The sequence below is a fragment of the Pinus tabuliformis genome, chromosome 3_1 (assembly GCF_031772625.1).
Source record: "Pinus tabuliformis cultivar Carrire ecotype Pingquan chromosome 3_1, CPIR1, whole genome shotgun sequence".
NCBI lineage: Eukaryota > Viridiplantae > Streptophyta > Pinopsida > Pinales > Pinaceae > Pinus > Pinus tabuliformis.
The window spans coordinates 43,273,242-43,345,330 of record NC_142301.1 but is presented as its reverse complement, the minus strand read 5'-3'; the positions used below and the strand labels follow the sequence as shown (position 1 = coordinate 43,345,330).

The following is a 72,089-nucleotide window of genomic DNA, read 5'->3' as shown; positions in this document are numbered from 1 at the left end:
CGGTTTAGGACAAAACCGGCCGGTTTTCACCGGTTAGGGCCAAAAATCGGGCAAATGAAGGGCCTGACCGGGTTTTTAGGTCGGTTCGGACCGGCCAGCTAGCTAACCGGCCGGTTTGACCGGTTACCGGTTTTTCTGAGCGGTTTTTAAAACTATGCGTCTGACACAGCGACGACAGAACTTCCTGCTATCACTCCAACAATGTTCGCCGGTATACCATCTGTCCCAACTAGCTCTCAATCGCTAGAAGGAGCCCACTGAGGGGCCATTTCGACGGTATGGTCTGTTCCTGTTTGTTCATCCGGAATAATATCCGGAAACTCTTATGTTGAGTCTCAAAAAATTGACCCATTTGGAGGTCAATCTGGGCAGTCCGGCCCTCAAGGGCAAACCATTCCCTTAAGTACCGGATTACCACCGTATGGGGGGCAGTATGCCCTTTCATTATCCCCTCTGGGAGGACAACCATACGGGAGTTCACAACAAAATTCGGGTTATGCTGGAATTACGTCAAGCGGTTGGGTACCGATACTACCTCAACAACCAAGAGTTGTATATTCGATGCAACAATGCTTACCTATGTCAAGTATACCAACTATGCCAGCTATTGTGACGGTGTCGCAAGTTCAAGCGCTGCCTATTGTATGCCAACCTCAGGTTTCTCAGGTTGTAATGCAACAGCCCCTTGACCTTGCAACTCAACCACAATCACCGATTGGTGGAATGACACAGGTACAAACGGGTTCAATTACCCCTCATCTTGGTCAAACAGTTAGTATTGGGCAACAACACATGGCTTCACAACCATGGCTAGTGCAATACCAACAACTGCAGTTCCAACAAGTATACCAAGGTTCTGAGCAACAAATCTTTGCAAATAATGGGCAGTCATATATTCAAAACGGTCGAAATCAACCATTTTACAATGGTCATGCCCACCAACCTTACCAGAGTTACCAGCATCAAATGCATTATGCTAGTATGCAAAGACCAACTGCTCAGGCAATCCCATCTTATCCTGGGTATGCTTCGCCTAACCTGAATCAACAGTTACCCTTCGTGGCGACTTTAGAGTTACCTGATTTAAATCGGTTAACAAACGATCCAATCGCTTACACCCCGTGGTGGCCAACAATTCCACATAAACTTCCATCAGATATTCCTAAATTTAATGGAAATCCGATCGCTTTAACGAGCTGGAAGGCCAAAACTCGGCAATCTTTTCATATTTTATGAGTCAGTTGAAAAGAGCTTAAAGAAGACTCGTCTTTTGAGGAACGAGTGATAAAATGGGTAGCAGCTGATTCCAGGTAAGGCTTGGAATTTTCCAATCACGGCAGTGTCACAAGGATGGCTAGTGAAATCACTCTTCGCAGCTGTTCCTCAAAATGGGTAAACAATCAAATGGAGGTGAATGATTGGCCAATGGAAAAGTGGAGGTGACGGTGCAAACACGACCAAGGCTTTAATGGCTGAAATGTTACATTCACGGTGGTTATTTACCGGGGAATAGTTCATTTTTTAATGAGCTTAAACGTGGGTGGAAACATTTGCTCATGTCTTATGTTTATTTTTTAACAAGCTTGAACTATGTGCTAAAACTGCTCGATTAATCCAGTCATATGATAAGAATGTCTCATATAAAATTGGCAATTTTTAGAGTTTTGCCCCACATCCTTTCTTTATGCAAGTTAGGTGACGACTAATCCTACGAGTTTAAAGGGTTAGAGGTCCTAAAAATTTAAAAAATAAATAGCCTCCCCTCGCTTGCACTCCAAAAGGTTTGCATGCCCCCAGGTATAAAATATGGTTTCAAAGTTACCCCTCAATTTGCAGACAAAACATTTGTTCTATCAGGAAAGGCCTACCTCTTACAGGTTACCCAAAGATTGTTCTATTCGCGGTGCAAACAAAACACTTCTTCAGCGATGTTTACCAAGATAAACAAAGGTGAGTGACGACGTCCGCCAACTCACATAACTTTGACAAGAGAATCTTATTCTAGAATAACCCCTCTTCCACCGACGGACGGGGTACAAACTAGTCATATTCTCTCGCGGAAACCTACCCTATACCCGAAGTTTTCCTGCCGAAGCAGACCAGGATGCATGCCCCCTGGGTTTCAGTCATATCCCTTCGAATTACTCGTGCTCATCGGGAGGACGGACTGGGGATTGAGACATTTCTTGCGTGAAGAGACCATTTAGGGATGGTCTATGACTATTTGCTATGCGTGATCCGGGAAATGAAAGCTGGTCCACGAGCTTGACCACTCTTCCTTCGTGCGGAAAACACATTACTCTAAAGAGTTAGGAGACGATGGCTCCCATGCAATAAATATAGTCTCGTCCAAGGAGTAGATTATAATCCAAGGGTCCTTGAACTACCATTACGTTCATGCGAACTGTCTTCCTTCTCAATGTTATGGGCACATCGGGAAGGATCCCTAAAGGTCGACTGGTTCCTTTATCAAAGCCTGTCAGATTTCTCATCTCAGGCAACAGCGATGGCGAACCAAGCGCTTTCCAAGAAATAGAGGAAAGGATACTCACAGAAGCCCCCTCATCTATGATGGTACCAGCCATGACCATTCTATATATTTGAACGATAATTCAGAATGGTATGCTTGCTGGTAAACGGGGTCTGCCTAGTTGATTCCAGTCGAAGGAGACAACTAGGTTGCTTGGAGGTGGGACCGAGTAGACGGCCGGGTATGGCTCTGACGAACTTCCTTCCTGCGGTAAAGGAATGGGTAGATTGCCCCCATGTTCATCGGAGTCTGTGTTGATGAAGAGAATTTGGACGGTGTCATCCTTGTTCTCTTCAGTGACTGTATCATCCGAAGATAAAACCTCTGAAGGCAAGACCGGGTCAACTTCCGCCTCGACCTTTTGACTTTCGTCTGGTATGGATTCAGATGGTTTATCTTCAATGATAGGCACTTCAGCCGACCACTTGAGCGGGCCAACTGGATTTTCAACTAGCGACGGACTTGGCAAGAGTTTTTTATATCCAGGAGGAAGTCGTAACGGTGAAACTGGACGATCATCCAAAACTCTTTTAGCTTCGTTTAAGAAGGGACAACGGTGGACGGCATGATTGCCTTCGCACAGTTTACAAGGAAATCTAGCTTTTCCTTTTTGTCCTGGGGCTTCACTTTTGCCAGTTGATGGTGTGCTTTCAACATGATCACTAGAGGTTGATGACACCGGATTGTGCAAACGAGGAGACTAGTCCCTTAGTATCCGAGGGATGCACGGACAATCTCTGTGAAAGTGGTCTCCTTTGCAAATGACACATGGCGATTTAGGCCTAGTCGGTGCAGTGTGTGGATTTTCGTTAGACGACACTCGTTTTCCCCCATTCGCCTTTGGCTCCTTCTTCTTCTTCTCCTTCTTCTCCTTAGGAACTTGACTTTTGGCTTTTCCAGCCCCATCAAGCGAAGAGGAAGGAGGAGAGGAAGAGTTAGAGGAAGTAGAAGGTTGGTGGGCAACTCTAGACTCGTCTAATTGCTGATTCGATTGTTCAGGAATGGTGGTGTTCTGAACAACATTGGTTGAGAAGAGCCATACTGGCAAGCCAATTGTCAGTCCTGGAAGCGACAATGTGGCCATATGGGGTGCACCAACATCTCCCCAAGAGGAGAAGGGACTAGGATTTCCACCAAGGGGAATTCCTTGGTTGGTAGACTCCATTTTCTCAACCTAAGATCAACGTAGGAAAAGGGTATGAATATTTCATTTAAAATAAATTTTTAGACGCTTGACACAACTTGTTTTTTCAATTTTTAAGAGTCGAGAAAAAACAAAAGATGACTCTAGTCTCCTTCGATTTTTAATGAGCCTGAAGTGACAAGTGCTCAGATGGACCTTTTCTGTTAAGGAGTCTGAAAAGGAATGAAAGGGACTGCTCTGGAGATCTAGGTAGAGGGAGTACCAAACCAATCACAAAACTGCAGAATGCTTTTTACGGTACGGCAGTCAATCTTCCCGAATGCTGTGTTCGGTGCATTGCGATCAGTAGGGCGGCCGACATGGCTTCCTATGGATAAAAGGTTTTAAGCCTATAGGGGTATCCCAATATATACTCGACGGTATGTGGGAGCACAAGTCCGTACTGGCACTTATCGTCTCAAAGTGGAGGAATCACCCAACCATCAGTGAGGACAACAGTTACCAGGCTTTACGACGCCGGAATACGTCTCTAGCCTAGACCTCTAAATGTTGTGCGTTAAGTTCCAAAGCGTTGTTAGATTCATTCAATTTATTTTAAGTTGATCTTTCTTATGAAGTTTGCCTTTTGGGTTCACCACGAGATGTAGATGTAATTCCTAAAATGCAAACTAAAGATGATAAGCAAACTTTATCTCTTTTCAGCAATGAAAATCCTAGCTACAAGGGGAAAAGAAAGACACAATCTTTTCACAAAGAGCAAAGAGCACACTGTAAATGCACTTTCCTAAGTCAAGCCAAACAGACTGTCAATATGCAAATACACATGTGCATGTATTTGTTTTCACTTTCTTAATATTGATGCCTAAAAAGAAAGTTGATGTACAAATTTGAATTTGCTTTCAAGTGACAAACACAAACAAGCTTCTTTTCGAAATCAAAAGGTAGAGATGATTACGACACTTTATGATTTTGAAATAAATACTCGTTTAGACACTGGAAAGTCACAAATTCAAACCAAAGGAAAAAGTAAAAGCATAATCGACTGTCAACAGCAAATAAACTTTCTCCTAAGATCAAAATCGATAGTTACGATAGATCTAAATCAAAGGACGACAGTATGACTATTCTACTTTTGCAATGGAAAACTGTAAATGATGCCACAAACACACAAAAACATCTGCAGCCTTTTTGTACAAAGGAGGCGGAATTAAGGAAAAGAAAAGGGCTTTTTAAACAGACACATACACTGATCACAGGCTGCAAAAATCAGAGACAAAACTGAAAAAATGAAGCAAAGAACCTCAGCTGCACAAGGCTAGGCTGATCAACGCACCTGTTACACAGAGAAACTGGATTGCAGTGCAGGTAGCCCTCTCGGGAACTGCCTTGAAATGCAGAATCTCTTCACAGAGCCTGCACTGGGGCAGAAACGAGAATTCTATCCGAGTTCTGGGTCATGGTTTGCAGTTTAATCTATGGTTTTTGGCTGAGGAAAAGCAATCAGTAATGCACAATCAGAGGGTAGATTTAAAGGAGGTCTAAGAGCTATCACAAAGGGCAATCAGATCATTTGTGAATCAGCTATTCAGATCATAAACAGATCCAGTGAATGGATTGAAGTAGCAGATGTCTACTTTGCATTTGTTAATGGCAAATGCAGTTTGATTGCTACTTCTAAGTTTATAAAACAAACAATAAGAGAAACACAAACTAACTAACTAGACACGATCCCCAGTGGAGTCTCCATTTTGTTAACGGGAAAAGTGTCTACTCAGAATGACCCTATCCCACTAAGGTGTGACAGTGACCTTAGAAACAAACAAAGAAAACTACTTTCGTATTCTTCTTTATGAACTATAAACGAAGAGGAATAGGATGAACCAACCTGTGTCTTGCGCTAGTCCTTTGATCCAATCTCTCTCCTCTTTGACAGCTTCCAGCTACCTGCTCCCTTACTTTCCCAGCTTCACCAAGTTCCTGTAAGATCACAGAAGAAGAAAACTACACAAAGACATGGATTTATATTCATAAATAGCTTAGGATCAGATTTAAGCTGAACATACAAATGTAACAAACATCAATCATACACAAGCATGTAGGAGAAACTCAAATAGTTTTATTGATATAACAAGAAGATCCAGGAGGAGTTACAACTGATGATCCCTGATCCAGCATCAACCTCCCAGCATAGAATCCCCTCTTCACCTCCAACAAAGCATAAATCACCCAATACTCTAATATCTATCTCAAAACCAACAGCAATTCTCCGCAATGTACAAAATTCCAGCCTCTGGATCTCTGGGATGAGGGATCCATATATAGATGTATGCAAAGAGGATGAGTCAGCTTATGATTTGACTAGTGTCTTCTCTCTGTCAGTTCTTGCTTCCACTTGGAGACTGACAGCCTCTTACTCATCCTTGGTCAAACTCAGTGAGGCAAGTGTCATTGGGGAAGATTCTGGAAGCTTCCATTGCCTGTCCACCTCGCGGAATGATATTGCCATTTGTCATTTCCCGCTCAATGCACCCTGGTAGTGCATTTAGGTGCGTTGCAATGCACCTAGCTAGTGCACTTGGGTGCTATGCAACGCAGCTAGCTAGTGGAGCAGCTGAAATGATCTTGATTTGACTGATTCTGAGCAGTTTCTGGTGGAGAACTTCTGGGAGAAGCTGTAATTTGTTGACCTTGTTCCTTTAGGGGCCGAAACAACACTTTTAGGGACTTAGGATCCCTTGGTTTATGGACATTTCGTGCTTAGAGCTGTAAGGCACAAAAATGTCTATAACAAGGGGTAGGTTGAGGAGGATCAAGTTGATTTCTACTGCGAGTACTAACCGGGGATGCCTCTTGATCCTCTTCATCTGGGAGGATGAAATCCCACATACCTTGTAATTCTACAACTTCTTCTTCATCTGTATGCTCTTCAGTAGCGATTTCCTCTTCTTCTTCTTCAGATTCAACACTTGTAATAGCGTTAGGGGGTTTGGAATCGGTCGAAGGGTTTCTTTTAAAAGGTATGTATGGCTTTTTAGAAGAAGTTTTTGCCACTTGTTTCTTAATGTCGACCATCTCGTTAGACATGGTCTTCAAAACTTTTTGTAATCCTTCTAAGTCGAATGGATCTTTCGATTTTTTTTTCTTGGGATCTTCCTTGAAAGTAACCTTCTTGGATTTTCATTCTTCTATCACACTTTTCTTTTCTAGGGCTATAATACATTTCTCTACTGCTATTGCTTCTTTCATATTTTCGACTAAAGTTGTTTTGTTAGCCCTATCAACAAAGATTGCTATGTTTGATGGTAAAGCAGTGATGTACCATTCACTTCGCACTTCTTCGCTAGGCTTGGAAGCAATAGGAATTTTGTTTAACAGTTTATTGAAACGTGAATTGAAATATTTGATAAGTTCTTTTGACTCGGCCCTAAGGTTAGACAGGTCGTTGATCAGTGTCGCCGTAGACCTATCATCACCAAACTTAATAAGGAATTGTTCTTGGAAGATATCCCAACTAGTGATAGATCCAGATGGTAATGAGAAATACCATGATCCGGCTGTTCCTTGCAGAGTGTAAGGGAAAAGTCGGATGACGGCATCTTCGTTGGTAACTCCATTGAGATTTATGGATAACATAAAGTTATTTATATGTTCTTCCGCTAGCATGCCTGCCTCAGGGCTAAACATAGGCAGCCATTTTTCAGGATGGGCCGGTAGCTGACTCAAGGGTGCAGGCATTAAGACTACCCCTGGGTTATTCCATGGAGATTGAGCCATCACTGATCTAGAAACAGAGGAAAGTGCAGAAGATGATCCCTGCGGTTGAGAAGATGAGGATATTACGACTCCAGATGATTGAGAAGGAGATGTAGAAGTACTGGTGGACTGGTGGACAATGATCTGAAGTGGAGGAGTGGATGGTTGACTTCACAGTGGAGAGGTTGAGGTGGATGGTGATGATGAAAGAGTCTTGCTATCAGACCCTTTTGGATATTTCCTTACTCTCTTCCTTGTGGGTAGAGGTAATTTGTTTGGCTGAACGCCAATTTTTTTTCTCTTTAATCTGGTAAGAGGATAAGCGGGGTTATATTGCGAAGTCACGCTGCCTTGAGATTTATCAGATATTTGAGGAGATATAGAGAATCGCTGAAGTTTGTGAATCAAAGATTCAACTTCAGGAGGCTCAATAGTAGATTGTTCTGAAATATCGGGGTTGGTAGCAGCGGCTATTGCTCTTGCGATTTCTAGCTCAAAATTTGGAAATTCTAAATGCGATGGAGAAGTTGGAGGAGATGGTGAGGGAAATTTACTCTCAGAATGGTATTTAGATTTAGACTTGCTTGCCATTCACAGTTCGGGGCCCTCCTTTTAGCGCCAAATATGTTGAAGTCACGAAAATCGGGTCTACAACAAGGGGGATACCCACCTGGTCTGGACCTTGGTTGGCAACTCCTTTTCCGTTTGGTATAGTGGGTCCGACTAGGGATATGGGACTAGTTTCGCAATTTATGTGTGTGTGTGTGTGTGAAGGATTGATATTCCTTTTCTAAAAGTTCCTAAATGAAATGCTCTAATTCTAGCTCTAATCTAATAACATGCAAATTGTATTCTAATAAGTAGAAATATCTAACCCTACGCTAACCCAGGGTGTAATCCTTCTGTTATGCGATCTAAAATGATTTTAGATACCAATTGGTAACAAAGATCATTCAACTGTTAGGAGAAAATAATTCAATACAGATAAACCACTTCGTATAAAAATTTAGACGAAATAGTTGTGATAGGTATACTGCGTAATAAGCTACTCATACATTAAGCATAAATAAATAGCTATCACTGTACAAAAGTGCCAAATGATAACTCAAGCATTCACACATCAATATATAAACAACTGAACATGAATATCACCTTTAACACAAAGGTAGAAATAGTTAAGAGATAGAAGTACAATTTATAACTAGTTCTACTCATGAGCTTCAAGCGATAATGATTTATCTCTTCTTAATCCAACATCCACTAAGAGTATAGAAGTGCAACATCAGTAGCAGATATTAAATGCAGATATCAATAAATCTTGTTCCATTCATTCATCAAAACCTCCTCAGAGGGTACAAAAGTGCATTTTCTGGGGATAATTTTTTGATAAATTTCAGGACCCTTGTCTAAATGCATGAGAAGGGTTTAAATACTACTTACTAAATCTAAAAATAACTTATTACAAAAATGTAGGATGCGGTTTAAATGACTGTCCTCATTTTAGGAAAAAATAAAACAAAATTAAAACTAAAATTGAATCTAAAATTAACAACTAACTATTTCTGTATCTGATCCTTGAAATCGCATGCATTCAACATTTGTTTGAGAAGAGTCGGTTAACCGACTTTAGACTTTAGCTGTGCTGTGAAAACAAAATCGGTAAGAGCTGGCGCCATCTTTTTGGCAGAATTGATTTTTTACAATTTTCTGGGCTTACTGTGACTAATCACTTATAATCTTTCCTTCTCAAGAAGTTTTTCCTAGTGATGCATCGAAAACTGCCTTCGTTTCTTGATCTGGGCTTCCTTAGTGCATTTTTCGCCTTTTGCGCGTTTTCTTTTAGCGGATATAAAGCTCAAATTTTGTGATAATAACGATTCCGTAAGCTCTTGACCCTAGGTTTTAAATTTTTTGTTTTTTGATGTCAACGCTGTCTTGTACCCAAGTAACCATGTCTGTGTCTGGGAGATTTTTTGGCCTCGTTGCTATCCTATGTAAAAACGAAAAAACAAGCTCTGTAATGGATGCCTCAGAAGAACCATGTGAGCCAGAGGTAGCTGCAACCTTCATCACTCTGGGATTTTCTTCTTCAAGTAGATTATACATGCCTTCCCAAGTAGAAATACCAGCGTCTATGTTACAGGAAGTGTCTGTATACAAGGGCACCATTTCTTTCTCTTCAGAGCTCGGGGCTTTGCCTTTCTTTCCCATAGTATCCTGCGTACTGCTTTGTATCGTTCTCTGCTCTCTGTTCCTACAGTTTACAAGTGAAGTGAAAACAATGATAAGGAAAGGTGATGGGAAAGTTTTAAATGCCGAAGATGTATAAAATATACCACCTTACGTGAACTGGCTTTTTGATAAGCACGAAACCATATTCCATTAATGACTGGAAACTAACTCATTAATTAGCATTAAAGCGCATAACCAAGTCTTGGTTTATGGAAAATATTTTTTTAAATGATGAGCCTGAAAGATTTGCGATGAAGCGATTTTGCAATTCGCTTCGCAATATTGCAGATCGCAACATCTCAAAATCACGACATCGCTTTCTCGCTATATCGCAAATTCACAATATCTCATTATCGCATTATCGCATTGCCGCTCTATCGCATAATCGCAATATTGCAATATCACAATATCGCAAGAACGTGGCACATGACAATTTTCATTAATCTGTTTTCTGCGAAATGCAATTTGCGATATGCGCCATCGCATATCGGCAGTTTAAAGTTTTTCAATGTAAGCGGTGTTTGATGCATGCGATGCGATATATGTTTGTAGTCGCGTATCGCGATCTCGCAATTTTAGAATTCGGCTTGCAAGGAGGTATACTGCTATCTTTTCTACAATGCGATATTTCCGAAGGAATAATTCTATTTTATCATAAAACTTAGGCTTTTTAGTTTTTTCAAGAGTATTTTTCTAAGTTTATGATGGTAAGTTTTATTGAAAAGGAAATACAAACGCTAATTAATTTTTTTTTTTAATTTTTTGACTAAGGGTCCCCACTTATTGAGTATTAGGAATAACACTAAATAAAAAGGGGGGTTGTTGCTGACCACAACAAGGGTAAATTGAGCCTCTTGATGAGAGGGAATAGTCCCAACCTAGGAAGAAACACATGCAAACAACAAGAAGGGTTTTTCCAACATCCAGTAGAATTGTCCATAACGGATGTTGTAGTTATGAAAAGCCAAAGTCCAAGGGAAAACAAGTACATCGTCCAACGGAATAGTCCACATAGGGGTGATGGACATTAACACCAAGAAATACACAAAGATGGTATGTCTAATGTCTGGTGGAGTAGTCCACATGGACGGGATAATAATGATAAACAATACAACACATCTTCAACAATATGAGTACTAAAATAACCGAAGTAGTTCAACTATCTTAGTACAGGTTAAGAAAACATGCATTACAAACGTTTAAAGAATAGTCTTACAAATGGATACAAAACATGTGTGAAAACGTGTTGGCCTGAGACAGGCTTTTGAATTAAGCAAAAGATCCAAGACAAATTTGTACACCATACATCACTAGTCCCAGTAGTGGGACATTGAAGCCACTACTCGCTCCTCAAAGAATAGACTACAAACTCTCAAGTATATGCGGGAAGAGCCAAGGTGAAAAGTCTTTGCTCATTTTACCTGGTCAATAGATCACCTTCATCAGTGTTGGAGGATAAGACTCCACAAGAGGTATGGACTGGTAAGAAACCCTCTCTTTCACATCTGAGGATATTTGGATGTGATGCATATGTACATGTTCCAGAGGAGAAAAGAACCAAGTTGGATAGTAAATATGAAAAGTGCATCTTTATTTGGTATAAGGATGGTTTAAAGGGTTATAAGATTTGAAACCCAGTAACAAGGAAGGTTGTGTACAGTTGAGATGTGGTGTTCAGAGAGGTGAAAAATGTTATTAAACATGAATTCTCATCAAAGGAATCTAAGAAGATAGAGTTTGAGCTAAAGGAGGAAGAATCAGACTCTACAGCAGAGGAGGAATCAGAAGATGAAGAGCCACAAACTCCGAGTGTGATAAGATCAGTTTGAGAAAGAAGGCAGCCAGAAAGGTATAGTCCATCTGCTTTCTATTCAAATTTTTCTTTATCTATTACTGATGATGATCCCAGAACTGTGAAGGAAGAAGTAGATTCAGAGGATGGCAAACTCTGGAAAGAGGCCATGGTTGATGAAATGGCATCTTTGCATAAAATTGAGGCTTGGGATCTGGTGGAGTTGCCGTCTGGAAGGAAACCCATTGGCAGCAAATGGGTGCTTGTAGGTTTTAACCCCGTACAAAAATTACCTGCATACGAATTCTAAAACACAGAAAATAAAAAATGCAAGAGCATAACACATAAAACACATATACACAGAGATTTTCCCCTGGATCCCAAAACCGAGACTACAAGCTTGATTTTTCGTTATATTCCTTTCAATGTTACAATACATATTTATACATTCCAAAGCATCCAATACCATGGACCAAAAACTATCACGTCCAAAACCATTGACCGAAAACCATAGGTAGGTCTGCCCAACCTAATATAGGGTCCAAAAAAACATTTCCCTGGGTGCTGCCCCAAACCCCGTGACCCTCCCACTGCACAATCGGCGCAACGAACGGGGGGCTCTGCCCCCCCTCTAACCCCCTAGTTCACTACGTGGGTTAGTCGTGGAAAGAATATAACACAACCCAACATTCTCCCACTTGTTGTTTTCTTTCCACAAGGGGCCATACGAGAGCTTAGTCATTTTTCCAGCCTTGAAATGCCCATTGTTTCTCTACACTAGGAGAACTTCTCGGAGCTCACAGATTTTTCCAATGCATTTGCAGTATTCTTCAAAGTGTCCACCTTTACTAGCAACACCTTTTTGTCTTCTATCATATCCCTCACAAAGTGATACTGAACATCAATGTGCATTGTCTTTGAATGATAAGTAGGGTTCTTTGCCAAGAAAATTGCACTTTGGCTGTTATAGTCTATCCTTGTAGCTCCCTGTACTAACCCCATACTTGAACACAATCTCTGCAACCAAACTGCTTCCTTGCTTGCATGAGTGGCTACTATGTAATCTGCCTCTGTAGTTGATAGTGCCACTACAGATTTTTTCTTATTCATCCAATTGACTGCACCTCCAAATAGGTTAAACACATACCCACTTGTAGATCCTCTCTGATCCAAATCTCCAGCCCAGTCAGCATCAACAAAGCCACGGATATCCAAAACTCTGTCCAATCCTGGTCTTCCTTGGTAGCACAAACCATAATCACTAATGCCACACAAATACCTGAAAACCTGCATCACTGCTATCCAATGATACTTCCCTGGTTTTGACATAAACCTGCTCAATACTCCCACTGCATGTGCAATGTCTAGTCTAGTACAGACCATTGCATACATCAGGCTACCAACTGCACTTGCATATGGAACACGGGACATATCCTCTTCCTCTTCTTGTGTCTTGGGACACTATTCAACAGATAACTTTACACCTACAGGAATATGAACCTTCACCGGTTTGCTATCTTGCATATTAAACCTCTGCAGTATTGTCTCGACATAATTCCTCTGGTTTAACCACAGCTTCCTCTTTGCCCGATCTCTTTTAATTTCCATGCCCAAAATATAGTTTACAGCACCAAGATCTTTCATGTCGAATTTGGAGGACAATTGGGTCTTCAAATCCTGGATAATTTCTTTGTCATTTCCAACCAACAACATATCATCCATATACAAGACTAGATAAATAACATGGTCACCAATTAATTTAAAATACACACAGTGATTTTCTTTGCTTCTGGTGAAGCCAAGTCCCCGTATAAATGTATCAAATTTCTAATACCACATCCTTGGTGACTGTTTTAACCCATACAGAGACTTCTTTAACTTGCATACCAGTTCTTTTCTACCCTTCACTACAAAGTCTTCAGGTTGCTTCATGTAGATCTCCTCTTCCAGGTCCCCGTGAATAAATGTTGTCTTCAAATCTACCTCAAAATCAAAAGCGGTAGCAACAAATAAAAGTAATCAAATAGAAGTTACCTTGGCAATAGGAGAAAAAATATCACCAAAATCAATTCCCGACACCTGGGAATAACCTTTTTCTACCAACTGAGCTTTGTATTTCTCCACCTTTCCTTCTGCATTTGTCTTCTTCTTGAACACCCATTCGCTACTAATGGGTTTCCTTCCAGCCAGCAACTCCACCAGATCCCAAGCCTCATTTTTGTGCAAAGATGCCATTTCATCAACCATGGCCTCTTTCCATAGTTTTCCATCCTCTGAATCTACTGCATACTTCACAGTTCTGGGATCATCATCAATAATAGATAAAGCAAAATTTGAACAGAAAACAGATGGACTATACCTTTCTGGTTGTCTTCTTTCTCGAACTGATCTTCTTACACCGGAGTTTGTGGCTCTTCATCTTCTGATTCCTCCTTTGTTGTAGAGTCTGATTCTTCCTCCTTTAGCTCAAACTCTATCTTCTCAAGTTCCTTTGGTTGGGCTTCATGTTTAATAACATATTTCACCTCTTTGAACACCACATCTCAGCTATACACAACCTTCCTTATTGCTGGTTCCAAAGCTTATAACCCTTTAAACCATCCTTATACTCAATAAAGATGCACTTTTTAGATTTACTATCCAACTTGGTTCGTTTCTCCTTTGGAACATGTACATATGCATCACATCCAAATACCCTCAGATGTGAAAGAGAGGGTTTCTTACCAGTCCATACCTCTTGTGGAGTCTTATCCTCCAACGTTGATGAAGGTGATCTGTTGACCAGGTAACATGCTGTCTCCACCGCCTCTACCCAGAATTCTTTTCCTAACCCGGCACCACTGAGCATGATTCTTGCCCTTTCCATCAACGTCTTGCTCATTCTTTCTGCAACTCCATTTTTCTGAGGTGTATATGGAGTGGTCTTCTGCCGTGCTATACCACACTTCTTACAAAATTCTTCAAATTCCTTACAGCAAAACTCTCCACCGTTATCTGTCCTCGGCACCTTTATCTTCTTCTCTGTCTAGTTTTCCACCAAAGCCTTAAATTCTTTAAACCTGTCAAAGACTTCAGATTTCTTCTTAAGGAAATATATCCATGTATTCCTTGAGAATTCATCTATAAATGATACATAGTACACAGACTTACCTAGTGATGGAATCTTCATAGGTCCAAACACATCACTGTGCACAAGCTCTAATATCTATTTCACCCTCTTACCACTAGAGGGGAAACTCACCCAATTCTGCTTCCCATATACACAATTTTCATAGAAATAAAAATCCAGAGAGCTATTACTCATACCTTCTACCATACCTTTACCATAAAGTATTCGAAGGCCCTTATCTCCAATATGTCCAAGCCTTTGATGCCACAACATGGTCTTCTCTCTAGAGACCACTAGATTTTTTGCTCCACTTTCAAGAACCACAGAACTGTTGCACCCATCAACAACATTGCTACCTTGCAGCTTGTACAAAGTTCCAGTCCAGACTCCTCGCATCAATACTAGTGCTCCTCAAACCATCTTGTAGGTATCCTTCTCAAACACTATTTTTACACCTGCATCATCCAGCTTGCTTACAGAAATCAGATTTCTAGCTAATGCAGGAATATGCAGAACACCCGGAATTTTTCTCACCCTTCCACCTTGCAACTTAAACTTTACTTTTCTGCGACCAATGATTCTAGCCTCCCTATCATCCCCTAAGAAGACATCTCTACCATTGTATTTGTCATACTCGCAGAACCACTCTCTATGGGGAGTGAAGTGAAAGGATGCACCTGAGTCAATCAACCATGCCTCATGATCTACATGTGTACTTGAAGAAGCCAAGTACACATCCCCACCTTCATCTGAGGTGGTTTTTGCCTCTGCAGAAGAAGCATCATCAGATCTCTTTCCTTTGTTGGGAGATTTAGATTTACAGTCCCTTTTGAAGTGCCCTTCCTTTCCGCATTTCTAGCACACCACCTTTTTAGGTTTTCCTGGATATTTAGATCTCCCTCTAGATTTAGATCTCACGCTCAATGTCTTATTTTTGCTTCTGTTCTAGGACTGTCCTCATACAGACAAGGCATCACCATTCTGGCTCTCCATATTTTTATGTCTCATCTCCTCCATTAGCAAGGATGAGACTATTTCATGAAAGTGCAAGGCAGTTGCATTGCTACCTATTGCAATAACCAGACTATCCCACGAAATTCACTTATCTTCATCTAAAATTTTAATATCAACAGATAATAACTGACTTACCACTGTATTAAATGCGTTCAAATGCTCTGTCACCGAGTCTCCATCTTTCATCCTCAGGTTATACAACTTTTTCTATAGGAACAGTTTATTCACCAGAGAGTTAGATTGGTACAAAGTCCCTAACTTGTCCCACAAAGCCTTCGTCGTAGCTTCCCCTGATACATTCAACAATACTGAATCTAAGACACACAATCGTATTGTGCTCCTAGCCTTCCGATCCAACTTCTTCCATTCTTCATCGGACACTCCCATTGGTTTAGTACCTAGATCTATTGTGATCCACTGATCTTTATCCACCAACAGATCCTCCATCTTGAGTCTCCACAACTCAAAACTCTGACCATTAAATTTCTTAATCTCTATCTTTCCACTGCTCGCCATCTTCTTTCACCACCAAAATTGATCCCACAGATATCCCACTGAACAGGGTCTACCATAGGTCCGAGCGAAACCCCTCAGCAGGAAAGGCATCCCCTTGAAGCAAAAATAGCTCTGATACGAAATGTAGGTTTTAACCCCATACAGAAATTACCTGCATATGAATCCTAAAACACAGAAAATAAACAATGCGAGAGCATAACACATAAAACACATATACACAGAGATTTTCCCCTGGATCCCAAAACCAGGACTACCAACTTGATTTTTCATTCTATTCCTTTCAATGTTACAATACATATTTATACATGCCGAAGCATCCAATACCATGGACCGAAAACCATAAGTAGGTCCGCCCAACCTAATATAGGGTCCAAAAAAAAAATTATTGGGGTGCTGCCCTGAACCCCGTAGAGGGGGCTACCCGCCCCCCTCAAACCCCCCAGACAGGGGGGGCTGCTGCCCCCTTGTGACCCCACCACTGCAAAATTGGCGCAATGAAGGGGGGCTCCGCCCCCCTCTAACCCCTCGGTTCACTACATGGGTTAGTCGTGGAAAGAATATAACACAAGAGTTGTCGTCTAGAAGGAAACCCATTGGCAGCGAATGGGTGTTCAAGAAGAAGACAAATGCAGAAGGAAAGGTGGAGAAATACAAAGCTTGGTTGGTAGAAAAAGGTTATTCCCAGGTGCCGGGAATTGATTTTGGTGATATTTTTTTCTCCTGTTGCCAAGGTAGCTTCTATTAGATTACTTCTATCTGATGCTGCTGCTTTTGATTTTGAGGTAGAATAGATGGATGTGAAGACAACATTTCTTCACAGGGATCTGGAAGAGGAGATCTACATGAAGCAACTTGAAGGTTTTGTGGTGAAGGGTAAGAAAGAATTGGTATGAAAGTTAAAGAAGTCTCTGTATGGGTTAAAACAATCACCAAGGATGTGGTATCAGAAATTTGATACATTTATATGGTGACTTGGCTTCACAAGAAGCAAAGTAGATCACTGTGTGCATTTTAAATTAATTGGTGACCGTGTTATTTATCGAGTCTTGTATGTGGATGATATGTTGCTGGTTGGAAATGACAAAGAAATTATCCAGGATTTGAAGACCCAGTTGTCCTCCAAATTTGACATGAAAGATCTTGGTGCTGCAAATTATATTTTGGGCATGGAAATTAAAAGAGATCGGGAAAAGAGGAAGCTCTGGTTAAACCAGAGGAAGTATGTCGATACAATACTGCAAAGGTTTAATATGCAGGATAGTAAACTAGAGAATGTTCCTATTCCTGTAGGTGTGAAGCTATCTGCTAAACAGTGTCCCAAGACACAAGAAGAGGAAGAGGACATGTCCCATGTTCCATATGCAAGTGCAGTTGGTAGCCCAATGTATGCAATGGTCTGTACTAGACCAGACATTGCACATGTAGTGGGAGTATTGAGTAGGTTTATGTCAAAACCAGGAAAGGAGCATTGGACAGCAGTGAAGCAGGTTTTCAGGTATTTGAGTGGCACTAGTGATTATGGTTTGTGCTACTAAGGAAGACCAGGATTGGATAGAGTGTTGGATATTCGTGGCTTTGTTGATGCAGTCTGGGCTAGAGATCTAGATCAGAGAAGATCTACAAGTGGGTATGTGTTTAACCTATTTGGAGGTGTAGTCAGTTGGATGAGTAAGAAACAATTTGTAGTGGCACTATCACTATAGAGGCAAAATACATGGTAGCCACTCATGCAAGCAAGGAATCAGTTTGGTTGCAGAGATTGTGTTCAAGTATGGGGTTAGTACAGGGAGCTATAAGGATAGACTGTGACAACCAAAGTGTAATTTTATTGGTAAAGAACCCTGCTTATCATTCAAAGAAAAAACACATTAATGTTCAGTATCACTTTGTGAGGGATATGGTAGAAGACAAAAAGGTGTTGCTGGTAAAGGTGGACACTTTGAAGAATACTGCAGATGCATTGACAAAATATGTGAGCTCTGAGAAGTTATCTTGGTGTAGAGAAACAATGGGCATTGCAGGGCTGGATAAATGACTAAGCTCTCCTATGGCTCCCTGTGGAAAGAAAACAACAAGTGGGAGAATGTTGGGTTGTGTTATATTCTTTCCACAACTAGCCCACGTAGTTAACTGAGGGGCTAGAGGGGGGGCGAAGCCCCCCCTTCATTGCACCGATTGCACAGCGGGGGAGTCACGGTGGGGTGGTAGCCCCCCTATTCTGGGAGTTTGACGGGGGCGGATAACCCCCCTCTACGAGGTTCGAGGCAGCGCCCCAGGAAAACTTTTTTTGGACCCTATATTAGGTTGGGCAGACCTACCTATGGTTTTGTGCATGGTTTACGAGCATGGTTTTGGACGCAATGGTTTTTGGTCCATGGTTTTGGATGCGATGGTTTTCGGTCCATGGTATTGGATGCTTCGGCATGTATAAATATGTATTGTAACATTGAAAGGAACATAATGAAAAATCAAGCTGGTAGTCCCGATTTTGGGATCCACGGGAAAATCTTTGTGTATATGTGTTTTATGTGTTATGCTCTCGCATCGTTTATTTTCTATTGTTAGAATTCATATGCAAGTAATTTTTGTACGGGGTTAAAACCTACATAGTGAACAAAAAATAATGAAAAGTCAAAAATTCAAAATGAAAAATGAATAAGGTGAAAGAAGAGAAAGGCTTCATGCGCAGGGAGATGATGCAAGTAACTCCGCCAAGGTACTGACCAGGCTCGCTTGTAGCACAGCCATGGTTGTGTTCCTATGTGACTCCACCGGGGTACTGTCCAAGCCTGCTAGTAGTGGAGAAACACCATAGATGAAATTAAGACTCTAACGACTATACTGCTTGTGCACCTATATACCCCTCAAGCCCAACCGAAACAACTCTATTGCCTTGGCTTGGAATGTGTGTCAATCAACCAAGAGTCTGGCAGATGCTACATTTTACAATCAAGCTAGTGCGAAGCCAAGACGAGCTGAGAGCTGAACAATACTGTTGGAGGTGTTAGACTTGCTTTTCACAAAAAATGTCCATTCAGAGAACTGGAGTTCTACTAGTGTGTCGCCAAGTGTTGTAGCGGCTACAACCACCCTCCAAAATTTTGCCTTAGCCTATTTTGGAGCCTCCCTACCAACCTTCACAGCAGCTTGCCTTGCTTCGTCGAGTCATCAAGCTTTAGTGTCTTTCTTGATCAAAGGCAGCTTGTTGATCACAGTTTGATCTTTTCCCTTCACATTACGCTTACCGGACTTGCTCCAAATACAGGCTGAGTAACTTCTCCTTGAAAATTATGCATTTCTGGAGGGCAACCAACCTTCCCTCCAGAAATTGTGCAATCCTCTCTGGCAGCCTGCCGGGCTCCAGGATTGTGCAGTCCTTCCAGCCAACCCTCCCAACAGTATTTGCGCAAATTTTCCCAACATTAGGTTGTTCAGCCCAGGATTTGCGCAAATCTAGGTAGCAGTCAGCTTCTCTGCCTAGAAATTACACAAATATCTTGGGTAGCCAACCCAGCTCCCAGCCAAAAATGCGCATTTTTCTCTAGCAGTTGAGCAGTCTCTTGCATGTGTAGATGAGTTGACTAGTTTCCTCTGAGACTGAGCAAACCATACTTGCATGCATGGGCTACTTCTCCCAAGGTAGCATGCAAAGGCCTCCCTTGTTTTAGGGATCTATTTTTAGCAGTTGGAGGTTACATGCAAGGATCAATTCCAAAACCGCCCACCAAGTTTCGCTTCCCCTAGATTCGTGGCATGTGCGTCACAACCTCGATGTTATCAAAACTCAATAACTGGATGTTGTAGAGCTCATTCCTCACATCAACATTGCAGCTTTGACATCCCACATCACATCTAGGAGCAGTCGGCACATTCAGCTCAGCTGTTTTGGGGTAAGCCCGCATCGCATGTCTTCTGTTTTATTTCTGTCGCTTTTTGTGTTTTCTCTTGTATGAGTACTGTTTTATTGATTTATTTGAATGCTTTCTATCATTTACATGTATACTAGCTTGTTCTAGCTTTGTTTCATATTTCATTTCTATCTCACTGTTGTCGTAAGCATGAAACTGTTTTGCATGGACGTTCGCCCAACCAGTGAACTGCCTCACCCAGAGACATAAGAATGAGTTACAGCAGGAACATGAACAATAGGCGGTGCAACATGCACTCACGGATGAAAGTGCACCTGTACAAGTCAAGGATCCATTCTAATAGCTGACACAGAGCATACATGGTGAGTAGTGTTGTTGATCGAATGCAAGGGATTCGGCAACATGCATGTCATTGAGTGTGCGCATGTAATCCAATGCATTCAACACACTCGCCAAGGCGAAGACAAGAAGAAAGTCTAACTGGAGTTGAACATGTACTCCGACAAGTTGATGCGCATGACCACCAACACACACTTGAAGATCAGCATAGAAACTATGCATCAGTGTGTTTCCGGTTCAACCGTACCCAAGAAGACCATGCACATGTTAGCATACGAGTTGGATGAAGGGGCCAAACCAATGCACTGGTTGCAACGGAGGCATGAGTTCACTTCAACAAGATGTCACCGTGAGGTGCATGCACACCATCACGGACGACCAAGCTTGGCATCAGCTCACCAACTTCACCATCACAAGCATGTCAAAGAGTTGGTCTCATCACAGCGGGCCGAGTGTCACTGATGTCTTGCAAGGCTTGCTCAAGCCATGTTGTCTCACATGAGTACATGTGCATTGTAATGTTGAGTCACTTCAAGTGTAAGTCAAGTTTCAATGGTTGGAGGTAATAGTCATAGAGTAGGTGAAGATTCATGAGGGTAGTTGAACTGTCACAAAGGGCAATGTCAAGGGTCACCCCAACCTTTGCTATAAATAGTCCTTCATAACTCATTGTATAGGCTTTTGGTCAGCCAAGCTTCTACTAAGACTATTTTGAATAGGCTTGGACAGTAATCTAACGCGCCTTGGCTTCTCCACTGCACGGAGCTAGTACATCTCTTTGGAGGAGCAGGAAGATGTGGTTGTAACATTCCACTGTTGGGGATAGCAGGTTTACATGGATGTATTATATGATTGTGACTTACACTTCTTTATATAATAAGAGCCAACACATTTTCAAGCATATGTTGTTATTAAGTTGGACTGCTTCGGTTTCTTTAATGATATGTGTTGTTTAACTTACGTATTTGTGTATGAACTGATTCACATGCAATTATATGAATCTTGTTGTTAATGTGTTTCATATGTTGTTAATGTTGTCATCATCCATGTCGACTGCTTTACCAGACATTAGACAAACCTTTCACTTGAACCTTGCTATAACAACTGTCACACTCATCTCGGACTGATCTGTGAGTGTTGTATGTGTTATCTTACCTTGTATGATGTGACTGTCGCATCTGAGTGGACTACTCCGTTGGAAGCTGTGCATGTCCTTTGTGTTGTGTGTTCCTAGCCGAATTGGGAGTGATCCCTTTCAACCTAGAAATCACCTTCACCTCCTTCCCCTTTCGAAGTGTTTGAACCTCTCATACACCTTCCTTGACTCACTACATCAGTCACACCCTTGCTGCTGACATAGTTATTCTACTTGCCTCTGTGCGACATTGTAGTCAAGGCATTACCTTACGACCCACTGCTAGGACTCCTACACCAAACTGTCTGAGGTCTAATTGGGACTTCTTACAGGGGAGATCTCCTTGACATGTTGGGAGGTCCAACACCATCAACATGTATATAATCTCGTATGTTATCCATGGAAACCAAGACAAACCTTTGTGTTATGGTGGTCGGGTCAATACTTCAGATGTGGCTCCTACTCCAAATGGTGTGAGGTCTAATTGGGACTTCACATTGGTGATACCCCCTGTATTTTGGTGGTATCCAAAACCGTCAACATGTGGGGAAGTGTCTGCAGTGGCATTCTGGTGAGACGATTTGGGTAAGATCATAACATTAGCCCAATTTGTAGCTTGGGACCCTAGGCCAAGCCAAATTATAGAGTTCGTGTTGCGGGTTAGTTAGGCTTTGGACTCTGGCGAAGCGACTAAGCGGAATACGTCAAGGTTCATACCTTGTGTGTTCGCTAATCGTAGAGTCAGAGAAAATTTATGTCCTTAGGTAACCCTGCAACTACCATATTTAATACTTTTTTTAGTGTGTGTTAGACGTGGATGGCTTGTATTTCAATGTTCAAGTCCCTTAGTTAGATAAATAATTTTATTTTGCATTAAGTATAGTGTCTTTAATTAATTTTGTCCATGTTTAGTTTGTTGGTCTTACTTTCTCTCAAGGGAGGGTGTTATTTTGAAGCACGCCCCTGCGATTGAGATTTTGATCTAGGTGGATGTTGGTGGCCACCCACCTATCCCATTTGGACCCCCACAACTGTCTCTTTCAGCTTTTTCAGTTTCCTAAATTGTAGCACAGTTTACTATTTTTAGTAGTTTTTCGGGTCCTGAACTTCCGGAGCCGTTTTGAGGCCCTAAACTAGGTTTTTTTGGGAATCTGGGACAACATGGGTCCATGGACCCATGTTGCCTCCCAAAGTGGTAGTACTCAGATAGATCTTTCTAACGAGCTATCGTACGCGTCAAACGGAGATCGTATGCCAAAGTTACAACCCCGGGAAATTGATGTACCAATTTACCCAAACGGAGCCCACAATTTGGCGTTTCATCTTCTAGGGTTAGGTTTCAGGATGTAAAGGGTTTTCCATTGTTTCTCAGCAATAAATAGGCCTTCGAGCCTCATTGTAACATAGTTTGGAACAGTTCAGAGGCATGTAGCCACCACATCTCTTCTCAGAGGTAAGCTACCATCGCCCTAGCTGGTTTATTTCCATTTCTGGTTGTAAGCATATTTCAGTATTTTCCATTAATGAAATGAAGTATTATTTCCGCTGCATATTTGTGTTTATGGTTATCTCTGTATTTTATTGCGTTCCTGTTTAAATCCGGATCAGTGGTATCAGAGCGGTCTGCTTTTTCTCTGTTTTTCTTTGCATGTCCCCAACGAGGTCGGGATATAAGGAGTTAGGGCTTGAACTGGTCGAACCTTTGCAAGACCAGCCTCGCAAATCTCGACGGCCTCCCATGGCGGATGAGAAGAAAGACGAGGGGGCAGGAGATCCTATCAAAATCTTGCTCGAAGAAGCGCTCAAGCAGCAAAGGAACACGATGATGGATAGCTTTGCGCAGATCCTTCAGCGGCTACCTATAGGCGACACATCGGCTTCCAACAACGACTCTGGAAATGCCACACCGTTTAAGGTACAAGTTAATTTTGAAATCCCCATCTTCGAGGGTCAAATAGACGTAGATGCCGTAGATAAATGGTTAAATCTGCTAGATGGGTATTTTTCTATTCACGAATTTTCAAGTCGGGAAAAGATTGTTTTTGCTCTTCTCAAAGCAGCCCCCCACGTCAAGGACTAGTGGGAAACCTACTGCGAGCAGAAGGATGAAAGTACAGGCTCACTATTTTTAGCCGCACCCACTTGGAATGACTTCTGGGATGCCATCAAAGAGCAGTACTACCCTGTCGGAAGCTATGAGGACAAATACATCTAATGGACCACACTGCGGCAGGGACAAGACCAAGATGTGCCGGAGTTCACAAACATTTTTCATACCCTTCGCACACAGTTGGGTATCAAAGATTCTGAGTTGCATCTGGTACTCAAATACCGTGGCTGTCTGCACAAGTACATCCAGGAAGAGATGGTGTTCTTGAACATCTCCTCACTTGGCACAGCATACCGATACGCTGTCAAAATCGAGCAAAAGTTCAAACAGAAGAAGCGAGACTTTGGATCTGCAAATCTGAAGCCCAAAGGACAAAGCCAAGGTGGGGTGACCCAAGACAACCCGTCGAAGCCGCAAGAAAAGAACAACACCATGAAGCCGAAGAAGGACACAGGAAAGTGGTGTGAGTTCCACAAGAGTCCCACTCATAACACAAGTGAGTGTCGAACCAAGCAGTCATTGGTGGCTGAGTTGAAGGCTTCCAAATCAGATGCATGTTTCGACCTTGAGCCAGAACCCGACAAGGGGAATGGAAAAGGGAAGCATATCATCGATGCGGATCCCAGCGCCACTGTTACCACCGCCAAGATTCAGAAAGATGAGCCCGAAAATCTAGAAGAGGGGGAGTGCCTTTTCCACTCACAGATGTGGGTGAAGGGTTCGCCGCTGCAATTCATTGTCGACAGTGGCAGCCAAAAGAACCTCATTTTAGTAGAGGTCGTGAAGCGGTTGGGCCTACCGACTACACCGCACCCGCAGCCGTACAGTATCGGGTGGCTTCACGAAGGACGAGATTTGAAAGTTCGCCAGCAGTGCCGCCTTCCCTACAGCATCAAACCCTTCACAGACGTGGTATTGTGTGATGTTACACCTCTGGATGTCTGTGATGTACTATTAGGCCAGCCATACTTGTGGAGGCGACATGTTATGTATGAGTCAAGCCCTCGCGCTGTCATTATTTCTTTGGGTGATTCATTATACAGGATACCGGAAGTAGCCCCACCTACCGCCACCTCTTTGATCACTGCTAAGAAAGGAAACAAGCTCATCTCACAGACCAAGAAATTCATCTGTCTGGCTCACTCCCAAAATAAGGGGAAGATCGTTGCTACATCCATGACCCCTGCAAAGGGTTCCTCCATGTAGCAGCAACAGCAAAGGGATACGATCATGACAAAACACAGGAACAACTTCTCCTCACCCACATGGGTACCACACAAGTTTCAGGTGGGCAACAAAGTCTGGTTGCATCGACAGAAAGAACGCCTTACCAGAACCCATCAGAAGCTCAGACCACTCCGACATGGTCCTTACAGCAGTACCAAGGCTATGGGGAACAATGCTTTGGAGCACATCATTCCTCCATTCCTTCGCTTGCACCAAATGTTCAATGTGGACAATCGTCGACCATGCTTCCCACCATCATTGGACACATCAGAGATTGCAGGACAAGTTCAGCAGATGGAGGAACTCAACGCAATGGGGACCATTGCTCCCTAAGGGGGGAGGAATGATCGAGGTGGATGTTGGTGGCCACCCACCTATCCCATTTGGACCCCTACAACTGTCTCTTTCAACTTTTTCAGTTTCCTAAATTGTAGCACAATTTACTATTTTTAGTAGTTTTTCGGGTCCTGAACTTCCGGAGCCGTTTTGAGGCCCTAAATGACGTTTTTTTTGGAATCTCGCAAAGTGGTAGTACTTGGATAGATCTTTCTAACGAGCTATCGTACGCGTCAAACGGAGATCGTATGCCAAAGTTACAACCCCTGGAAATTGATATACCAATTTACCCAAACGGAGCCCACAATTTGGTGTTTCATCTTCTAGGGTTAGGTTTCGGGATGTAAATGGTTTTCCATTGTTTCTCAACAATAAATAGGCCTTCAAGCCTCATTGTAACACAGTTCGGAACAGTTCAGAGGCATGTAGCCACCACATATCTTCTCAGAGATAAGCTACCATCGCCCTAGCTGGTTTATTTCCATTTCTGGTTGTAAGCATATTTCAGTATTTTCCATTAATGAAATGAAGTATTATTTCCGCTGCATCTTTGTGTTTATGGTTATCTCTGTATTTTATTGCGTTCCTGTTTAAATCTAGATCAGATTTAGAGAGGAAGTGTTGGGAAGAATTCATATCTATCAAGTCTCACCAAGGATTTGGCTTTGTGCCCTATTCCTATTTGGGTACAATGATAGCTAACTGTAGTGTGGGGTTTTGAGAGCGCCTCTCTTCCATCAGGGTGATAACAATGAAACTTGTAGGGAAGGGTGGTCTTCTTTCTAGCATTGGGGTTGTTTTTGGCTGGAGGTGGAGATTATGTGGAAACATTGGCGAGTGAGAAAGGGTTTTGGCCCTCGTGGGCAGCAAGGGGAGTGAGAAGCTAGGGTGTACGTGCAGTCTAAGGATGAAGGGGAAGGGCAGATATGGAGGTGGAGGTTGCTAATGCCCAGGCCCAATCCCCAGGTCTTGTGGAGAAGCTGCCATCATTGGCATTGATAACGGAGAAATTGTGAGATATATTGAAGAACCTAGATGCCATACACCATCAAAGGTATGATGACCGAAATGAGATTGTTTCTTATATCAACGATATTCAATATAACTAGGGAGAAATATTGGAATGCCTTACCTCGATGAAGCATAGGCAGTATCGCAACAGTGAGAGATTGGACAAGATAGATGCATTCTTGGCACACATAGACTACCATGTTCATGAAGGGAACAACCCCCCTATGGTCCGAGATGGTCCTCACAACCCGAACCCCCCTCCTTGACATAAAACCGATTGGTTGTTTCTTGATTTTTCTTGTGTTTTGGATGATATGGATCTTTTATTTTCGGAACTGATGTACATATTCGAATATTTTTCTATGTTTTTGTGTTTCTCTCTTGGCTAACAAATCTAGTTGAAGTGAAGTTTGGAGAGAAAAAGGAAATTGGAGTGTAAGCTATGTTTCTAATGGATTAATGAAAACTTTTTTGAATTGTGAGAAATTTTTTTTTTGAGATGAAATAGTAAATTTATGGAAGGAGGGTTTTGGGCTCCCAGTTTTCACAATCCATGATTTTTTTCATGATATTATTCTCTAATGGTCAAATTAAAAAAAAAAAATGAATATAAATTAAAATTAAAATCAAATAAATAATTAATAATTAAAATCAAATTGAGATAAAATAATAAATTTACGAATGAGGATTTTGGACTCTAGGTTTTCACAACCCATGATTTTTCCCATGGTATTCTTCTCTAATGTAGCTTATTTAAAGGTATCTTCACTAATACAAGACATTCATTGCAACAAAGGTTCGCTAGATCAAAATAAATCCTAATTTCCACCATAAAATATCATAACCCTAACCAATTTTCATATCCAATTTGGCAAAGAAAGCCACTCAATAAAGGCACACTACTCAAATACTTTATAGCTTTATGGATGCATGTGTTCCAGGTAAAACATGAGAAAAATGACCCTGCTCACTTTGTTATATATCCTTTAAAGAATATACTTTTCCAAGTTGTTTTGCACGTTATTCATTTTCGTTTACATGTTTGAAATTTTACTCTTGAGTTTGAAGAGAAATGTTAGCACGAAAAAAAATAAAAAAAATTGGTGCATGCAGTCCTACATTTTGCTTATATTTTTTTGTCAGCATTAAATTTTTTTGGAGTTGCTCATTTTAGACATGTCAATTGCTGGTTTTAACCTCCTCATGAAAATTCACTCGAATATGTCTCTCAAATGTTCATAACAACTTAGTTTAGATACAATTGTTATTGAATTTTATTTAGGAGATCAAATGATAACATTAAAAATAAAATTAAACCAAGGATAGTTAATATCCTTAGCTCCTACAAAGACAAACTTATATATTCTTAATTGGTTTCACAATATAACATAGGAGCTTATTGAGTTTTATGGTCTAACAATAGAACTTCAAGTAGATTGTCTTAACTACTAAGCTTATATAAATATTAAAGCAACCTAGATCCATCTTAATTTCATATCTATCAAGCACCAAGATGGATAAAATCAGTCGAGGTGCAAACCTTTCCTTGATTTTTGCACTCAAGAAAGAGGTTTGCACCACGAGAGAGTTGATAGATCCAAAGTTAAGATGGATCTAGGTTGGTAAGAGTAATAAGAGGGATGCATGATCCATTCAATTTTAAAATTAATGTGTAATTTAAAAATATTATCCATAAACAATTTAATGTAAATCATAAATGAAAGAATTGAGTAATATTTACTTATATTTAAAATTATGTTAATAACCAAAAAACAATCTAGTTCATAAATAAAATATTTCAATGTCAACTATGTATATATTGTATATGGTTAAAAAATTATACATATATTATATAAATACATTGAAAAAAATATATCAAAATATTTTAAGTAGTTTCACAAAACTATATATTAGTGTCTTTTGGAGTATATATCTTAGTTAATTATTTTTTTACATGTGTTGGAATTGTAAATTATAAAACACTTATTAAATTTATAGTTAATATGAATTTATATTGATGACACTAATTTATATTACTTGTTAAATTTATAATTAAGAAGAGTTTATATCGATAACCACTAATACATTGTTTAGTTTTTAGTAATGTGATTTGTTTTTTAGTGGTTCTATTTATGTGAGTCATTTTCTATTGCATCAAATGTCCTTTAAAAATTCAAGATACCATTACTTTTATTTGGGATATTAAATGCTCTATGGAGAGAGAAGGGCAGAGTGGAGAGACCATGGATGAAATACTGGGTTGTAACACAAGAGACGGCCCTTGCCTCAAAAGGCAGTGGAGACAATAGAAATAAGTGGGAAGTCCCTTTAAAGATTAAATGCTTGTCATAGTTAGTAATCCATAATCACATATTGAAATGGGACAATTTTCTTAGAAAATGGTTCATGGGACCTGATATATGCACTTTATTCGGGATGGATTCAAATGAATGTATGCATTCATTTTGAGATGTCCCTTTGGTGTTGCAATTTGGGAAGAGGTTTCTACACTTTTAGGAGTCTTTATTATCATAGATTTCTCATGTATTCATGATTATATTAACCAATGGAACCTTCGAGAGAAAGCCTATAGGATGGTCTATCTTTATTTCTTGTGGGGTATATGGAGAGCTAGAAATGCCCAAATCTTTGAAGGAAAATATCTTGAAATAAAGGTTGTTCCCTGGGCATAGTGGTATATTTTTAGGAAATTGGACCTTGGGTCCAAAGGCCTCTCATAGTTCCATCTCTCTTGTCGATCTAGATGGTATATTTCCTATTTTTTCATTTGATGGAGCTTCCTCAAGTGGGGGATGTGGATCTGGAATTTCTCTCCATATTGACCCATCTATGCATTATCATTTTCTCTGGTTTGGTGGAATGAGGGATAATTGTAGAGTTGAATTGATCGCTTTATGGGATGTTATGCAGTGCTCATCATGGCTCGGTATTGACAATATTGTGATTATCAGAGACTCCCTTTTTATGATCAACTAGATCCAAGGGCGATGTACCCTAGAGGTTCCTATCTTTGCAATTGGATGCAACAGATTCAGGATCTTGTGTCCACTTGCACAGAGGTTTCTTTCCAGCATGTCTATAGGGACCAAAACATGGCGGCAGATGTGCTGTCCAAATGTGGACTCTCCCTCTTTCTTGGTTTCATGTTTTTTGAAAAAATTTCAGACAGTAAGAGTTGTGGTATGGGATCTTTTAAGATTTAATCTCAACTCCTATAGCTGATTTTTTGTTTTTATCTGATAGGATTTTTCTTGATGTCTTTGAACTTTCTAGGCCTCCCACTATGTTAAGAGTTTATCCTCCTATCCTATGGCAGTTATTTGGTATTAGTGTTGGTATATTTAGTCCTTTATTTTTTACAACACTAGTAGTTGATATCTGCGATAGAATACAATGCTGAATGATGATATGATATAGAAACGAGTCCATGTAAAAGTTAATTCTATTGAATGAAAGTTTCATTTTTTTTTAGAAGAAAAAAAAACAAAAGGATGAGAATCAACAGAAGCACGATATTTGTTAATCCTTGAGAGAATCAATTAGACAAAGGAATTGATTACACTAAGATCGGTTTTGTGGAGAATCCATATCTATATTTCATATTTGCAGTCTAATTATATATAACATGAAATGAGACCAACGTATAGCTCAAGATTTTGAGCAAAATGGTAAATATAAATAACATATAGAGGAAAAAATACATAGATCAAAATACAGGGAAAAACTACATATTTTATACAAATTCGATAACCGAAGTATATATTCAGGAGGATTAGTAGAAAATGTAATTAGGTCTGGAAAATGTGTATATTCTCAATGAGATTAAAAGGAAGGAAATTTATTGTACGAGGATAATGTTCCTAATAACATATATGTGAATGGGCATATAACTTCAATTGAAGCCAGAAGTGAATGGTGTCATCAAGGAGATGAAAGTATAATAATGAGAATTACAGGAGAAGAATAATATAAATGAGCCAAAAATTGTAATATGAAGAAAGTAAAGCTAATGATGAACTTCAAATCAACATATATAGAGTCCAATATATTTTGAAAAGTGAAAACCTATGACAGAAATTCCAAATGATGAGAATTACATCAGCAAGTGTGTGCATGTACATAGATAATCAAGACAAATAAGATAAGGACAATAGAGTTGGTTGTTGATTAATTCAACAAGTTGGAGTAATTGTAACAATTTATGGATAAACAAAGAAATGGACAATATAGATTGCAAAAGTCAACATATAGAGGAATAAGAAGAGAGAACCAATCTAGCACATCTTAAGACTACAACAAAGAATTCTTAAGTTAAAGAAAGGAGTAGTAAAGATAGATTGACACATCCAATAGGGAAAAGGAAAGAGGGAGTAATGTACTTAGGGGGAGTAGGAGAAAGATAAGGTTGATGATAAGGAAAGATATATTCTTCAATCATATCAAATAAATTTCTTTCAATCAAAGAAGAACCTGTAACTAGAAGAAAATACAAGAAACATCTCAAAGGAAAGAATAAATGCTTAAATAAATAAAAAATTGGAGATATTACAAGAAATCAATATGGAATATGAGAATAACCATATGTTTAGGGGGAGAAACCCTCTGATAACCTAAAGAATAATATTGATCTAATAAAAATAGATACAGAACATAATCTCAGGGGGAGTAGCCCATTAGTGAGACATAATTGCATAAATAAAAATATTTGTTTCCAAAGAGTATCATGTTATAGTCAAAGGGACAAGTTACAAATAAAAGAAGAGTTTTTTTTTTTGAAGAGAAGCATGGGTGAAAGGAAACATAAGCACAATCAAAGAACTTCATTTGTTAGGTGTGGAGCCTGATTATCTTCATAATTCAGAGGTCTTGTTTTAGTTGTGTTTATATCCTAGTCCCTACTGGGGGAGTCTGAGGGTGCTTTCCCCCCACTATATATGTAGGGGGATCCATGGGGGGAGGCAACATGCTTTAAATCCCCCCCGGCGGGGGCTCACGAGAAACACCCATGAAAGCATTTTTTGAGAAAATTGCCTTGTAAAATATTGTGATTTTGTAGTTAATATGGACCAATTTAATTAGGCAAAATACATGATGCTAGAAGTTATGTTAATTTAGGGGTTTTTTTCCCTATAAGGAAACCATCTATTTATCTTAGGGAATTGTATTGCATATTTGTATTATTCAACGCAAGAAAAAGTGAGGAGACTATGTGATATCAAAGGGGAAGTTACAACATATGTGTTGCAGGTTATAACCCTTCAATTTGCTATATAATACAAAAGGAAGTATTTATTGTTTCTCCATGGAAATAGACAAAATTGGGTCGACCACGCATATCAATGTTTCTCTTATTTTTCTGCTTTTATGTGTTTCATTGGTCGGTTATTTATTTTTAGCCTTATCTTTGCTCACTATTATCAAAAGAAGTAGACATAATGAGAATCGATTTATATAAGAACTCTGATCTAGATTGGATCATTATATTGTTTGTCATCCACTTGATGCTTTAAGAGAGGAAAAAGTTGAGGAATAAGCCCACACTACCAGATTTACCAGTGAAACCTAGTTTAGAAAAAATAGGCTATGAAACCTTCTAAGAGCGTTTTTAGGCATCAAATGACCTTTTTTGGGGGGTAAAACTTTTTATCTTTAGTATCTCACTTTATTTTCATATTCTACACACAAAGACCTTTCCAATGACATAAGAATGATGTCAATCAGAGTTTGTATGCAAAACTTATGGCACTCAAAAGTTGACCTTCCTATTTTCACCACCATAATTCGAGAGGATGTCATGTCAGCCCCATTATTCATGAAAAGGGGTCTAGCCATGTGATTATGATGAAGAATACTTTATAAGAGTCTATACTGTAACTCTGGCTAAGAGTTGAGGTAGTCAAACCTAACCACTAGAAGCTACCACGCTATGTTATAACCAAGTCACTACGAGGAAAAGGGGTTCCATTGTTTGAAGTGTATTTGTTCCATAGATGAGAAAAATAATTGAGATGGATATGAGATAGAGCACACAAGGAGGATTTGTAAATTGTAGTAGCCCACATGCCACAGGCCATACTTCTTTATACTCGTAGAAATTTTTCATTAAGAGAAAGAGATCAGATTGGCTTGACGTTCTAGCTAGATTTTTCTCCCGAAAGGGTTTCCTAGGTCATATCTTGTGTCAAATGTGTGTGTGGACTTCTATTTAATTTTTCTTTATTTTCTACATCATTTTAATTTTTCATGAATATTCTATTAACAATGATCTACAGAACTATAAATCTAAAGAGGAATAAATTTGTAACAATGTAGATTTTAGGATTTTTAAGTATAATTTTATCAAATTTGTTGTGACAAAATGTGCAATGGAATATCCATGGTAGTTTATGGATCACAACCCTAAGGAGAAAGTGAGTTGTTGGAGAATAATGATGAAAGAGAGAGTTTCTAGAATATACACAATTTGTATGAACAACCACATCAGTAATTGGAATCAACGTATCCAATGGTGTCAAACCATCAGTAGTGAAGAGCATGAGTAGCATCAATTATTTTATATTAAAATAGGGGGAATTTGTAAATAACCAGTAACATCAGTTCAAAGGGTGGTCAACATCTAAGGTACATATGCACAGTTGGGCACCATCAAAATGAATTGGTCTCAACCAAAATTGGAGTTTGGAATTGGCATCAAGTGGTGTTATTTATATCAAAAAATTATTGGAAGCTACAGATTAGCCATTTTCCATTGATGTCAAAGGGGGGGATATTAACACTTGATATATAGAGGTGCATAGATTGGAAATTGGTGCTGATAGGTGTAGAGATTGCAAGTTTTTTGAGTGCTTGGAGGCATCGTAGGTTGGCAGTAGTGCTCCAATACACAAGGATGCTAGCAGTTTCCATCAATGGAAAAGAGGGAGATTGTTGGAGGTGTGTGATGTCATTGATGTCAAATGTAGTGTCATTGATGTGAAAGGAAGAGTTGAGAAAGTAGGCAGTGTCATTTAATGTTAAAGTAAGTGCACAAGGAAGCTTAGGTGGAGACAAACCAAGATCAAGTAGTAGAGGGCAACAATAGAGGGCCTAGAGGATACATGGGCCAACTGAATTTGGTGCTTCCACAATGCACTCACATTGAATGATGAAATTCACACAACAAAAGGATGAGTAGGGTGGTTCAAGTAGAAAAAGGCCAAGTTTAGTGTTGGAAGCGTTGTTCATGGCACACCTACACAACAATTGAGCGAAAATTGGTGTTTCACAAAGCAAAACTTTGTTTTTTTATGAAGGATTACCTTGAGAAGTTCAATGGTATACATTTGTACTAGGTATGAATATCAATGGCCAAGATAAATATTGGGCTCACAACATGCACATAGTTTAAAGTGTGCTTGTGCATGCAATGGATCTAATGACTGTGAATTCCTTGATCCAATGATGCAGATCCATATTGAGTTCACACATAGATGGTGGTTAAAGCAAGGAATTCACCTAATCTAGTATCTAATATGACATGGAAGTATTTTGACGTGGCACCACATGGATAATAGATGGAAGACCCAATGACATGGAGAAAGTAGGGAGTGAAACGTGGTAGGAAAAAATGGAATTTTGTCCAATATATTAGATGATTGGAAAGTGACATGTGGCAGGTACATGTTAGCACTTAGAAACATGGTAGGTTTTGATTGGTCTCAATAGATCACATGGCAAGTGACTTGGCAGGTGATGTGGAAATGGTAGGTCTCGTACCAGAGAAACAGACACTAGAGTCCAATTTTTTAATATAAATTCCAAGTACAATATTTGGTATGACATGGCATAAATGATGTAGTAGATGAAATGGACGTAGGACCACATGGCATACCTTGATTGGTCCATGGTGGATTGATTTGGCAGATCCATTGTCCTTGGTATTTGCACGAGTACATTATGTAGTGAAGTTTTCTAGTATATTTTATTTTGGGAAAAAAAAGTGAAAAAACTTGGTTTTTAGGCCTCAGTCACAGAAAAACAGGGGCTTAGCCCTTGTGGGCCCATATTAGGCTACTAGGTACTCTAAGGTCAAATTAATCATGGATTAGAGCAGTCTAGAATGAGAAGTATCAATATGATGAGAAATTTGTCAACAAATGCAGGCAAGTTGGATATCTCCATCAAGGTCAGATCTATCTACTGGAGCGGTATGTTTGGGCTAAGGTCACATTGGATGGTCATGAGGGCCTAACGACTTAGCACTTGTAGCTAAAATACCAATAGCAATATGGTTGCAAATGGAGTATACTAAAGAGATATGTTAGGACGATTGTCACAACCAACAATCATGAATGCTTAACTATCAAGAACTTAGAGCTAAGGAATTTGATATGGAGATAGGGACAAGGTCATCACATTTGGTCACTAATGCCAATTCATATAAATCTTAAATTCTTGGGTTTTGAAGGATCTTCAACATTCAATATGTGTAGGAGATATTCAAGAGCCTCGACCATGCTGGGTTAAGAAATAGTTGCTAAGGGTTGATCATCACCATGCTTAGAAAATGCAAAGGACAAATTGTTTTGGTATATAATTCTCCTGATATGATAAGCCCATGCATGGACATTGGCATATGTGAAGGGCACGAGCAATAAACACTTTGATGGAAGAGAGCTAGTGTTATCAGGTAACAAAGGTTAGTGCCATTGCAAATATGAATTGTGTAACTGTTGTAGCGGAAAAGTTGTGAGTAAGGACCAAGAGAGCCAAGGAATTATGGAGAGCATGTAAGCACATTGAATTGAGTGATTCAATCAACCCACGATATTATGGGTCAATACCATGGATCAACACCCTTGGTAACGAAAGGCCATAAACCATAAAAGTAGAGAAAAAAATAATTGAAACATTAATTTGAACATGTGCATAAGCGAAGAGGGTAAATACTCACGGTATATCAAAAACTTGTGAGGTTAATAAAACAATAATAGACTGAGTGAAGTGTGGTAACAATGTTAAGCATGGATAAATGGAGATAGAACAAATCAAAATGCAAATATGAGTTGCAAGTTGAGTTGAGAGCAAAAAAGAGTGCAAGTAAGGGAGGAGTAGTATGAGATCAAGGTCAGTAAAGAGAAGAATGAAGATGTAAAGTGCAAAGATGTACAAGGATATGTGAGTTAACCAAGAAAGAGAATATCGTTGTTGTAAGTAAAGAGGTAAGAGTAAGATTAGAGATCAAGGAATTTGAATGAGTAATATTAAATGGAATACCTATGGATGTAGTTTGAGAATATGATGAAAAATGGATTTGATAAGCAGATAAGGTTGGTGCTTGTAAATCAAAGGGGATAAGTGTCTCCTTTAGGTTTATGCCTGTAATTAGAGGGCATAGGTGTCTCCTTTAGGTTGGTGCTTATAAAGTAGAGGGGATAGTTGTCTCCTTCTGGTTGGTTCGTGTAAATGCAGAGATGGGTGTCTCCTTTCGGTCGATGACAGTAAATTGATGTAACAAAATGTTGGTGCCTACAATAATATTCAAATAGATAAGTTTTGTGGTTTTATCGGTCTAAGGGTTTCCATGTATATTTTGTGTTCTTATGTGTTGCTTGCTTAATTGTTGTACTGAATTGTTTGAATTGGTCATTATACTGATACACTTTCTCTCTTAGTGTAATCATAATTCCAACAACTTTTAGAATTTTAATTTAATAATAAAAATTTATTGGGTGGATGGTAGGGATTAAACCTTCATAAAATATTTTAAAATATTTTTAGACATAATCATAAATAAAATATTGAGATTTATCTCAAAAGTAGTTATTTCCTTTTAATTAAGTTAATTAATTAAAAGAACTGTCATATAATTTATGAGTTAAAAATCTTCATGATATTATATGGTAAATCTTTATATTTAAATTCTTTTTAGTTTGTATTATATATTAATTCTTTTTTTAATTAATAATAATAACATTATTATTTTATAATTAGTAGCTATTTTTTATTTTAATTTTGGTAATATGAAATGTATTATATAATAAAAATGTTTTTGATGTGTACAGGTTTTTATTAGAGATTTAATTTACATCGCTAAACTACTGTTAATATATATATATATATTCAATGGGCATTCATCGTTGTGGTTTAGTTTTCAAATGATGATTGTTTGTGTCTACTGGTGTGTGGTTTAGGTTTTAGTAGATTACTGGTTCGGTTAACGTGAGTTCTTTTGTATCATATCAGTCTTGGCCATCAATATAAAGTTATTTTCGTTTGGGTTGGATAAAGTGAAGCATATTCTGTTATCAAATGTTTTTGGAGAGAAGTGGGGACGATGGAAGCGTTGAAGAGAGACGATAGGGATGAAAAACAGGGCTGTAACGCAAGAGAGGACCCTTGCCTTAAAAGCGGTGGAGACAACAGTAGGAGTAGAATGAGCAGAAGCGTGATGTTTCTTAAGCGAAGATGAGATGTTTGTATCACACAAGCGAATTATGTTGAGAAATGTTTAAAATTAATATCTCTGAATAAACCCAATTGATCAAAGTTCTGTGGAGAATACGTTGAAAATTAATATCTCTATTTTCAGGTTTGCAGTCTAATTATAGATAAAACGAAATGAAAACAGCGTATAGCACAGTATTTGAGTAGAGGAAAAACAAAAAACAGATCCATATTGTTTTAACTTTTTAGAGGGTAAAACTACATATTTTATACAAACAACCGAAGTTGCTGCTTCTGGTATGATCATTATACTTATATGGAATTATACATCATCTTCATGTTGGATGGGAGGCTATACACTGAACATACCAAACCATGAAATTCAAGACAAAACATTCTAAACTAATCCCTCCTCATTCGTCTATAGGTTTGCTGAAGTGGTTGACAATATTAACAGTAAAATCCTAACGCAATATTATCAGTAATTAGAAAAATATTGATCGAATCTCTGAAGGTGTACTTGAGCCGCTGCCTCTCCAAACATCTGCTCGGGCGCCGCCCGGCCACAGTAATCCTCTTCTTTTCTGTTTTCCATGTTTCTGGAATAGGAGGAGAAGAACTCCTTGTTCTCTTTCTCCAATTCATTCCACACTGCAAATCACAAAAAGTAACTAACAGAAAATGACAGAATAGATATTTGAATTTGTATGAAGAAACGGGGTGTATGTGTGTGTAGGGTTTATGATTAAGCACCAGTGATGGTTATTGCTGGTAGGATATTGGCGTATTTCAAAAGCGCCTCCGCACATGCTCCTCGATCCAGGTTGAACACAATACATTTTTCAATTAAGTGTTGCACCTGCATCATCAGTCCCCTCCAACCATTTTAATTTAATAATGATCCACATGATTCAACCACGCACAGCAAAATTTCAATAATATAATTTGTTGATCATTGAGAACGCTCATAATATAATTTGTTACAGAATCACTAATTCACTCACCAGGAGAATATAAGACGATGATCCGGAGGGCTTCAATGGGCGATCATCTCCTGCAAGTGCTGGCATTTTAAAGTCCCTTAAACGCCGCAAAGATCAGTTGAGCTTCAACGATCGCTTGATCTATTTTCCAGTTTATGAGAATTCTATATAGAAAGGGAAATGGAATCTGAATACAATGGAAGTGAAATCCTGACGAAAATGAAATGCCAGCAAATGGAAACGGAGTGAAATCCCTACATCATGGCTGGCTACTGGTGGGCTCACACCCACGCGCTGAGTGCAAAGCTATTGGTTGCGAAGCGATAGGACAATCTCATTTAATAAATGGAAGCCCAATCCTTAGTATTACGAGAGATTTCTGGATCAGGGTCCACAAGTATATACGTTGAGAAGCTATTGGAGCTAAGACCTACGACGTCGCTTGCCCGCTGATTCCGTTTATCCATTACTGTGTTTTATTGATGATTAGGTATTATTATGAATGTTTTATATTTAAGTATTATGCGCTAGTTTAACGGGGTCACTATTTTTATTGAACTTCTCGAAACCCGGTATTTTGCTTTTTCTTAAGCACGTTTTCCCTAAAATTTGATTTAAAAGGAGAAAAAATGTAATTTTAAGTGGTTATAAGAACTAAAAATGTAATGTTAAAAGGGTTTTTCTAAGAGAATAAATTCATTAAATTCAAAAATATTATTGGCTTTAAAAATATTATTGACTTTATTGTTAATGGTGTTGAACCCGCCAACATGTTAGGGGATCTCCCCAGTAAGAAATTTTAATTAGACATGAGGCCATTTGGTGTAGGAGTCCTAGCAGTGGGTTGTACGGTATCGCCTTGACCGCGGTTTCACACAAAGGCAAGTAAGATGTCCCTGCTGTTAGCAAGAGTGTGACATATGCGGCAAGTCAAGGAAGGTGCATGAGAGGCTCTAACACACGGAGGGTGAGGTGAGTGCGCCCCTTGGAAGCATGTGAAAGCATGGAGTTAAGAAGGGAATACACGAGCAAAGATTCATCACAACATTGAAGGCAAGTAAGCTAGCAATCCAAAGTGATGGTTAAACCAACAATACATTTCAGTAAGATTCATACATACATATATATATATATATATATATATATATATATATATATATATAGCTACATATGCATGCGTAAGCAAACAATACATATATCATTTAGAGTAAACAAGATCGCTGAAATACAATACGACATATGCATAAAAGGTGTTGGCTTTGTTATATTAAGAAGTGAAAGTCCCAGTCATACAATACAACCATGACCAACCACTAGTTCCAACAGTGGAACGTTACAGTCATTGTTGCTTGCTCCTCCAAAGAGTTATACTAGCTTTGCACAGTGGAGAAGCCAAGGCTTGTTACAATACTGTCCAAGATTTCTCTAAGATACTCCTATCAGAAGCTTGGCTGACCAAAAGCCTCTACAATGAGTTATGAGGGATTATATATAGCAAAGGGTGGGGTGGCCCTTGACATTCCCCTTTGTAACAGTTCATCTACCCTCATGACTCTTCATCTACTCTATGGTTGTTACATCCAACTATTGACACTTGAACTTCCACTTGACAAGACATTACATACAATCTGTACATGTACCCATGTGAGACAAAATGGGCTTGAGCAAGCCATGCGAGACATCACTATGGCTCGGACAACTATGGGAAGACCAACTCTTCGACATCCTCACAGTGGTTGACAGTAGCGAAATGATGCCAAGCTCGGTAGTCCACGATGGTGCCCGTGTAATCTAAGGTGACAACTTTATGCAAATGAACTCTTGCCTTAATAGCATCTTGGTACACTGCTCGAGCTCATCTATCCAACTCATCTGATAACATGTGCATCATTGTCTTGAGTGTGGCTAGATCAACGACATACTAATGCATGGTGTCTACACTAATCACCAAGTCTGGGTTGGTGGCTATGCACATCAACTCATCAAAGTACGATTCAAGATCCAGTCAGACCTGTGCCTTTGTCTTTGCCTGGGTGAGTGTCCCAATAGATGGGATCGTATGTGTGCGCACAACAACATCCATGCTCCTAAATACCTGTGCATGGGAAGCTTGCGAACTAGTGATGAGCTGCGGGAGATCTTCATAGTTCTGGATCTGACTCTGGATGCATGCCTTCATCTTGACCACTCTGGGCTTCATCATCTTAGGCAAGTGTAACAGGGCTCCCTTGTATCTCATTGTCCATTTTTGCATGTAATCAACAACAGCATGCACGTTCGACAAGATACGTGCTCTCCTAGCACATTGTTGCTACTAATCATTGAGATGGACAACTGCCTTATGCACTATACCAAACTTGGAATACAACACCCGCATGACTGTGTCAAGGTACAATACTTCATCCAGTATTGCCTTCTTCAACTTTGCTCGAGCAGATGCTATAACCAGTTCTCCTCCCTGCTTGGTCGTCTGTAACTCCTTAGCCATTCGCTTGTTCTTTGCTATCAGGAAGCAAACACTCGAGATAGTGACTTCGGCATATGCTCTGGTAGCATCGACCAATGCTGCTAGATGCTTACGCACGTTAGACACGATCACTTGTTCCTCAAACTGCACAGGAGATGTGTGATCATCCAGAGTAGACACTCTGTGAGATTGCACAACTCTATGCTAGGACTCATCGAATGAGATGTTGTGCATCTCTCCCTCTGGATTATCTCCAAGGATCTCAGTGTCTCCTTGGTCACTTGGGACTTGCTCCACTTCTAGATCCGGTGAAGCTGGTGGGTCAACCTCTTAGTTATGAGGCATGAGGTCGATGTCTTGCTCTAACTCTTGTTGCTCCTTGTCTGTATCCATCTACTCAAGTACTTGTTCAATCTCTTGAACGAAGTCCTGCGACTACGATTGCTCACCCCTCTCCTTGGTGCCAACTTTTCGGATGAGTCGACTACCTGTATGGGTGTAGTTTCATCTGTATGTACATGTTGTGCCCCCTGCTATACCTATTCTTGCTGCGCTTCCTTCTCCTGTTTGTGCAGCTCCTGTTCCTTCCAGAGTTGCTCCTTCAACTCATGCAACTCCTTATATGTTTCCCCCATTCTCTGTTTTTCTCTTTGCCTTTGCACGTTCCTCCTATCGCGTTATTTCCTCTTCGCCTCCATTGCCAAAGCTTCTTTCTGCATAGGTGGGTCTGCTCGAAACTTGTAGCTTTATTTTGCTTCCACACTGTTGACAATATTCCTCTTGCCTTTGTCGCGCACCAGTATGTTTACCTCTGCTGCTGCTGTTGCTGGAGCTCTCTTGGATGCTGCTTCACTAACCATTCCACAGTGATGTCGACCGGTTCATTGGGCTTGGAGAAGTTGTGACAATATCTCCATGGGTCCTCCTCCACCCAATGATATGCCCCGTGGATCCATTGAAATTTTACTGTCACGCAGTGATCTTTTACAAAACAATGCAGGTCATACAGATTGTAACTACGGGTGTCGAAAGGATATTTTTTTATCTCCTCTGCTTAGACATCTGTGTTCTTGAAATTATCTATCTCGTATAACCCAATCCGCAACGGAAGAGTGGGCCAAGGTGCCTTCTTCTTCCGATGCAGCCTAGCTGACAATCCCATCGAGATGTGGTATGATACTTCTTGCATGACAAGCTTGTCCATGGAAAACTTCGGTAGAACATGTGGAGGCTTCTCTGTGATGTACATCCGTATGAAGGTGTCGGACGGTGAGGCATACCAATCTGCTATATCGATTAGTGTCTCCATTACTACCTTCGACATGTAAGGTGGATCCTGCTCAAATATCATCTTGTACACCGTGGTGACAAAATGATCGGATAGCTGTGTGATAACTCCTCTGAAGCTGCATTCGGACAACATTTTAAAATAAGTGTTCATAGAGGTCTCCGTCGATGTCCATGCCCACTTCAAACCTGGGAACTCCTGACGGGAATAGATTGCATCCAAGATGTAAGCGGACATGTAGATTTCTACTTGCTAACCTTTGGACAGCTACCGAACTCTTGTTGCCTGTTCCTTCAGCCGGTGAGCCAACATGTCAAACCAGTTGCATGCTTTGCCTTCACTGGCCAGTTGGTTCAACGCGATCACCCAACTCTGTGGGAAGGTCCCCTTGCCTTCTTGGCCATACAGGCAACATGTAAAGATGACCAAGTACTGATACGCCTTCTACAATATCTTTGTCTTGTAAATCTAGTTGGGTGTCATCCTGAATTTGGTTGACTCTTTTACCCAGTTCTTCAAGATATCCCTAGAGTTGGCATTGTTGCTGGGTATGCTAAAGGGTGTCTCCATGGTGATCATTGGATTCGACATATGGCACATCTGATCATAATCATGTACCCTGAAGCTAGCAATCTCCGTCCCACTGACGCTACTCAATGTCATCGTCTCAGGATCAGTATGCGAGATGATCCAATGTATCATGTCCGTGCATGGGAACACATGATACCTGCATGCAATCTGGTACAAGCTGGACTTGTGAATGTTTACATATATTTTCCGGTCTTCGAGGTCTTCCCCAAATGTGCCTGCAAATGCATCATTGACCTCTTGCCATTTCAGCTTGATGTCCTTGTCTATAGTCAGCTTGGTGTCTTCAAAGATCAGAAAACTTGTAGACACTCGCTAAACTACTGCTCCAATTGCACTTTCATCGGTGTCCTTTGATCCTGCTCTCTTGGAGGTCATTGATCCTGAACTGCTGAGAGGCTTACGAACACCTACTAGATCACGAGACATGGAAACATGCATGGAAAGAAATATGTCAGCTAAAACCAAAGCGAACTTGAGGAACGACATGCAACATACCTGGGGATTGACTGGTAAGGATTACACAATTTTTATTGGGAGGCCAGGAGACTGGCTGTTAAAACTATGCAAAAGGCAGTCTGGACTGTTGGAAGGCTGGTTGACTACTGGAATTCTACAATGCACAATCCACACTGGCCTGCTAGCTACTGGGATTGCACAATGCACAATTTTAGTTGGTAGGAGTTGCAGGCCCAGTGATTGCATTGCACAATTTTCTGGGCCAGCAGTCACTGCCTCTTAGAATTGCACATTGTAAGACTAGAGGACAACTACTTGGCAGAAATGCACATTTTCTGGGAGGAAAGTAGAGCCTTCCCTCTTAGGATTGCGTAATGTTGTCTTGGTAAGGCAAAGTCCAGGCCAAGGTTGCCCAGACCCACCAATGGGCAACTAAAAGAAAATGGGGATGTGAATGCATGGCGATATTGAGTGTAAGTAGGAGTGAATGATCTTGCATGCAAACAGTGAATGCAAGATTCAGAAAATAGAACAACATGCATGTGTGTGAAGCAAGTCACTGAATCAACGACCGTTCATGCAAAACAGTGGCATTCATGCGATATTGGTAAGAGTCTAATGAAAATTGAAATGGTGCTAGTACGAGCTAATATGCATGCAAACGACAACAAGCATTCATAGAAATCAAGCAAACAACACTAACACAAGCCAAAACACATAAAGCGACAGAAATGCTACAAAATACAAGTTGAGCAGACTTACCCATAAATAGATGAGTTGGATGTGTTGAAGACTCCTAGATGTGTTGTGGGATGTCAAAGCTCCAAGATCGATGTGAATAAGTGAGCTATGAAGCGTCGAATAAATAATTTTGAGGCTCATGATGTGCATGCCACAAATCTAGGAAAAAGTGACACTTGGAGGAAAGATTCTAAAATGATCTTTGCATGTAACTTCCAGCTACTAAAAATAGCTCTCTAAAATCTAGGGATGCTTTTTACATGATGCTTTTTTCTAATTCGGGAAAAATCAGCCCATCCATGCAAGTCAAGTTTTCTCAATCTCGGGTGAAACCGGTTAACCCAATGCACATGCAACAACCTACTTTCTTGAGGGAGAAATTTGTGCATTTCTGGGAGGGAGCTGGGTTGGCTACCTAGAGGGATTGACCAATTTCTGGGCTGAGCAGCTGACTGTTGCCTAGAACTACACAATTTCTGGGATGAGCAGTCTTGTTGGGCCATATTATGCAGTTTTCACTCGAAAGGTTGACAGGCAGGATTGTGTAATTTCTGAGCCCAACAAGCTACCAGTCAGGATTGCACAATTTCTAGAGGGAAGGCTAGCTCCCCTCCAAAATTGTGTAATTTATTAAGGGAGTTGCTCAGCCAGTAGCTGGACCAAGTCCGAGGAAGCATCCTGTGAGGGGCGTGAAACAAGCCATCATGCACAGGCTGTCATGCTGCTAGAAAACCACTGAAGCTCATTTACTTGACAGTGCAAGACATGTTGTTGAGGATGGTTGGTAGGGAGGCTCCAAAATTAAGCTAAGGCAAAATTTTGGAGGGTAGTCGTAGCCTCTACAACACTTGGCGACACACTGGTAGGACTCTAGCTCTCTGAATGGACCCTGTTCGTGAAAGGAAAGTCTAACACCTCTAAAAGTATTGTTCAGTTCTATGTTCGTCTCAGTTTCCACACTTTCTTGATTGTGAGATGTAGCATCTGCTAAGTTCTTGGTCGGTCGACACACATTCCAAGCCAAGCCAACACAATTTTTTCAATTGGGGTGAGGGGTATATTTGTGCACAATCAGTATAGTCGTCAAATTCTTAATTCATCTCTGGTGTTTCTCTGCTGCCAGTAGGCTTGGACAGTGCCTCAGCGGAGTCACACAGGAACACAAGCATGGCTATGCTACCAGTGAGCCTAGTCAGTACCCCGGCGGAGTTACTTGCATCACCTCTCTGTGCAGGAAGCCTTTCTCTTCTTTTGCCTTATTCATTTTTCATTTTTGAAATTTTTCACTTTTCATTTTTTCATTTTCATAACTGTGCATAGCACTTATTTATTTCAGAGGCAGAAGAGGGATCCCGACTTATTGAAAGCAGAAGAGGTTGTTCCTTCAGGGAAGTAGTTTTATATATACCTCTGACGTGCTTGTTAAGGTTTTCCCCCTCAGCTTACTCTACTTGACTGATCTGACAAGGATTAACCCAAAAACAACTGACTAGAGTAGGTGACACTAGTTAGCACGCAAGCATTTGTGTTTTCACCAAGATTCACTTCGAACAGTACGTATTTTCCATTGATGTATCATGGAATAAAGATAACAAGTTCTTGTTGGCCGGATAAATCATCCTTGTGGACAAGGCCGATCTCCCTAGTCTCTAAAGATATCTAGCAACAAGCAGAACAAGCAAATCTACTTTTCTCTAAACATATTGCGATTCATAATAAAAACTATAGAGGTGTTAGACCCTACCTTAAGTCCAACGCTAGTTTGTAGCAGCCAACCTTCAACCATCCGAAAGAGTTTCCTTTTGAGAATCTACAAACACAAACAAGCACACATCAAATAACACCTGCATAGCTAATATCATAAAACATGTTCATTATGGTGATCAAGGAGTCCATAAAATAAACCATAAAACATAGCTTATTGAGAAAAATAAACTTGATTGTATTAACTTTGAAATAGAAGAACTTTACAACCTTTGGTGCCTTGATGCTGTACAAGCTCTTCCCAGGGTCCAAATAGGAATCTCCTCTACTTTGACAAGCCTCACACTCTTCCCAATGAGATCAAAAAAGGTATGTAATCTCTCCTCTCAAGCTCAATTAGGAAGACTGAATTCCAACAACATTTCACCACAAAAATATTCAGCTTTCAACCTTCTCAGTAACCAGCCAAATGCCTCATTTTATAGTGTAGAGGAAGGAAGTTACAAGTCCACCTATGAAGGGATAGAGTCCTCCTTCAAAGGGATAAGCTCCTCACATCAAGGGGTTAGCTCCTTAAGGTATGGGATGCATGAACCTTAAAGGAGCGAACTTGCCACCTCAAGATTCCCTCTAGAAGCTTCCAGAAATGACTCAAAGTGAGTTTTTAAGAATGTACTTGCACCTTTTTGACTTTTATAGGGGTCGCACCCATTACACAGAGAAAGAGCGGTCAGGTGCGCAGGGGACATGACCATTAGGTGCAGAACCGCAGGTAATGCTAAGAGAAAGTGCGGAACCAGAGTTTTATAGATTTTTGAGGGATTTCTCTTATTTTCAAGGCTTGACATGAAGAACTGAGGTTTAAGGCTTGCAAAGGAGGAAAGTATGAGTGGTGATAGACTCACACAGATTGCAGAATGTCACGGTGACAATTTTTAGTGCAACAGATTTCCACCTAAAGTGCGAAGTCTGTAATAGATGAGGATAGCATTTTTCATCTAAGAAGAGTGAAGTAATTTATAATTTCAAGGATCATCCTGTGGATGCCCCAGTCAGAACCTGTAAAAACATTCAATGCAAAATATATATATGTGAACATATCATCGCTGAGGTAGGCATTCCCATACTCAGATCAAAACTGACTAGAAAACTAACTAAACTACTCTGATACAAGAATGATTTTGTAATACGTCACAAGTATAGACATATGTAGACATAGTATGGGCACAACCATCTGTTTATGAATAGCCACCCTGAAAAGTGGATGGGCCAGGCTGAACATACTACCTAGACTAAAGGACGTAAAGTGGATTGACCATTCCTTGAGAACCATATGGAAATTGCTTGACCCAGATGGACCAACGGGATTTTGAACCTGTTGGTACTGGACATTTCTTGATCCAGTAGGACCAACAAGATTTTGGATAACGATAGAAGAAGGTTGGTTCATGCCAACCATGTGATCCTGTGAGCTACTCACATTGGTGGTGCTTGACACCATAGAAACACTCAGATTCTTCCCCCCAGATGGTGGCACAACTTGGCCACTTACTGGAGGGATCGAAGAACTGACAGTAACATTCTTCAAGACCATCAGTTGAACTGAATGGGTGATTGGGACAGACGAGACAAGAGGGTTCAAAATAGTAGGTTGCACTAGGACTGAGGTAACGGCCTGTTGGGAGGTTGGGTTTGCAATGAATGGACCTATAGTAGGCATGGCGCTAGATGCCCAAACAGGGTTATGATAAAGTGATGAGGCACTAGGTGTACCTAAGACCAATTATGCCAAAGTCACATAATTAGGCGGTAAATCTCGATAAACATTGATGGGAATGCTCCCTATATAGGGGAAAAATTCAGGAGGAAATTGATGTTCTTCCTCATCGACAGTGTATGGAGTAGAAACTTCTGACCCATCCAAAGAGGTAACTGGAGCATCACCTTCGGGTTCCATCGCTGGGAATAAATGGCAATGAACGACTGAAGATGTACAGGGGGATAATTCCAAAGGAACACCCGGATGATCGTACAGATTGTACAAATGCTGCGGTGATATCACAACAGGGTCAAACAAAGGATTCGAAGGATATATAACTAGTCCAAGATGACCATCAGTAGTTGGAAAACTCTCAGGAGTTTGGATGAGATTCTGGGACAATATCAGTAGGTGACCTAGTATCTGAAGTAGGCAGAGGATGAGATGACAAAGTTTGAATTCTCAAAATGATTCCGAGTTCAACACCTTGGTCCTCGAGTGACTCTGGTAATTCAGGAGAATGCTCCTCAGACAATGTTTTAGATGGAGGAGAGGAAGAGGAACTAGGTGAACCAAATGGTTCAACCACGATGACCTTGTCTTAGTTAACAGGAAAAGAGAGATAAAATTCAAGCCTTTAAAATGTTCTTTAGTGAAAACTCACGATTTGGTCTAGAAAAGACTAATAGGATGTTATAAGATCGTGGGAAATCAATTTTTTAAGACGCATAAATAAACTGGTTCTCTTTCATGTTTTAAGAGTCAAGAAAGAAACAAAGATGACTCTATCACTTTCGATTGGAAACGAGCTCGAAAGGACAAGTGCTCGAATGATATTTTAAATTTAATGAGTAAAAAAGATCAAATGACTGCTCTGGATGATCTAGGTAAAAAGAATTACCAGGCAACCGTGAACTGTAGAATACCTCCCAGCGAACCGAGAAGTATAGGAAGGCATTCTCCCAGAATGTTGTGTTCGGTGTATCACGTTTGCAAGGAAACAAACTCAGGTTCCTATGGATAAAGGATTGAAACCTAAAGGGGTGTCCTGCTATATACTCGATGGTACATGGAGCATAAATCCGTACTAGCATTGTCTAGTGCTAAAGCTAATGACAGATACTTGGTTTAAAGATGCCAGAACACGTCTCTAGCCTAGACCTTCTAGATGTGGTTGTTAGGTTTCAAATGCGCCTTAGGTTAATTGAGTTAATTTTAAATTTTATCTTGAATTATGTCTCAGTTTTCAGGCCTTAGCGACGTGACTCGAAAAACCCTAAATGTAGCTAAATGAGACAAGACCCTTTCAATTCGATGAATTGTCTACACTAGAGAGGGTAGGAAACACAATCAAATGCAAACAACCAAGCAACCGAAAGAAAAATGATTTTTCACTACTTCACTTTTCGAGAAAATAAACTAATGAAAAATACATTCCAATTCCTAATTTCCTAACAAGTACACTCTAACAATCCTTTCAAAAGCAAAGAAAATTCTTTTTCTTTTCAAATGCCAATGCAATCCTAGTTTTTAATGATGCTAACTACCGTAACATATTGATGCAACAAACTATAATTTTGTACTTTTCATGAAATGAAAAAATGAATTTCTCATAAAGCACTTCAATGAGAAAGTTTCAAGGCAATTGATTCTCAAGCAAATGAAAAGGATGAAAAGAGAATCTCTTTCAAACTAATGAAAAAATGGCTTTACCAAAAACAAGACTAGCAATGTAATCTATGTTGGAAAAGAGACATTTAGACAAGCAAACGAAACTCTTCAAACTTCTGTAATGGAGGTCAAAGCCATAGAAGGACTGTAAATGAAATGCAAGGAGTAAATGCACCAACAACTTGACTCACTGAGTTCACAATCAGCTGAATGGATGGCAATCTAGATGCCCTAGTGCCACTAGCCATCCAATGACCCAAAAAATCAAGCGAAAAGATGGAAAATCAACAAGAAAACAAACCAAATGAAAAGCAACTTTCTAGTTAGGGAGAAGACAGACTAAACAACTTACAAGGTAAAAATCATGAGAGCAAAACACACTGGCCAAGATCTGGGGTGAACCCTAATCTTCACTTACAGGCATCGACGCGACTGCCTAACTGACAACAAGTGCTAGAAGGGGGTTGGCGCGACTATTTCTCAGCATATCGCATTGATCGGCGTGACTGTCAGCGAATTAAGCGCACTGAGTGAGGATGAAAAGAAAAAAATAAAAAAAATTCCAAAGTTGGGACCAGACTTGCTACTATGAATTTCAAACCTAGAGCAGTAAGAAAAGGAAAGCAAACAGAACTAAAGGGAAATGGTGAAACTAGAAAATCTCACACAAAACCATGAAATTCCAAGTAAACAAACAGAAGGATTGGTTCCCCAACGGAGTCGCCAATTTGTGGTGAAGTAAAATTATATGTGCAAACACAAACAATTCCTTGAGCCTGATAATGGGTCTAGCCACTAACAAGACATTCTATGGAATATTTCCTTAGGTTAGAAACAATTAAGAGGGCCTACCTCTTATTACGCTTATCACGTTTGTTGATGACCTTGCTTGCTCACTTCAGCTATCTCCCGTTTCCTTCTTCGAACACCTAAAACAAGTAAACAATAGCAAACAACAATCGTGATAATAGACAAATTGTAATTCAACCTACTTAACAAGTCAAGAAGCATTAAGCCATAAACATGTGAGATGACACATTATGTAGGAAATCAATTGATAGTTGCATATATATTAAATCAAGAAGAGATTACAACCATTGTCTTGACATTGTTGTTCTCCTCCGACAAAACCAAGTTCCCACACACTTCCATTAGCATTCCATGATGGCCTCAACAATGATAGTTTTAAGGCTCTTCCCTTTAGGCTTCACACTAAACCAAATTCACACTTCTCCCTCACACACAACTAGAGAGCTACAACTATGAATAGCTTGTTGTTTACTCCAAACTTAATTAGCACTAGCACACCAACATTAACACTAGCTTGTGCTTGGGAAAAATGGAGGTTTATATAGCATGAATGGATGGGAGATGGTTCCTCTTCTCATGGGAGAAGGTATTATGTCTTGAGGTATTTCCATCCTTATAGGGGAAAGGAGCCTAAACTGACATCCTTGACTCCATCCAGCTCAACCATTTACCAGACTTTCGTTACGAAGCTTCTAGAGGTGGAAGCTTCGGCTCCTTATTTAAAAAAATTTCCAAAAGATGATCGACAGGACTGAAACAAAGCCCAGTCGCTCCGGTCTGTGCTAGGGATAGTGTTAATCCCTGAATATCGGCACAAGGAGGACAAGGGTCATTAGCACTGGTCTTGTAAACTAGGAAAAACAGAAGATTTTTGGGAAATGGTGAAAAATGGAATTGTTCTTCTCATGAAGAGGGACATAATGGGAGTTTCTTCATGAAGGAAAAGCATGTAGGGTTCACTGTAGAGGTCCTCCAAGATCAAGGAAAGGGGAGTACAGGGACAGTGACAAAATTTTGTGTAACAAGTGACATAATCTAGTTTCTGTGATGAACAATATGTGGATTGGTACTCTGGTGAATGGATTTACAGTGATCTAACTGATTTGGTTGTTTGATATTTATTTGGGTCTCAATTGGTACAATGATAATATGATTTGATATCATGATTGGTTTTAGATTTATTGATGGTAGTAGGTTTAGTATGAAAAATTGATGAAATGTGGCCTATAGGTTGATCAGGTGGATCGAGTTTGAAACATTCTAAAAAGTGATCCACAAGGAATTGAATATAAGGGGGTTGTAGCTCCCTTCCAATTGGTACTTGAAAACGAGAGAAGGTTGTAGCCTTCTGCAAGTGGGTTCCTACATAATAGTATGATTTTGCACTAGTACATGATTGTAAATAATATTTTTTAGAAGGAAGATAGAGACAACAACAACGGTGGTTTTTTTTTCCACATTGGTTTTCCACCAAAAAATCCTCGTGTTCATATGTGTTGACTATGTGTGATGATTTATTATGTTCTTGTTGCACTTGTTTATTGTTTAACTAATTCATAATGAAAGAATGATACACTCGTTCAAGTTAAAATGATGAAGAATTAATTGAAAAGATAGTTAACTAGATATACACTGGTTGTTTGCATAAAAACATAGTTAACTTGATATATGTTGGTTATCTGCATAATAGTAGTGTACATACATAGGTTTACTTCATTAAAGTAGTGTATATAAATCTAAATAGAAAATAAGAAGGTCAAGTAAGTTTTAGAATAATGATTCACCCCACCCCCCCTCTCAGTATTTTTATGAGTCAAGAGACATCGTAGAGTGATCAACGCAAAGGCTAACTTCCCTTGAACAAAAGCACAACATTTTCTAACTTAAGGAAACATAAAATGGACTTGTATAAGTCTGTGATGCGGGAGGCATAAAAGAACTCTCCATATGATTAGAAGAGTAACCAAACGGAAGAGTACTAACTAATGAGCCTCATCATTGGGTAACTATATGGACATTCATTCACCTCCTAGATTAGTCAAATCATCTCTTCTCACAACTTATTACATGTTTTGATTATATTTTGTTTAATGAGATGAATCAAAATGAGATACTATTCCTAGTGGACTAATGTGCATTAAATGGAGGTTTGTGAGAGAAAATCAGGGAATTTTGGCAAGATTGAAGGCTGAAACTCGAATGGGACAAGGAAGAGAGATTGTAGGAGGTAAATCCTCCTCATTTACTCCTCCCTCTTTCGAATATTCCTCCATCAATCACACTATCTCGGAGTACAAGCCGCCAAGTCATGAAGATCAAAAGGCATCCGAGCAAGTGATAGTCAAAGAGTTAGTTCATCTCGATTTTGGGAGCTGAGCCTCCCTAGATTTAAGGAAGTTGTTGGAGACTTCAGCTGTATAAATAAAGAGGCCTAGATCCTCATTAGGATTCGAATTTTTGTTGTAAAAACACTAGTTATTTTGGAGCTCCAAACTTGTGGAAGACATTGCTATGTAATTTTCTTTTTTTATAATGAGAATGAGCTTTTTCATGATCCAGTACTGAGTTAACTTAGAGGTTTGAAGCTCTTGGTTTAGGGTCCAACCCTAGAAGCAAAGGCTTCTCTTCTTGCATCTGTATGCTTATATTAGTTTCATAGATTCATGGTTAAATTGTTCTTACAAGTATTTCATTGCAAGTAGTGTGGATTTGATTAGTTTGTTTATTAGTTTGCTTCCATTTGTGCTTTAATTTAGCAGTAGGTTAGAGGGGATAAAAGGAACACCAAAAAGTTGTCAATAGGTGTCTTGGACTCACTTCCTCCTTCAGGGATCATGATTTAAGGTAAGGACCCCTATGCAGCCCCAAAAATATAGATTTCTACTTTCTCATAGAATTTAGGGTTTACTGTACTTGAACCAACATTTGATAAGTTTGAAAGTGTAGGATTTAATTACCATTTCTTCCATTTTCAGTCTTACAGTAGATCTCATCAATGACTTCATCTTATTCTGCAAATTTTCCTCATGCATGAAGTAGACAGCGAGCTCATTAAACTCTGTTTTTCTAGCTCATTGAAATTCTTATTGTTTACATGATTTTGGGAAAATATCATTGTTTGATGCAGTGTAGGCGTTTCAGAAGTAGAGAAAGATTTCATACCAAACAACCTCCTTCCAAATTCATCCATCCATAATCATTCCTTGCTTTCACTAAGACCTTCAACAATTTCATCATTTTACATGGAAACGTCTCCAAACATGTTAAGCAAATCCAACCATGTCCCAACCTTGGTTTTGAGTCCTGAGTGACCCTAGGCATTTTCTCACTCCATTCCATCCACCAAACACCTTCCTTAAGCCTTCCATCACCCATTGTTTTTCTCTCAGTTGTATCCTGTAGAAATACAAGGAATCCTGTAGGTTTTTAGGACATCCTGTAGGTTTTCCTGTAGTGGCCTGTTTTGAGGCCGAATTGAGGGAAAACCTCCAGGAAGCCACACAAGGTCACTTATGGGTCTCCCAAACCTTCCAACCATCCACCAACATCCCTAATCCACCTGCCACATCACTAAAAGAGATTAGCTTTCACACTTGTTTTTCCATAAGAAGAATAAAAAAAAAAAACAACAAATTTATTTCAGTCCTTTAAATGCACAGTAGTGATGTTTGATGTTTTGAACTCTCATGCTTAAGACAGCAGCATTTCATACATGTTATCTTGGAATTCTTGTAACGCATAGTTTCTCAGTAACTAGTTAGGAAATGGTGTTTTTTTAGCATTGGATTTAAGTCCTTTTCCTTATTACAGTAGACAAGCTTTCTCCTAGAGTAGATTTCTCTTTCTTTCATCAGTAATCAAGCTTCTTATGAATCCATAGAAGTCTGGCTTGAAAACCCTAGTGGTCTCTCACCAGTTGAATAGTGACAAAAGGCATAACCATCACTTTTACTTATTTATACAACACTTTCACCTCGAAGTTTGTACGAACCCCGGGTTGATAAAGTAAAGCTGGTAGCTCCAGGAGTTGCAACATTATTGCTGCAATACTAGTGCTCATCACTTTTTGGCACCGTTGTCGAGGAGCTAGTTGAGTAATATGTGATTACTGATTTCTTTCTTCCATTTCTTGTTTCTAATATTCTACTATTAGTTTCATTTCTGCAAAAGTAATTTAGTTTTCTTCCTTTCCATTTTGCATTCTTTACTTTTATTTCCATTCTGCAAGTAATCTTTCAATCAAGTAGTTAATTTTCATTTATTCAGTAGTTTTCATTTAGTCTGCAATTACTTTCAAAGTTTGAAAAAACACGAAACAAAACAAAAACATTTTTTTCATGCCTCGTAGGAATAGGGATAAATTAGGGAATTTTTTTCCAAATACCCTGACTGCTTCAAACAACCAACCTTCCCTCTTCTTTGGTGGCTGTGAACTAGAGGAACCCTTATGTGAGAAACCAAAAATATTTGAAGAACTAATAGGGGAAGAAGAAGAAGAAGAACCCATTCCTACTAAACCAATGGCTGAAAACAGAAATGACAGAGGGAATAGGGAAAGAGTTGAGGGTGCCTTCCCCATCAGGGAAACTAACGGGGATACTAAGATGAAAAATATAAGCCCCTCTTCCCTTCCTCATTCCCATGGCATGATCTCAAAAGATCCAGACACTTTCTTTTTTGAGTTTTTTGTCATATGCCGAACCTATGAGTACACCAATGATGAGCAGAAGTTGAAACTATTTCCATCCACTCTCAAGGATGTAGATTTGCGCTGGTTCATGGGTTTACCTGGAGATAGCATCACAACTTGGGCTTAGATGTAGCAAGCCTTCAACAACAAGTATCGAGACTACTGTTGATCTGGATTTAGACAGGAACGCAATAAAATACAGAGATAACCATATACACAAAGATGCAGCGGAAATAATACTTCATTTCATTACTGTAAAATACTAAAATATGCTTACAAACAGAAACGGAAAGAAACCAGCTAGGGCGATGGTAGCTTATCTCTGAGAAGAGATGTGGCGGCTACATGCCTCTGAACTGTTCCGAACTGTGTTACAATGAGGCTCGAAAGCCTATTTATTGTTGAGAAACAATGGAAAACCCTTCACATCCCAAAACCTTACCCTAGAAGATGAAACGCCAAATTGTGGGCCCCGTTTTGGTAAATTGGTACATCAATTTCCCGGGGTCGTAACTTTGGCATACGATCTTTGTTTGACGCGTATGATAGCTCGTTAGAAAGATCTATCCGAGTACTACCACTTTGGGAAGGGCAACATCGGTCCATGGACCCATGTTGCCCCCAGATTCCCAAAAAAACGTCGTTTAGGGCCTCAAAACGGCTCCGGAAGTTCAGGACCCGAAAAACTGCTAAAAATAGTAAATTGTGCTACAATTTAGGGAACTGAAAAGACTGAAAGAGACAGTTGTGGGGGTCCAAATGGGTTGGTGGGTGGCCACCAACATCCACCTGGATCATTCCTCCCTCCTTAGGAAGCAATGGTCCCCATTGCGTTGAGTTCCTCCATCTGCTGAACTTGTCCTGCAATCTCTGATGTGTCCAGTGATGGTGGGAAGCATGGTCAACGATGGTCCACATTGAACATTTGGTGAAGGCGAAGGAATGTAGGAATGATGTGCTCCAAAGCATTGTTCCCCATAGCCTTGGTACTGCTGTAAGGACCATGTCGGAGTGGTCTGAGCTTCTGATGGATTCTGGTAAGGCGTTCTTTCTGTCGATGCAACCAGACTTTGTTGCCCACCTGAAACTTGTGTGGTACCCATGTGGGTGAGGAGAAGTTGTTCCTGTGTTCTGTCATGACCATATCCCTTTGTTGCTGCTACTGCGTGGAGGAACCCTTTGCAGGGGTCATGGATGTAGCAACGATCTTCCCCTTATTTTGGGAGTGAACCAGACAGATGAATTTCCTGGTCTGTGATATGAGCTTGCTACCTTTCTTGGTAGTGATCAAGGATGTGGTAGTAGGTGGGGCTACCTCTGGTATCCTGTATAATGAATTATCCAAAGAAATAATGACAGCACGAGGCCTTGACTCATACGCAGCATGTCGCCTCCACAAGTATGGCTGGCCTAATAGTACATCACAAACATCAGAGGTGTAACATCACACAATACCTCGTCTGTGAAGGGTTTGATGCTGTAGGGAAGGCGGCACTGCTGGCGAACTTTGAGATCTCGTCCTTCATGAAGCCACCCGATATTGTACGGCTGTGGGTGTGGTGTAGTCGGTAGGCCCAACCGCTTCACAAACTCTGTTGAAACGAGGTTCTTTTGGCTGCCACTGTCGACAATGAATGGCAGCGGCGAACCCTTCACCCACATCTGTGAGTGGAAAAGACGCTCCCCTTCCTCTGGATTTTCGGGCTCATCTTTCTGAATCCTGGCAGTGGCAACAGTGGCACTGGGATCCGCATCAATGATCTGCTTCCCTTTTCCATTTCCCTTGTCGGGTTCTGGCTCAAGGTCGGAACATGCATCCGATTCAGAAGCCTTCAACTCAGCCACCAGCGACTGCTTGGTCCGACACTCACTTGTGTTATGAGAGGGACCCTTGTGGAACTCACACCACTTTCCTGTGTCCTTCTTCGGCTTTGTGGTGTTGTTCTTTTCTTGCGGCTTCGACGGGTTGTCTTGGGTCACCCTGCCTTGGCTTTGTCCTTTGGGCTTCAGATTTACAGATCCAAAGTCTCGCTTCTTCTGTTTGAACTTTTGCTCGATTTTCATAGCGTATCGGTATGCTGTGCCGAGTGAGGAGATGTTCAAGAACCCCATCTCTTCCTGGATGTATCTGTGTAGGCAGTCGCGGTATTTGAGTACCAGATGCAGCTCAGAATCTTTGATACCCAACTGTGTGTGAAGGGTATGAAAAATGTTTGTGAACTCCAGCACATCTTGGTCTCGTCCCTGTCGCAGTTTGGTCCATTTGATGTATTTGTCCTCATAGCTTCCGACAGGGTAATACTGCTCCTTGATGGCATCCCGGAAGTCATTCCAAGTGGGTGCGGCTGAAAATAGTGAGCCTGTACTTTCATCCTTCTGCTTGCAGTAAGTTTCTCACCAGTCCTTGACGTGGGGGGCTGCTTTGAGAAGAGCGAAAACAATCTTTTCCCGACATGAAAATTCATGAATAGAAAAATACCCATCTAGCAGATTTAACCATTTATCTACGACATCTACGTCTATTTGACCCTCGAAGATGGGGATTTCAAAACTAACTTGTACCTTAAATGGCGTGGCGTTTCCAGATTCGCTGTTGGAAGCCGATGCGTCGCCTCTGGGTAGCCGCTGAAGGATCTGCGCAAAGCTATCCATCATCGCGTTCCTTTGCCGCTCGAGCGCTTCTTCGAGCAAGATTTTGATAGGATCTCCTGCTCTCTCGTCTTTCTTCTCATCCGCCATGGGAGGCCGTCAGGATTTGCGAGGCTGGTCTTGCAAAGGTTCAACCAGTTCAAGCCCTAACTCCTTATATCCTGACCTTGTTGGGGACATGCAAAGAAAAACAGAGAAAAAGCAGACCGCTCCGATACCACTGATCCGGATTTAGAAAGGAACGCAATAATATACAGAGATAACCATATACACAAAGATGCAGCGGAAATAATACTTCATTTCATTACTGTAAAATACTGAAATATGCTTACAAATAGAAATGGAAAGAAACCAGCTAGGGCGATGGTAGCTTATCTCTGAGAAGAGATGTGGCGGCTACATGCCTCTGAACTGTTTCGAACTGTGTTACAATGAGGCTCGAAGGCCTATTTATTGTTGAGAAACAATGGAAAACCCTTCACATCCCAAAACCTTACCCTAGAAGATGAAACGCCAAATTGTGGGCCCCGTTTGGGTAAATTGGTACATCAATTTCCCAGGGTCGTAACTTTGGCATACGATCTCCGTTTGATGCGTATGATAGCTCGTTAAAAAGATCTATCCGAGTACTACCACTTTGGGAAGGGAAACATCGATCCATGGACCCATGTTGCCCCCAGATTCCCAAAAAAACGTCGTTTAGGGCCTCAAAACGGCTCCGGAAGTTCAGGACCCGAAAAACTGCTAAAAATAGTAAACTGTGCTACAATTTAGGAAACTGAAAAGACTGAAAGAGACAGTTGTGGGGGTACAAATGGGTTGGTGGGTGGCCACCAACATCCACCTGGATCAACTGTAGGTCTAAAGACACTAAAGAGGAAATTTTTAGGATGACCTTAGGGCATGATGAATCCCTAGAGGATTATGAAGAAAGATTCCATCTTAGCTACAAAAGGGCCAGGTGCACACATGACCCTGAGTCACTGAAGTTAGTCCTACTTAGAGGCATAAGGGAAGATCGTTTGGATACCCTGAACTTGATAGCAGGAGGGGATATCTACCAGTTACCCTATGAGGATATCAATACTATATTTAGAAAACATTCTAGCGTAGCTAGGAAAAAGGGTAGGGGTAGTCAACCGATGGTCAGTCCATCCTCTTCCAATTCATCCATCAAGGGTGAAATTTGAAACATTCTGGAGGAATTCAAGAGTGAGATGCTGCAAACACTTGCCCTATAGATGGAAACTATGCACATTAAGAGAAAACATGAGGAAGCAGAGAGAGCCTTAGCCATTTTCTGTCCTAGATGCACCAGGAGGCACCCTAGGAACGAATGTCCATTGAATTCTATTGAAATATGCTCAGTCTATGAAGAAAACCACTCCACAGAAAAGTTCCCTTCTCTCCCTGGATTAAAATTTGTATATCAAGGAGCTGAAGGGGTAACTGAACAACTCTGCTACATAAACCAAAGGAGACCTCATGGGCCTAGGCCATACCAGCAGGGCATGCAAGGGTCATCCCATGCATATTAAAACCCCAACCAAACCACATCCATACCTTCTTGGGGGCCCCCTGCTCATCCTTCCTGATCTACACCTCCTCCTTGGTCCTTTGCACCTTAGTATCATTCCTAGCTAGCCATCAGTCATTCCAACCATATGCTCTACCAGAACCTCAGTGGAATGCACCACCTCAGGGGTGGAGGCCCCCATACAACAATGTTCCAAATTTATTGCCTTCACCACCTACGCAACCACAACTTTTACACTCTTCTCCACCTAAAAAACCTCAGATGCTTGCCCAACCAAATCTGAACCCGAACAACAAACAGGCATAACAAGTATAAAGTGGAGAGACATCCTATCCTACTTATGTTGTGGAGATTCAGGAAATCAACCTAAGATCTGGGAGAGTACTCCTGGACAACCAACCTCTACCTCCACCTAGGGAGGTTGAGGAGGAAAGAGAGGAAAGCATGCCTAAAGTAAATCCACCACCCTTTCCTGAGAGATTAACCCAACCACTCCAGCCTACCCCAGAAGAGACTAAACTTCTGGGAGAATTGAAAAACCTATGTGTCAAAATTCCACTTCTCCAAGCTATTAAAGATGTACCTATTTACAACAAGTTGATTAAGGAGAAGTGCTTCAAGCATCCAGGGAGGTGAAGAAGAGATGCCCCTACCATTAATGTCATTGGACAACTGTCTGACTTAATGCTGGGGCAGGTAATTTGTCCAAAGTATTTGGACCCTGGAAGCCCTGTAGTAGATGTGCACATCAATGGCACCATTGTCCCACACACTTTGATCGATCTTGGGGCTGCCATTAATGTGATTACAAGGACACCAACCTCAAGCTCAACCTCTGAGGTTCACTGAGAGAGACCACAATAGTTCTGCAACTTGCAGACCGCTCCACAGTGACCCCTAAGGGGATTGTGGAGGATGTGATGGTCTCCATTGACTCTTGGGAATACCCTGCATATTTCCTAGTTCTCCAACCTAAGGCTAAGCTTACTGGTTACCCTCTTATCCTTGGGAGGCCCTAGTTAGCCACTGCCAATGCCTACATTAGATGCAGGGCTAGAAATATGACTATCAAGAATGGGCATATGTCCAAGCAGTTAGTCCTATACCCTCCTGCTCAATCATCTCTAGAACATGACTTACCTTTGTGGCTGGAAGAGGAGGAGGTAGATGAAGTTTATTCCACCCAACTCTATACCTTAGAAACAACAATGGGAGGGGGACAATAGGATGAAGATGATTTGATTGAACACATGCTCCAAAATCCAACTCCTTGTACATTGTCCTTAGAAGAAGTAGTAAAGGAAACCAAAAACAACCATCATATTGATCTATGCTTAGTCGATTCCAACCCCATCCGAGTCAAAACCATAGAATTCGGCCCTGAGAGATCTTTGAAAATCAACCCATCTCTTTTTGTTCAGCAAGAACAAAAGTTGTGCAACCTGCTAAAGGAACACCTGGATGCCTTTTCTTGGAGTTACAAAGAAATGAATGGAGTGCACCCCTCGGTTTGTACTCACCATATTTATATAAAAGAAGGTTGCAAGCCAGTCTGGCAACCCCAAAGGAGGATGAATCCAGCTCTTAAAGACATAGTCAAAGAAGAAATGCAAAAGCTGCTAGATGCAAGATTCATTTACCCTATCTCAAATAGTGAGTGGGTCTCTCCTTTGGTGTTGGTTCCAAAGAAAAATGGTAAGTGGAGGATTTGTGTCGATTACAGGGAGTTAAACAAAGACACAAAGAAGGACCATTTCTCTCTACCTTTCATCGACCAAGTGCTAGATGGCCTAGCAGGGAATTTTTTTTTCTCTTTCCTAGAGGATACACAGCAGGACCTACTAGAAGTAGAGGTAGTCCTACAGGAAACTCTTCTAAACCTACAGGAAACTCAAAAATTGGATAAGGAAGGAAGTATGCAGCAAGAAACAAAGAGAGAGGACTCAGAGCTAATGGAACCTAGTTCTCAACCTAACCTTGACTCCTACTACAGATTTATTGAAGGGGACAGGGTCATTCCACAAAAATTTGCCATCCCATTATTTTTTGAGCTTAAGAAAGAAAGGGCCAGAACACATAGATGGATGTAGATTGCCAAGTCCAAGGGAGTGGAGGACATTGGTCACATGGAGGATAAGATCAAAGAGATGGGAAGAGAACTAAGTAGCCTGAGGGATAGAGAGGCCATAATAAAAACTCAATTGGAGGCAGAAAATGCATAGTTGAAAGGATAGCTACAAGAAAGAAAGAATCAATTGGCATCCATGGCCAGTCTATATTTGGAAGCAATCCAATGCAGGATGTGAGCTAAGTCCTATGCATTATACCTTAAGGAATAGTGGTTGCATTTCCAAATCAAGACCCTAGCATAGAGAGTCACTATGCCATTCTAGGATTATAGACAGTTCATTGATCTTTTTGATCAAAGCACATTGGAAGATAGGGCTAAGATGTCTGAGTTCTACTTGCATAACATGGCCTTGACAGATATGAATGTATGGGACCCTAATGCAAAGCTAGGGGATTTATAGTTGATAAATTTGGCATCATGGATGAACCATGAGGAAGCAAGGGTTGCAGAAATGAAGAGGATATTGGCAAGGGAACAAACAAAGCCTCTCATGATAAGAGCTGAGCAGTCCAATCCAATGGTTTTCATCATACATAATTTAATTGCAAATCATCCTCAACTTTCACCCAGGTATCTTGCTACCCAAGAGAAAGAAATTACACATTTTGAGGATATCTTCAGACTGTTAGGGGATGACAGCATGCAAGCTTTCCAAAGGAGATGGAATACTTTGCCTTATAGTATGAAAATCAGAGAGTAACATTATCCTCAAAGGATGAGAGAAGCACTGAACATGACACCCATGTACAAACAAACCATCCAAAGGCTCAAAGTCAATTGGATTAGCTTGAGACTTAGTCCACCACTGCTCTTGGGGATGTTAGAAGGAAGGAATGAAGAAGAAGAAAGAAAGAAGTGGGAGGAGATAGAAAGGAAGGAAGGATTCTCTGCACAAGAAGAAGGACCCACAGCAAAAGCATGGGATGTTAGGGAAGCCACTAGAGCTATGAAAGACATGGATATTGATTTAGTTGCTCAGAGGATGAGCAACACTTTCAGTAGGGGGGTGATGATGAGCCTCATCATTGGGTAACTATATGGGCCTTCATTCACCTCCTAGATTAGTCAAATCAACTCTTCTCACAACATATTACATGTTTTGATTATATTTTGTTTAATGAGATGAGTCAAAGTGAGATATTATGCCTAGTGGTGTTGGCATTATGATACAGGTGTTGTCCTTGATGGAAACTCACATAGATGATAGTTCACAGTGCAACAGGTTAACATCAAAGGATTACAGTTCAAACTCTGGAAATGGTTTAAGAAGTATACGTTGGCTCATTTTGTCCAAGTAGCGTATACATGCTGGTTAATAGAACAAAAGGAGCATATACGGATACACGCACTTTCACAGAAGGAAAAGCGCGTATGGGATGGAAAATCAATGTTTTGGTCCAAGGTATTGGTTCGAGGTATTTGGTCTGAGGTATTGGTCCAAGGTATTTGGTACGAAGTATTTGGTCTGAGGTATTTGGTCCGAGGTATTGGTCCTAAGTGGTTTTGGTCTGAGGTATTGAGAAAGGCCTAAAACTATATAAGGAGGAGAAGATCATTAGGCCAAAGTGTGCAAGTGAATGGGTTTCTGAGGAATACTTCTATCTGAAGTATATGTTATGTTGCAGGGGCTATGATTATGAGATGATCTGAAATATTTTGTGCACCTCAGATACAATGTTAGATCAGGATCATAAGAACTAAAATGACTTGTTATTGCATGATCTGATGTTGATTGGGCTAGATTTGAATACTAACACATGTTTTATTTTGTAAATATTATGATCTAGGTATGACAGAAGTCTGGAATAGTTGTGAAGTTTTAAGTTAGTATTTTCAGATTTGTACACTGGTTCGCTTTGATAAAAGTGCGTATACATGCTGGTTCAGCACATCAAAGTAGCATATACATTATGACATATGATGTTTGAAGTTGCAGTTGGTTCTGGTTGTTGATGTAGAGTTCTGGGTTCTGCTCTGTGTTCTGGTGACCGTGTTCCGGTGATAGTGTTCTGAATGTTCAGATTGATTTCTTGTGATTTGCTTCAGTGACGATGGGTTTTCAGTGATTGGTTGTATTGCAGTAGTGATTGATTTTGAGCTTAAATGTTGCTGATGTGTCAAGTATGAAAATTTGATGAAACGTGGCCTTCAGATTGTGGTGTTGTATTCTAGGAGTATCCAGACTGAAAATTTATGAAACATGGTCCCTGGAGGAAGAGAGAAGGTCGTAGCCTTCTATAGGCCGGCACCTACGTACTAGTAAACATATCAACTAGTACAAGAGCCAAGGGGTTGGAGCTCCCTTCCAGTAGCAACTGGAAAACAAGTGAAGGTTGGAGCCTTTTGTAGGCTGGTGCCTATGTATTAGTAAACAAATCAGCTAGTACAAGAGCTAGGGGGTTGTAGCTCCCTTCCAGTAGAAGTTGGAGAATGAGAGAAGGTTGTAGCCTTTTGCAGGTGGGTGCCTGCATACTGGTATGAGACTACACCAGTACAAGATTGTAAACAGGTTTTTCTTATATTAAAAGAAGACAGTAGCAGGTGGTTTTTGTCCAGCATTGGGTTTCCACCTTAAATCTTGGTGTTCATGTGTGTTGCTTATGTGTGATGGATTATTCTGTTATTAATGCACATGGTTACTGTTTATATGGTTAATGAAGTATTGATGCACTGATTAAAGATTAACATATGATGAATTAACTTAATCATAAGTTTGTTGGATATATGTTGGTTGCTTTAAAGGCAGTTGCGTGTACACATGAGTTACCTTCATTGAAGTAGCATATAAAATCTAAGTATGAAATGAAAAAGTTATTGATTTGATAATACTGATTCACCCCCCCTCCCTCAGTGTTATTTCCAACAATTGGTATCAGAGGAGTTCCTTCAGAAGAAGCTTGATTTCTTGAAGGGAGATCTTTCAAAATGAACAATCACGAAGGAATGGGATCTATCAGACCACCAATATTCAATGGGAACAACTTGGTCTATTGGAAAACACGAACTAGAGCATATCTTCAATCGCTTGGAGTTGATGTTTGGGAAATTTTGGAGAAAGGATATCAATATCCATCAGCAGTCCCCACGGATCCAGCAGAAAGGAAAACATATGAAATCAATGTCAAAGTTGTCAACGCCTTATTGGGAAGTCTATTAGAATAAGAATCATGTAGCTCAACACAATCAAGGAAATACGGGACAAAATCATTCAGAGCTACAAAGCTAACTCCCAGGTAAAACGTGATAAACTACAAACTTTCAGAATCCAGTATGAAACTCTCAAGATGCATAGTGATGAAAGCATTTCTAGTTATTTCTTGTGAGTAGATGGGATTGTAAATAATATGAGAAATCTGGGTGAAGAGTTAAAGGAAGCTACTTTAGTTGAGAAAATTTTGAGATCTTTGTCTTCTAAATTTGAGTCAAAAGTGTCTATCATAGAAGAAAAACAGGATCTTCAAACTATTACTATGACTCAACTCCATTGAATCCTAACTGCCTTTGAAATGGGAAAGGGAGGTCCATCAGATATGAGAGAAGCCACTTTTAAAGCATCAACAAAGGGAAAAGAAAAGGAAGAGCACAATGAATCAGGACACATTTCAGAAGAAGAAGATGAGGTAAATTTTGTCAAGAAGCTTCAATGGGGTTCTGGAAGATTCAGAGGTAAGCTACCATTCAAATGCTTTGCTTGTGGTAGAGTTGGTCATTACACTGCTAAATGCCCTCATGTCAAAGGAAAGATGTCTACAGAAGGTAATAGAAGTTATTATACTCATGATGATAGTGATGGCTTGTCCAATAGTGATGAAGATGATCAAGAAATTAAACTACTCATGGCGTATGAAAATGATGCCTTAGAAAAGGAAGATTTCCTTAAAGAAATCAGTCAACTCAAAATCAGTTTGGTAGAAAAGGATACAGTCATAAACACAGTGACACATCAACTCACTGAAAAAGACAAACACAATGAAGTGTTAGAATGTGAAGTAGTAAGTCTAAGAAAAGAACTTGAAAAGACAAAGACTCTGAATCTTATATTTGCTAAAGGATTGGAAACGTTAGATGAAATCATCAAAGTTTAGCGTTTGCCTATTATAAAGACTAGTCTTGGTTTTCATGAAGGTGAATCTAGCTCACAAGATGAGGTAAGGAACTCCAATGCAAAATCTGAAATGCTCAACAAGGAGATAAAATGTCAACCCCATCAACAACCAAGGAAAGAAAGACTTCAAATAAAAATATTTCCACCTAACTATGGAAGGGATAATTGTTTCTTTTCTCTAACAAATAATGTTGAATGTTTTAAATGTCATAATTTTGGACATGTTGCAACCAAATGCAGAAGTAGAATGGTTCAAGACCGTCACACAGAAAGATCATCAGTTTCCAAGTACTTAAAGGGATACTGTTTTGCTTGCAATATGTATGGTCACAAAGTTATTGATTGCGATAGAAGGAATATGAAACATGTAATATGCTATGCGTGTAACAAGTTTGGACATACAGCAAAGGAATGCAGGAGAAAATTTTAGCCACCCTACCAAAAGGAGCAAACATCATCACAATCCAAGGTATTGAAGAAGAAGGAATTGTTGACAGAAAGATGTGGCATAGCTCAGTTTACAGACATAACAGACCCAAGGGGAGATAAAAGTGTAAAACTTCAGTATTCCAATTCTCATACACAGTTATTATGAAGAGAAGTCATGTATATACGCGAGTTAGAAGCTACACAGTCACGTATATGGTGTTTTGAAGAAAAAGCAGTGGGATAGACTTAGGAAAAGGGGTCTGATATGGTTCAGTCAATAATCAATTATCTATTATGTTCTGATTGATGATGGTTACAATATTCTAATGATATGTGGAAGTGTTTTTGGCCCTCATAAGTTGTTAATAAGTTGATGATGATGCCTTGATGATTCTTACTAACAAATGCAATGATCAGATCTGATAGTAAACAGTTGGCATAGATTTAGGGGGAGCATATGTTTCTCATAATGCATTGTTGGCATTATATTAGAAGAACTTGGTACATGACAATAATTATATTGCTTGATCCCAATAGTTGTTTGATTCAGGTGACTCTTTTGATGATGGACACATATAGGTTGTTGATCTTGATGCTGCTAACAGATGTTGATGGTGCAGATCATATATGGTGTATGATAGTTGTTGATGACTATCATGGTCTTGTTTAGATTCTTGGTCCTTGTTATAAATGTCATGTATATCATTTGATGTAAAGGTCATGAAAATACCTAATTTTTAACCCCACTATGCATGGGAAGGATGATGTAATAGTTGATATTTCAGTCATGTATAAACATTTGGTATATCCCCACTTAGGTGGGTGGATGAGTCAAATTTGGTGTATCCCCACTTGGTATGGTTATTGATGTATGTTTGAGTCATTGTTCTTAGGGAGATCATACTCAATTAGTTGAGTTATAGAGTCATGTTATTCTTTTGAAAAATATCTTTACAAACTCTGCATGTACTTAGGGGGAGCATGGACAACATAATGTATATCAAAAGGGGAGAATATCTTGGTCTGCCCTTTTCCCTTGATGTCAAAGGGGGAGATTATCTTGGTGTTTTGGTTGCCATCAAGTCCAAAGGGGGATATTTTTGGGATTATGATACAGGTGTTGTCCTTGATGGAAACTCACATAGATGAAATGGTTTAAGAAGTATACGCTGGTTCATTTTGTCCAAGTAGTCTATACACGTGGGTTAACAGAAAAAAAGGAGCGTATACGTATACATGCACTTTCACAGAAGGAAAAGTGTGTATGGTATGGAAAATCAAGGTTTTGGTCCAAGGTATTGGTCCGAGGTATTTGGTCCAAGGTATTGGTCTGAGGTATTAGTCCTAAGTGGTTTTGGTCCGAGGTATTGAGAAAGGCCTAAAACTATATAAGGAGGAGAAGATAATTAGGCCAAAGTATGCAAGTGAATGGGCTTTTGAGGAATACTTCTATCTGAAGTATATGTTATGTTGAAGGGGCTATGATTATGAGATGATCTAAAATATTTTTTGCACCTTGGATACAATGTTAGATCAAGATCATAAGAACTGAAATGACTTATTATTTCATGATCTGATGTTGATTGGGTTAGATCTGAATACTAACGCATTTTTTATTCCGTAAATGTTATGATCTAGGTATGACAAAATTCTGGAATAGTTGTGAAGTTTTAAGTTAGTTTTTTTAGATTTGTACGTTGGTTCGCTTTGATAAAAGTGCGTATACATGATAGTACAGCACATCGAAGTAGCATATACATTATGAAATATGATGTTTGAAGTTTCAGTTGGTTCTGGTTGTTGATGCAGAGTCCTAGGTTATGCTCTGTGTTCTGGTGACCGTGTTCTGGTGATAGTGTTCTAAATGTTCAGATTGATTAATTGTGATTTGCTTCAGTGATGATGGGTTTTCATTGATTGGTTGTATTGCAGTAGTGATTGATTTTGAGCTTCAATGTTGCTAATGGGTCCAGTATGAAAATTTGATGAAATGTGGCCTTCAAATTTTGGTGTTGTATTCTAGGAGTATCCAGTCTGAAAATTTATGAAACGTGGTCCCTAGAGGAAGAGGGAAGGTCGTAGCCTTTTGTAGGCCAAAACCTACATACTGGTAAACATATTGGTCAGTACAAGAACCAGGGGGTTGGAGCTCACTTCCAGTAGCAGCTAGAAAACAAGTGAAGGTTGGAGCCTTCTGTAGGCTGGCGCCTATGTACTAGTAAACGGATCGACTAATACAAGAGCTAGGGGGTTGTAGCTCCCTTCCAATAGAAGATGGAGAATGAGAGAAGGTTGTAGCATTTTGCAGGTGGGTGCCTGCGTACTAGTATGAGGCCGCACCAATACAAGATTGTAAACAAGTTTTTCGTATATTAAAAGAAGACAACAACAAGTGGTTTTTGTCCCACATTGGGTTTCCACCTTAAATCTTGGTGTTCATGTGTGTTTCTTATGTGTGATGGTTTATTATGTTATTACTGCACATGGTTACTATTTATATGGTTAATGAAGTACTAATGCATAGATTAAAGATCAACATATGATGAATTAATTGAATCATAAGTTTCTTGGATATACATTGGTTGCTTTAAAGACAGTTGCGTGTACACGGGAGTTACCTTCATTGAAGTAGCATATATAAATCTGAGTATCAAATGAAAAATTTATTGATTTGGTAATACCGATTCAGCCCGCCCTCTCAGTACTATTTCCAAGAAGTGGACTATTGTGCATTAAATGCATGTTTGTGAGAGAAAATCAGGGAATTTTGGCAAGATTTAAGGCTGAAACCCAAATGGGACAAGGAAGAGAGATCGTAGGAGGTAAATCCTCCTCATTTACTCCTCCCTCATTAGAATATTCCTCCATCAATCACACTAGCTCGGAGTACAAGCAGCCAAGTCATGAAGATCAAAAGGCAGTCGAGCAAGTGATAGTCAAAGAGTTAGTTCATCACGAGTTTCGGAGCCGAGCCTCCCTAGATTTAAGGAAGTCATTGGAGACTTTAGTTGTATAAATAAAGAGGCCTACAACCTCATTAGGATTCAAATTTTTGTTGTAAAAACACTAGTTATTTTGGAGCTCTAGACTTGTGGAAGACATTGCTATGTAATTTTCTATTTTGATAATGAGAATGAGACTTTTCATGATCCAGTACTGAGTTAACTGATAGAAAATTATATATTACAAAGCAATGGAAGACATAAAATATATTGCAGAAATATAAACACAGAAAACACATAAAACAAGAGAGACATAGATATATGTGGTTCACCCAATTTGGGCTACGTCCACGGAGAAACAACCAGTCCTTCCTTTTATATTATCCAGCAAAATGAAGAGATACAACCTACAACAGATCCGCTGTAATTCCCTCTTCGCTCTCACACAATATCCTCTCTCTTTCTCACTCAGAATACAGATCTACATAGATGCAATACAATTCCCTCATATATAGTGAGGGGTTGCCTTCTAGGGAAAAAAACCCTAAATTAAACATAACTTTTACCGTCAGATCTCCGCCTAATGAATGGCCCAGATTGACTACGAAATTACAACATTTTACAAGGCAATTTTACATCTATTTTTAGCTTTGGGGGCATTGCCCCCGATCCCCCACCAGGGGGGGCTCCTAAAGATCATTGTCGCCCCCCCCCCCCCCTGGACCCCCCTTGCAGTGCAAATATTACTGGCGGTGTTGCCTCTACATTACGAACTAGGGTTCAATGCGGTGATACCTATGAATAAAGAAGATAATCAGGCTCCACACCCCAACATTAAATCAGAGGGTTGAAGCTCTTGGGTTAGGGCCCAACCCTAGCAACAAAGGCTCCTCTTCTTGTATCTATATGCTTAGATTAGTTTCATAGATTCATGGTTAAATTGTCCTTAGAAGTATTTCATTGCAAGTAGTGTAGATTTGATTAGTTTGTTTATTAGTTTTCTTCCATTTGTGCTTTACTTCAGCAGTAGGTTAGAGGGGATAAAAGGAACACCAAAAATATGTCAATAGGTGTCTTGGCCTCACTTCCTCCTTCAGGGATCATGATTTGAGGAAAGGACCCCTATGCAACCCCAAAAAGACAGATTTCTACTTTCTCATAGAATTTAGAGTTTACTATACTTGAACCAACATTTGATCAATTTGCAAGTGTAGGATTTAATTACCATTTCTTCCATTTTCATTCTTACATTAGATCTCATCAATGACTTCATCTTATTCTGCAAATTTTCCTCATGCATGAAGTAGACAACTAGCTCATTAAACTCTATTTTTCTAGCTCATTGAAATTCTTCTTGTTTACATGATTTTTGGGCAAATATCATTGTTTGATGCAGTGCAGGTGTTTTAGAAGTAGATAAATATTTCATAGCAAGGAACCTTCTTCCAACTTCATCCATCCATAATCATTCCTTGCTTTCACTAAGACCTTCACCAATTTCATCATTTTACATGGAAACTTCTCCAAGCATGTTGAGCAAATCCAACCATCTCCTGACCTTGGTTTTGAGTTCTGAGTGACCATAGGCATTTTCTCACTCCATTCCATCCACCAACCACCCTCCCTCAGCCTTTCATCAGCTCCAGCACCCATCATTTTTGTCTCGGCTGTATCCTGTAGAAATATAGGGAATCTTGTAGGTTTTTAGGACATCCTGTAGGTTTCCCTGTAGTGGCCTGTTTTGAGGCCGAATTGAGGGAAAACCTCTAGGAAGCCACACAAGGTCACCTAAGGGTATCCCAAACCTTCCAACCATCCACCAACATCCCTAAGCCATGTACCACATCACCAAAAGAGATTATCTTTCACACTTGTTTTTCCATAAAAAGAATAAAAAGAAAAAAATAGATTTATTTCATTCCTTTACATGCACAGTAGTGATGTTTGATGTTTTGAACTCTCATGCTTAGGACAGTAGAATTTCATACATGTTAGCTTGGAATTCTCATAAAACATAGTTTCTCAGCAATTAGGTAGGAAATGGTGTGTTTTTAGCATTGTATTTCAGACATTTTCCTTATTGTAGTAGACAAGCTTTCTCCTAGAGTAGATTTCTCTTTCTTTCATCAATAATCAAGCTTCTTCTGAATCCATAGAAGTATGGCTTGAAACCTTAGTGGTCTCTCGCCAACTGAATAGTGACAAAAGGTAGAACCACAACTTTACTTGTGTATACAACACTGTCACCTCCAAGTTTTTACGAACCCCGGGTTGAAAAAGTAAAGTTGGTAGCCCAGGGAGTTGCAACATTCTTGTTGCAATACTGGTGCTCATCACTAACTCTAAGACTATTGGAATTATGGTGTGCACGGTGGCAGCTAGCTCATGTTGGCATTGATGTCAACCCTATGTAGCCTAGATGATGTTTGGATGCCTTCATTATAGCATGGTTTTAGCTGGTTGAGTTAGCATTGAGATGGTTATGTTGGCATTAATGTCAACCCTTGATTTCAGCCTTAATGATGTAACTTGTTGATAGCATGGCATGGAGATTTGTCTTGTGATGGCATGTGTTGGCATGTGCACTGATTGGAGACATTGGATTTTCTGCTATAGGTATTAGATATGGTTTCTCATTTGTTGAGTTTCCACACTTGATGAGTTGGCATATTAGGTCTTCATGTAAGTCTTCATGCTTATTCTCATGGAGATGACTTGTTGCAGTGAGTGTATTGGATTGATGATGATGATGCAAGTGTGTTTAGTGGTGTTGTGGCTTTTGTAGATGTCAGAGGAGAGTAGGGGATTGTTGGCCCATTAGGTCAACTTGGCAGTAGAACTTGGGACACATGTTTGATCCATTTGCAAAGGTTTGATAGAGCTTGGTAAAGGTTTGGAGGCATGTACAAATGCTAGAGAAGATGTCCAAATAGTTGACATAGGTTTTGAACTAAAGATCCATGAATTTTCCTTATGCTTTTCCCCAGTCACTCCCATGCAGGTTTATGCATGCGACTGAGAGGCTCTAGTCGAAATTTTACAAACCTGTTCATGTGATTGAAGGGCTCTAGTCAAAATCAGCTAGTGTTGTGCCAGCGACCGAGGCTTTTTCATTAAAAATCCTTTGGAATCCTCGCTCAAATCGGATGAAAATTGGCACATAAATTCCCAAAGGATTCTAGATGAATTGGTAAAGGTTGAAAATGGATGATTAAGTCCTCCAAAGGGTATGAATTCATTTAGTGCACAAGTAGTGACAGTTGAGGATTGATTTTTTCAAAATTTTCCACTCGATCGCATGCCCAAAATGAATTTTTCCCTTCATATTTTATATACATAATTTTGGAGTTGAGAATTGTATGGTTGAGTGTGATAGTGAATGAGTGGAGGTTGAATTGTGTGAGTATGGTTCAAAGCCATTAGTGAGCTTGATTGCTTCAGTGTGTGAGCTCTAAAGGTAGCAAAATGAGCAAATCTATTTGTTGAAGCATAGTATTGATTCAGATCTTCAGATTTCATATCAGAGATGCAAAGAGTTGTAGTAGAGTTATTGATAGTGATGGAGAGCTTATTATAGCTCCATATTTGAGATTCTCAGATTTGTTTTTACAAGAGTTACTGATCCATTTGGCACATAGCCATTGCGTTGTATGTTTCTAATTGTAGTATGCAACAAATATATTTTGCAGTGGGGGATTGATATTATGGTTGTGTATGAGTTTTGTTTTAGTTTTTGGTGATGGTATTGTTCATTATTTGTTGGATGGATTGTGGCCACTATTTTTCTAGAGTGGAGAGCATATGTTGTGGTGATTTTATTTGATTTGATGATGATGTCTTGCTGCTAGAGATCATATTTCAGAGTTGAATCGAGTTGAGAAGAAAATCTTGGGATACAATATGAAAATATATGAAACAAGGTCCACATAGAGTATAGGAGAAGTGAATTCATGGGTGTGGAGTAGTGATTGTGAAGTTTTAGCGAAAGGAACAATTTATCAATCCAATTGGAGTTGGATAGTCCAATTGGAGTTGGGCAAGGATTGGTTGATCGCGGTGGCTTTCAGTGAATGGTAATCCATAGATCCATGTGAGAACATACTCTTCCAAGCTGATCAGTAGAATTTTGTCTCCAGGATTATGGGAGTCAACTAATTTTATATGAGGTTGAGTATCCTGGCTGATTGGAGTCAACAATATATGTAAAATACTATATTTGCCTAATAGAAGACTCAATGCAACGTAGTAACAACAAGGGTGGTTTTTATCTAGGTGAAGGATTTTCCACTAGATATCTTGTGTCTCTTGTGTGGACGGTTTTTGTTGTTTTGTTTGATGGTTTTGTTCTGTATTGTTTCTCTCATGGTTTTTTATTTAGATGCTTATATTGTTTATATTCATGTGATGATATGATATGTTGTTGGTTAATGGTGCATGATTCCATAGAGAAGTTTAAAGTGGTAAAAATTGATAATAAGACACACTACTAATTCAGCCCCCTGCCTCCCAGTAGTTCTCAAGTCTTTTCAACAAAGACAAGGCTTTTGGCTTCCGAAAATTCAAACTAAATCTG

General features: G+C 39.9%; 1 protein-coding gene across 1 annotated transcript; it reads right to left on the bottom strand.

Annotated features, from left to right (window-relative positions):
* Window positions 1–36,767: 36,767 nt before the first annotated feature.
* On the bottom strand, window positions 36,768–37,775 carry LOC149185678 (uncharacterized). Its single transcript, XM_089412462.1, has 3 exons — window positions 37,568–37,775; window positions 37,317–37,422; window positions 36,768–37,214 (listed from the first exon to the last, which is right to left on the bottom strand). Exons 1-3 carry the CDS (start codon window positions 37,631–37,633, stop codon window positions 37,042–37,044), a joined length of 345 nt encoding a protein of 114 aa, XP_089268588.1. The 5' UTR covers window positions 37,634–37,775; the 3' UTR covers window positions 36,768–37,041.
* Between the last annotated feature and the right edge of the window lie 34,314 nt (window positions 37,776–72,089).

Bases quoted from the DNA above. Each gene is read 5' to 3' on its own strand.
- LOC149185678 (XM_089412462.1), bottom strand. From the start codon at position 37,633: ATGCCAGCACTTGCAGGAGATGATCGCCCATTGAAGCCCTCCGGATCA. The intron at 37,423-37,567 runs GTGAGTGAATTA...CTGATGATGCAG, and splicing joins CATCGTCTTATATTCTCCTG to GTGCAACACTTAATTGAAAA. The intron at 37,215-37,316 runs GTGCTTAATCAT...TGTGATTTGCAG, and splicing joins ACCAGCAATAACCATCACTG to TGTGGAATGAATTGGAGAAA.